Here is a 72089-nt window from a genome sequence, read left to right as displayed (position 1 = left end):
AGGGATTAAGACTGGGCTGGTTTAGCCCCCAGAAACAGCTGACCAGACAAAGGTTAACTCTTGAATCCCAGGCATCAGCCTGGGAATCCAGCATGGGACTGATCAAGACCCCCTGAATCTGGGTGTCAGTGAGGAGGCCTAGGTAATCTATTGAGCCTTGGGCAGCAGATAAGTACCCATCCCAAGTATACACACGGACTTTGGACTCCCATAGAACAATGTGAGGTGCACTCTCACCCTGAACTCTTGGGGAAGGGTCTAGGCCCTGCCCTATATGAAATGACAGACTATAGACACCCCCATGGAGGGCCTCACCCTCCCTGGGGGAATGAGGGGATAACGGGAGGGGGGGTTGGGGGGGAGGGCACGGGAGGAGGGGAGGGAAAGGGAGAGGGACCTGGAACTGACTTGTGAAGCAACCTTGTTTCTTATCTAAATTTAAACTGGAAAATAATAAAAAAAAAAAAGAGTAAGGGGTTACTTACAGGAGCATAGATTATTCAAAGGCATCTGTAATATCCAAATCCCACCCCACTTTCAGGTAGCTTTGTCAAAGTTTCCCCCTCACAAGCTGTCATCAGTTCATATAACATTGAAGATGAGGTTTGTAATCTTTTAAGTATCAGGAACTCTTTGAGACTTGTTAGTTGTTTATTTCCCCAAGCTTTGAAACTTTTGCTTACATCCTGAGTTTTGCTGAGATTCCCTCCAACATGACATTTTTTATTAGGAAGAAATTGATGCATATCAAAAGGTTATACTCATTAGCATAGAAAAAATAAAAACATGGTGATATAGGAGACATGAATTTTAATAAATATGTGACTTAACCTGGCACAAGGAGTAGAGTTAGAGGGGCAATGTTTCTGCAACTATTCATCTCAAGAGTTAGTAGTGATATAATAAAAGATATATATATATATGCATCCTATATATGGGACAGTATTGCTTTCTATAAAATTATGCTTGGTCTGTGAATAAAAAGTTTCTATCACTAGACCAAATTTCTAGAAATTTTCTATTAAAGTTGAGCTTTTAGGTTATGTACAATGTCTATGATCCAATTTCAAGAATCCATACTATCAAATTTTTATGATACTGATTTCTATGAACAATTGACCAGAGATTTAGGAGGAATTTGTGAGTGTTTGAGAAATTTAAGATTAGCAGAAAAAATAAGGGACAATTAACCTTAACTGGCATGGTGCTTCCAGGAAAAGAATTGTGCTGAACAACAAAGTCTAGGGCTGATAAGGTGAAAAAAGCTATCTCTCACAACTAGAAGCAGGGTTCCTTTTATCCCCAAGTAATAAATTTTGATATTTGGAAAACATTTCAGTATGCTGTGTATTAGTTTGCTGTTAATATTTCATTAAAAGAAAGTTTCCCTCTGCCAATTCCCAAATACATCAAAATTAGTTTAGGAGAATATATAAATAAACACATATTACTTGCTTCCTTCAAGTTCCTATTTTTTTCTCAATCAAAGAAAACTAAGACCCAAGGTCTTGTTTAAGGTTATATATGTTCAATATTCAAAGCAAAATTTGGAACAAGTCCCATTTTGCCTAGAGCTTTCCCTTTCCTCATTGACTTCACTCTACCATCTTTTGTTTTAAAAGAATTGTACTCAGAAAAGTTCTAAAGGCTAGTGTAAATTCAGCCCCATTTGAAGAATTCACCCTTTAATTGTCACACCTGATCTCTGTCTCAGAGGCCAAATGCAATCACTGGGGATAATTTGAATCGACTGAAATGCCTGAAGTTTGTGTGTGTGTCCATTAACCCTCCTCTCTGAAGCTATACCATTATGATAGCCAAGGTTGGCCACTGCCACTTTAAATTAGTGGTTTATCTTGAGTCCTGAAGAATGGAAGTGGTTTCCGGGGGATAGGATGATGAATCACATGGCAGGCAACACATGTAGCCGTGATTAATGGGACATTACACAACAACAAAAAAATAGAGCCAACTGTGTGTCGAGATAGCTGGAACCACAAAGACCAAGTTATTGTCTAAGGTGATGTAATTAACTTCAAGCCCCAACATAGCTTGGATGGCTGATTCCAGTGAGCCTTCTATTGTGCAAGTAATAATGACAAGGCTGTAGTTTTTTCTTTTAAAATTCTATCCTATTAAGGAACATTTTTTCTTCAGTGCCTGGCACTGATAAAATGTCAAAGACTAAGATATAGCAATTTGAAGAAGCACAATTTTAAGCAAGTGTTCATATTCATTCAACTTTCCCCTTTCTCCAAGGAAAACAATGGAAGAAAAGGGCAAACATTTGCTTTATGATATATGAGCTTCTACAAATATTTTAATGCCAGAAAAGCTGAGTGAATATCCTTTTTAATGGGAGGAGAAATACTACCATTTAAAGAGAAAAGTAACATTTAGAAAGCCTTCATTGTAGTAACTGTAATGTAGAAAGTTTTCTTCTGCCTTGCACTTGTCACAAACTGGTTGGAACCTGAACTGCTCGTATAAAGTGTGCAGGTACTCTTTTCTTTTAAGCATTATGTAATAGCTTTGCCTATGAGCAGCAATGCCTGATTTGAGTATTTGCAAATATGCAGTGGTTTCAGAAATTACTCTGCACATTTTAAATAAATAAAATTGCTACTTGAGTAGTTACTTACTTTTTATTCTTCTTCGTGTTTGTCAGTTTGAAAACTCAGAAAGTGAATCAACACTTAAAAATGTTTCTTCACCCCATGCAAAATTCAAAGGCTGTCCTAATATTAAATACCTGATTCATGTCATGGAAATGTTGCTCCTATTTCTTTTTTGTGACATCCCAAGGTTTTTTGGAATTACATGATTTCTTATACATGCTAACAGAATAGCAAATTCAGAAACATTCTAATCTATAATTGGAGCACCTTCTTAATTTCCATCTTCCATGTTTTTTAACTTACTCACTAAATCTTGAAATAATTAAAACTTCATATATTTTATAGTGTACTTACCCTCCACAATTGTATTGACTCCTGTGTTCCTATGCAACACTTTAGAGAGCACATATAGGGTGCATGAAACAAAAATTTTGGTGCCACATACTAGAGTGTGACTCTTAAGTCACCTAACTGTTCATTTTTACTCTATGAATTTTATGTTTTATTTATAACTCCAGAATAATATTGCTTCACCAAAGTTTACAAATACTGAAAGAGACATTTTGTAGAGAATTACCATAATTCTCTCATTACACAATCCCTTTCATCTGACTAGAATTTTATAATAAAATAAGCAAAAATGGAAGAATTACTGCAGTTTTTGAGCAACCTTTGTAACAATGTACTTCTTTTGGTTTGTTTTACAAATGTTAGAGTATTCTTTCTTTTTACCTCAAGTTTTGGCAAGAGAATCAGATGTCAGGGGCATTAGATTGAGTTAATAAAACACAGGAACTGTTGATCCCAACAAGGGAAAGTCTTCCATCTATGTCACTAATAGGTGCCAATAGATCAGCGGTAGCAAGGTGATGAGGAAGCTGGCTGCTCCAGTACCACAGTAGGTTCCAGTCTCAGTGTTTTTATCTGTTTCTGGCTTTACCATCTGTTGTTTACCACGACTGCTGTGAACAAACATCTTTTGAGACTTCATTTTATTAGATAACCGTTTTTTTTTTTGCCACTATCTACTTTGAGATAAGCCTTATACCTCCTTCAATTTGGTCATATGAAAAAGAAGACAATGGATAAAATGGAATGAAACCAGTCTGACATGTCTCAAGTCTCTCCCTTATTGCATCGCAACACAGAGAGATCTGCTGTGGGGGCTGCAGTCAACCTGTTACCATTTCCAGTGGATTTGTGAGTCATAGGGAAGAATGAATACCATTGATCCTCAGAAGACCTATGTCAATATCAGAAGACATTTTTAGGTGTGATGCTAATGACATCTCATAGGGAGAGATCAAATAGCTGATAAAAATCCTATAGAAAGCAGGGTTACTCCTCCCCCAACAAAGAATTTCTCTGGTGCCTTATGTGAGCACAAAAGTGACGACCCATGAGGAAGCAGCGGGAAAGTTCTGCTGTCACAGCTGAATGTGCTGCTTTTTACAAATGCAAGGCACCTTTATATAAGAGACGGTTGTAGATGTGAGTCACAGCTGCCGAACTTAACTTAGCTCATCTCATCTGCTTTATGACTCTGTGTTCAATACTGGTTCAAAATCCAATACTTGCTGAGAATCCAATATGTGCAAATATAAATGGTTAGGCAAAGAGGATTTTCCATATTGTCGCTTGACCACTAATACCTGCCTTACAATTATTCACTCTCTGCAAACATAAAGGAAAGTATAAATTCTACAACTGCCCACTAATGTAATAACTGTAGCAACCACAGAGAGTGCTTCAAATTGCTGTATGTGCTGTTCGCCAAGTGTTAAACAATGCAGTATAAATTGATAATGTATTGTAATTAGTTCTCTTTATTTATACTTCTTTATTGGACTTGGTTTCTTTATTTCAGGTTTCTTTATTTTTCTTTTATTGTTCTCCATCCATCTAGTTCCAATTGCCTTGCTAATTACTTTCTACATTTCAGCAACAATATATCATTTATTTTCATTTTTCTTCTCTTCTATCAATTTTAACTTCCTTCTTTTTTAATATTAGAATGATATATTTTGTTGTATCTTTCACACTTTTAAATTAATTTCTTTCTTCACTCTGTTAATGTTACTTCTCTTGAAACGGACTTTTTTTTCAAGAACAGTTAGATAAGAAAAAGAGGGAAATTGCAAAAGACAGGTAGTTGTCAATGTAACTGCTTCCTTGAATTCTTACCTCAAAAAGGCCTTTCAAACTTCAACTATGGCATGTACTCTCCAGAAAAGAACAAGGGCCTACACAAGCCAAGCACCCTCATGACACCTAATGGAAGCATGAGATGCTGGTTACTGGGTAATGTCTCTGAAATACAGGTTAGTATTCACCCAGGAGCTTGGTGACATGGACAGTGACTTTTCTGTGGGTGTCCAAAGGCTGGCCAGAGGTTAGCTCATTTATATTTTCAAGTCCACTTTTATATATTGTTAGTAACACAATACTACAGACTGGTTACATAGTAAAAGAAGGAGATTTTCTTGGCTCAAAATTCTGGAGAAAGATTTTGGAAGGCAACTAATGAAGACATTTGCTGGCAAAGTCATTAGTGGTTCTGTGACTTAGAGAGGGCATTTGTCTCCTGTTTCTGCTTCTTGTTACAAAACACTAAGACGTAATCCATGGGGCTCCAAGATGGTGAATTAACTTATCCAAAACAACTTCCCAAAGTCCAGCTCTAAACAGCAGTGTCTGCCTTCTTCATTTTAATAGTTTTACTAATTATTAAAAATGGTATTCAATATATTTGAAGCATATTTGTCCCCCACTCTATTAACTCTTCCTATTAAGACTCTCACTACCTTCTCATTCTTTCCACACAACACTGAGATTTCTTCTTTTTATGTTTCTTCCTGCTACCTTTTAAATAACCCAGAATAGATGCTAATCTCTGACCTAAAAACGAACCATATTTTGATCATAGCATGTTATCATCATGTGTATTTTGGAGCCAAATACTCTTTTCTTCACTTCTCTGGAGATTGCAAAACCATACAAATTTCTACCCTTTTGTTTCTAGACCTTTTTTTCTTGTAAAATCTCCCCCCTTTCTTCTGTTTTCTGCATATAACATTTCTGGTCATCTTTTAATGCTTGAGGAATCTCCCATTTCAGTCTATTTTGCAATAAGCAAGCAGCTAACATTGAATTTCCAAGTGTGTATATTTAACCTGACTTAATTATGAAAATTCATTTGTTGGTTGTGTTTTCATCCTTAGCATCTAAGTCTGTGGCTTGATTGGCTATTTCTTCCATCTTTTCTGAGCCTTACAAATTTTGCTAAAGCATCTCAGTGGATCATGGCCTTTCCTTACATTTTTCAATACAGGAAATGTAAAATTCTCACACTGTGGTAAGAGGAGTCCCCCAGAACTCAGAAAACAAGTGGGTCTATGCAAGTTACTATACCAGAATTCAAAGCTGGCACAACAACTCTGCCTCTACTGTTACAGTTGACCTGGGAGTTAAGATGATAGAAACTAATGTTTTTGTGATATATTTTGGATGTCCATGGAATAACCACACCGATTTTTATATACAGTCTATTATAGACCATTTCAGGCAATCTAAGATAGCTGTCTTTATCCTGTGAAAATATTATAACCACAATTCAATTTCTCAAAGACACAGAATCTAAGATGCGGGAATTTGAAAGAGTGAGTGATGGATTCAGACATGAGCTCTATCATTCATTCATAGTATATGGCAGTTCTGAGGATCAAATAAGGTAGTAAAAGTCCCATGTGGGAGATAAAAGGATAAAAGCTGCTTCTTAGGCTTATGGCTCTGCTACTTTTTACGTACAGTTCTAAAGCAATGAAATCTTACATGCTGTTTTACGTTTATTATGTAGCTAGTTATATTTGTTTCATAAATGATAAAATAATTTTTTTAGAATTCTCAAATTATGAGAGCATTTTCTACAAGGTATAACTAACAAATATCACATGTAAACACATCTGTGGATTTTGGCAATTGAAAGGCAATTTGTCTCTAATTTATTATTTTAGATTAGACTAGAAAATGCCTCTGAAATACGATGTGAAATTCATATCTTCTTCACTTTTATTTGTGAAGACTTCAATATGAATTTTACATGCCCCAGATTTTCTCACAATATCCATTACCAATAAACACTTACAGTGAATATTTCTATGCTTTGGTTATTGCATTATTAATTGGCAGAAGATTGTGAACATGAGTTATGAATTATTTACTATATGTGTCTACTGGGAAGATAAAATCTGAATACAGGTAATGCAAGAATATGCATGAGTTTTGGAGAACACAGTGCCTCATTCAGATAGCCACTGTCTAAAATATTCCACAAGCACCTCATTTCCGTATATCAGAATATGTGAGCCTTTTATTGTGTTAAATTTCATTTAAATTCAAATTGTGATAGACAACTGACAGGTAACACAGAATCAGTAAGTATACTAGGTATTGTTTCTCCTGTTCCATTCTGATTTTTAACGGTGATAACTAAAAATATAATAATAGTTTTCTCTAAGAGGTGAGTAAAATTCCATGACTTAAAAATAAATATTAAAGGGCCAACATGTTGTTGATACCTCTGTTAAAAGCATGAATGAAAAATACCAGTCTTCCCCACCTAGGTTATTAATCACACTGCAAAGGGCTTCCAAATGTTTGGAAGACCTTTGTTACTAACCGAATAAGTAGAGGCATTGCTCACGATATTAGACATTTAGGCCTCTTTTCCTTGATGATATTGAAGCTGAAAATAATATAATTTTATCAATCCAACCATTAATAATGGCCATAGGTTTTTCCCATGAGATCAGAGAAGACAAAAATTTATATCCAAGTAGGATGCCATGATAGCAAAGCTAACTCAGCCATGGAGCCTTGTCTAGGAATGTGAAGTAGAAGCACTGACAAGACAGCATCAGATAACACTGGAATGAAGCCACTGATGAGGTAGATGGCTTAGAAGGAGAAACTGGGAAAGGAAAGGGACAAGTAGATGTCACATCAGAATACTACAGCATAAATCAAATGCAAACTCAGATAAAGCTAGCAAGCATAGGTAGTTAAAGTAGTAGTCAGAGAATAGTAAAGCTTTCAATTCATGAGTCAGAATGTGGTATATATACATAAACACATAGTATGATTGTATATAGGTGTGTTACCATGTTCCCATTTCTTGTCACCTCATTTGAGACAGGGTCTTTTTGTTCATGTCTACTATGTCAAGGTTAACTGTCCTGTAAGCTTCCTGAGATTCTCCTGTCTCAGTTTCTCATCTCCCCATAGAAATGCTGGAATGAAGAAGTGCTTGTTCTAGGCATCCAGGCTTTAAATGAGTCCTGCGACTTTGAACTCCCATCTTTATGATTGGCTAGCAAACACTTTTACGCACAGAACCATCTTCCCTATCTTCAATCTTATCACCACCTCTTGACATCATGCATTGTATACAAATCCTTAATAAGAGACTTTTACAAGTCTTTCTGAACAGTGTTTTTAAAGCCCCTAAAAGGAGCCCAAGGAACTGCTCCAGTGTACTTCATCATTATATTTTTAACATTGGATGAGTTCTGATGCCTGTTGTTCTCTGAGTAATATTGCTGTGGACCTCTTCTAGCACACAGTAAGTACTGCTCTTTTGCCTGTATGTCTATACTGTGACAAACTTTCCATCACTGAATACCCCTGCTTTTCTGATATTGCAATATGAAGCCCAAATCCAGTCTAACTTGGCATCTTTAAGTAGACAAACTTGTATCATTTTGTCCTCATTGCAAACTTGTATTACTTTTGTCATTGAGTTGCACTCATCTTTGCCACTTCTAAACACATTTCCTTCACTTACTTTGTATTTAACTTTTTATTTATTAAAAAGTATAGTATTTCCACCACTTTAAGCCCATTTTAGGTGTTTGGGTGTTTTGCTTGCTTGTATGCATATGCACTGAGTTCATTCATTGTACCTATACAGATCATAAGAGGGCACTATTTAAGGATGATTATAAGCATCTGTCTAGGTACTGGGAACCAAGTTCCAGGCTTCTGAAAGAACAGAAAGTACCCTTAAGTGATAAAACTATCTCTCTAGTCCCTGCACTTAACTTTTAAAAGGATCCCTGTCTTCTTTGTAAATACAATTCATATATATAAGTTTTATATTAAGTTCATTAAATTTATTATTAACTTGTATTAAGATTCAAGTGTAGGGAGAATATTAATTCTTCTAGTTGTCCAGTGTACATGTGTGTGTGTACACGTGTGTTTTATTGTTTATTTTCCAGAGCTACTAGCATGTGTATGATAATTACCAGTGTGTCTATTGTACTCTGGCAGTTCAATTCCTTGGGATTCCAAGAAAAATATGCTGATTCTCCTCTTGAAAACAGCTTTCCATAGCCACAACCTTGCCCCAAGTTCACAGAGCACACAGAGGCATCAGTGGACCGGCTAAACATGAAAAGAAATACTGCCAGACTCAGGCTTGGTCTAACTCAGCATCTTCCCAGGCCTCAACCCAGTAGGTACACCACTGAAAGAATTTGAGTTTGGGGAAGAAAAGGACAGGATGAAGAGTAGTACTTTAAGGCGAAGTGGCTGGAACAAAGGTACTTGGTCTGGCGATGAATGAAAAGCTGTTTGCCAGTGTTATTGTTTAAGGTTTGAGAGACAATTATATCTTTCAAGGACAGTCTCGGGCTGCATAAATCAAGCCCTTTGGCCTTAAACAAGTGACTTATCAGCCTCATTTTTCTCATGAAGTGTAGTTTATATAATAGAAATATTTTGATATTTTATCATTCAAACTATAACATTCCTTGACTAAATGTGATTAATTGTAGACATTTCCCTAATATATAAATATGTCTGTGTCTTTTAATTATCTTAACTTACTTCCTGAATGATCAAAAATGCTTGAAAACAATTAATTTTCTCCCAGCCTCACTGGGCAAATTACCCAACATTTAGGATGACAACTGCTTTCATTTTCTTCCCAACAAAAGGACTTTCACTTTTCTTTCCATTATAGATAAAATGTGGGTTCCATTGTAAACTAAGTCTAACTGAGACAGGTAAATGACATGTGATTTATCTGAGGTTTCTTATGTCAAATATATGAAATTATTTTGTGATACTTTTGAAGGAAGTAATGGAATATAAAGTATGTTTTGTATACAAAGAAACTTATGTGCGCATATGAAGGTAACTACACTTGAGTGATGAAAATATGGCAAGGAGTTGCTTTTGTCCCCATCTTTTGAATTGCATGGTATAATTTTATAATGGTTTTGAAAAGTATAAAATAAACAGTTCTTATCTTATAAAGACATTCCAGAGGCATTACCTATTTTAAAAAATGAAAGAAGGTGCCCTCTCTTAAAATTTAAAGCTATGTCGAAACCACCCTGGCAATTCAGTCATTTCTTTTTTATCAATTTTCCATAGCACCATTCCCATTGCCCTCTCTACCCATTGCAGACCTTGTCTTCTTTATACAATAACAGAGCATTTTTTGGAGAACCTGATAAAAGAGACTTTTTCTCTCCATTTCATTAATTTAATAGCATCCTACCCCATCATTCATGGAGGTTTCTAAGTTAATTTCTGCTGCTGGATTTTAATAAGACTATAGTTTGCCAGATTTCAGAAACATAGTCATGTACAGAATTTGTAATTCTGAAAGGATAAGTCAAGAGGTCCCCTTTCAGAAGAAGTAAAAGCTGTGCACTTTAGTGAATGAAATAATGACATTGCCAAGAATAGGCAAGACTAATCCTAAAATAGATGCAAAATTCCTAGGCAACTCAGACCCTCTTTTCATCTGTGGAATGGCATATAACTCCATATCTAATCAAAATGTACATGGCTCCTGTGAAGATAAAAGAATATAATATATTCAAAACAGAGCTAAGATATCTAAGAGTTCAAGGGAAGGACATGGATGCTTCTTGTTCTAAGTATCCCCACAAAAGGAGGTGATCCCCTAAATATATACACAGCTGAGGGGTGTGGATCCCTGCCTCATATCTCTGTTTAGATGAGAAGAAAAACAAATAAGACCAGACACTTGCACAACTAGAGTTTGACTAAAGATTGGTGGAACCACATTTGTATGGACAGATGTGCCAATTGATGCTGCGACCAGATCTGATTAATGGTAATGTTGATTTCTTTACCAGCTAATACAAAATGACATTTTGAAGCCCAGGTATATGTCCCCAAGAAACATGTTTATTTTAGAATGAATCAACACCATTGGATACTTAACTCAGTCTGTGTCAAGCTGGGACAAAATTAGATTTTAAAAAAATGCTGCTAATATTGTTGATCCTAGAAAATTACAGCAATGCTAGTAAAACTGTCTATCATACAGACTTTGTAGATGGAAATTTGGAAAAACTAATCTTTTATTTACACTGAAAGAAATGTCTGGAAATCTCATTATTTGTTTTATATGCCAACAGAATTATTTGGTATCAAGGAAAAGAGCAAATACAACGTGCATCAGGTCAGTGTGTCTTCATTTACAGCTTAATTGGTAAATTAAATGACATCAGCTATTGTTTACCTCATAAAGGTGTCACATAACTATGACTACATCTAAATTATTTTGCTTATATGTGTATAGATACATCTGCATATATGTGCATGTTCTTGTGTAGGATAGAAGATAACCTAGGGAACTCTCTACAGTATTTGGAGACAGGATCACTCATTAGCCTTGAACTATTCAGTTAAGCCAGGCTGATTCACCCGTGAGACCTGGATAGTTCCTGACTTGTTTCCTCATTAGGGATATTACAAGTTATGTCTCCATGCCAGGCTTCTTCAAATATAGCTACTGCAACCAGTCCATCTCTCTATCCCTAAATTTTTATATGGAATTTTAGAAGGAGAATTAGTTATATAAATATTGAACCATGAACAAACACATAGATGACTATATATAGACCATTTGAATGTATGCATAATTTAAATGGAAAGCGGCCATATATGCCTGGTACATGCTGTGCTATCAAGCTGTGTGAGCATATTTGCGTGTATGTGGGAAACCATCTGATGGATTACACCTTTATTTTACATTTCCTAGGAACACTAGTTAAACAAGATATTGGCACAAATCCTGGGATGCTAAGTAGGGATTTGATGTTTAACTACGTTCCAAATTCAGCACAGCATTACAGCCTCATTTTAAATGCCATTTATTGTGTCTTTATTGATCGTTACTTATTTGTATACTTAACTGGAGCAGCAATTTTGTCCAAAGAAAGTATATGTCATCAAATCCTTGAAAATAAAACTACAGTCTGTTGCTTTCTTAGTTATTGAAGCAAACAAGCAAATTCTTTACACACAGTTTGCAGTGTTAGGAAGCATTTACTTTTAGGAAAAATGACAACTACCTTTAGTTTTTCATTCAGAAATTATACCTAGAGAGAAAAATACAGTTCTAACATTGTGTGAACAAGAATGAGCAGGTTGGGTGTGTGATGACAGTAGGGACGAAGGAACCACTGGAATTTGTAGAGTGTCTCTCATTGTATGGATCCATTTTTTTTAGAATTATCATTTGGACTTCCACTCCTGACTAGTGTACCATATAGCTGACCATTCCAACTGCTTCTCTGAACAATGATTCCTTTAACATTTAAGTACACTCTATTAGTACTACATTCTACCCAATGGCAGCTTAGGAATTGGTCCCTGATTTTGTCTGCAGATACAGTCCTTTGCACGTCCCAACTTAAGTAATCCGGTCTTTTGTAATTTCTCATCTTTTGTTCATGTCTGGATGTAGTGTAAGCAGTTTCTACTTCTTTGCAATAGTACCTTTTTTCTCATCTTTAGGATTTACTCAAAAGATAATTTTATATTAAAGAAGTCATCCCCTACTACTTTAAGTAATCACCCATTTTAATTTATCTTAGTGAATAAATAATTCAATGACTTCTACTGTTTTGTGCAAAAATGTTTGATGTGTCATTCTGTTTGTGTTGATTGGCATTCATGTGTTCTAGTCCTTAAAATGAAATCACTAGGATAGTAATGCACAAAAGATTTGATGGCAGTCTTTTTCCAGTAGAACTTAATCCATATTTGATCACGAGATGACTGAGGGGTGAATAGATACCAAATATTTAGAATACTGACACTGTCATTGAAGCCCACAGTCTATTTTAAATGGAGCTAGTGGAAAACAGATGAACTAAGCTCAGGTATGCAGGGGTGCAAGCAGGGGAGTCAGGAAAACTCCCTGCACAGTTTCAGAATGCAGAGGTGGGAGGGCAGAGGACAGAGAACCACGATGACCTCAAGAAGCTGAGCCTGACCCAAGTTTTCAAGCAGCAGATGACTATGAGACAATGACATACTTTTGTTAAATGCAATTATGATTAATATGAATTAAACTGTGTCCCCAAAAATTAAAGAATTGATAGCATACCTCCAATGTGACTGTATGTGGATATTGAGCTTTCCAGGATATGACTAAAGTGAAATGAGTTGGAAGGGGGTGACTCTAATTGAGAAGCATCAGTGGCCTTCCAAGAAGAAGAAATGACACCAGTGGTCTCTCTGCCTTATCTCAAAACACAGAAAGAAGTGGCTATGGGCCATACCTTGATGGAACCAGTGTGGTACTCCAACATCAAAATCATGACAAAATACGTTTGTTCCTTAAGGCGAAAAAGTCCATGTTAATTTGAAATGGCAACTAGAATAGAAAACTTCTACAAACCGAAGATATTTCCTAATTAAATTTTCTTCATTACGGTTTCTTAATATGCTAAGCCTGACCTTAGCTCTTTTTAATACACTGCCTTGAACTTGCTTTTTTTTATTTCTTGCTCCTGAGATTTTAATCTTTCTTTGCATATATCACCGCACCCTAATTTGCCTCAAGTGTTACTTCGAAAGATCGGTTGGTTATAAATTAGTACATTATAATAAAACTTGCCTGGCCCTAGACAGTACTAGTCTGGAATTTATGTTCCCCTATTTATTTATTATTTTATATTTTATTACTATTCATGTAGTCACAGGAGAGCTTTCACTGATTGCTACTCTTTGTCTTTTGCTCTCTTCCTGCCTCTGGCAATATTGAATGTATGTCTCTAGACGTTCAGTGATGTGAATTTATTTTAATTGTAAGAACACTGAGGTTGTGACTAATTTACTCCTTTGTAATTCACCTACTGTTTTATGGCTTCTTAACAATTACTGTTAGTGTTGCTTGGCTTCTAAATCTAAATCAATGCTCACTAATACCCGGAGGTTATTCAACAGTGCTAAAGCTTCCAACTGGGAGTGGGAAGCCTACTCTTCAGTAGCATAAGGTAAATGCACATTACTCTGTGTGTGCTTCAAATACGTCATTATATTGATAAATTCCTAAGCAAAAGGCTCTTCTGAAAAACAAAACAAAACAAAACAAAAACTCCCCTGAGAATTGCTGTATCAGGTCAGAGTTTCAGTTCAACCGGAAACAAAGTAATGCAATAACAGGGAAGAAGTTAATTCCTTTCTGTGAGTTCCTGGGTAATATACCTATATTTAAAGGAGTTTGGGAGAATTGGTACCATTTCTGATGAGTAAATCAAAGACTTAGAGGTCACTGAGACACGTTGTGTAGTTTACATAATCAGGGGAAGCTTTATTTTCTGCCTCTGATAAGAAAAGTGAGTGACACTACCTTATTCATAAGAAGATCTTATGTTGGAGGATGTCTGCTGCAAGTACATGACAAATGTTCAAAAACTGGCTTCTTATGAAATGGGATATGTACCAACTGACCACTCAATACACATTCTAAGTAACTGGAGGTTAGTGACTCTTAGTACAGCATGGGCTCCTAACTCCCGTGTGTTTGCACTCTGGTGAGATTAATCTAAGTTTTGAACTTGGGCTGTGATCTTCTGTCAGGAGCACAATACTGACAGGGCTAGAGTGTGCTTCTTCAAGTGAAGCACAAGGAGCATGTAGTTCCCACCTCTCTTTTGAAAAGTCATCCCAGAGAAGTGTTCTGGGCCAAGCATTTGTGGAAAAGTTAGGACTAAGTAGTACTTTGAAAAGATGCCATGAGAAGACTGAGACTCATTTCTTGTTAGGGACTTGCCCAGCTTTCATTGTGTTAATCATAAATGTTCACTCTGTCACTGTCTCTCAATAAATTCTCTAGAATTTGGTTAAAATGTTATGGATTTCTTGTAAATTTCTCTGGCCTACGTGCCATAGAACTTCCACATTGAATTGAAGGTTTTCTTCTTGCTTTTAAATATATAGGATGCCTTCCATTGAGCAGCTTTTCATACTCACAAACTAGACTGCAGGTGCTTGAGAGGAAACACTTTTGTTATTTTTTTCAGTTATATGCACATGTTAGTAAGTGCCTATGTGTATACTTACAAATATTTTATAGAAGCAGGGACAGAAAGGACTGGAAGCTCACATTTCTGTTTTAAAAAGGAGAATGTTATATTTGTATAACTGGAAAGGCAGATTTGCTTTTTCCTGTGAATGTGAAAAAAAGATGGGTTAGCATACTTACACACATTTAAATAAAAGAATAAAAGACATTCCCCGGGTAGATTTCAAATGAAAGAAAGTGTGCTGGACAGCTATCAAAATCTGGACACTGAATATGATATATTTTAATATAATCTTTAAAATAGATGTAACAGGAATTGTCATCCCAGACACTCCTCATAAACAGAAAAATACTGAATTTCAGGAAAAGCAAGCATGGCAAAGACAAAAGATAAATCTCTCCAAGGCAGAGGAATTCTCCTGATAGGATGGATTTGGACTCCAGTCTGCATAATAGCATTCCTCAATACCTTCAAATAATCAATTGATCTTCCTACCCCACTCTCTCTCTATATATATATGTATTTATATTTATATAACTTTGCATTATACACTATGTACACATATATACATTACACACACACACACACACATATATATGATTGAGTTCTGGATAATGATGATTGAACAAAACCAATATAGCTCTATTTGCTTAAATTGCAAAAAAAAAAAAACATGAACTCATATATACTATGTTCAATTCTAGGCAACGGAAATAGATTGATGCTTTGTTTTTTTCATTTTTTAAAAATGTGATTCCATAGGAGAAAGTGGATGAAAACTTGTACTTTCAAAGAGTAAGAATATGTGGAGAACTTCTTGACTATAAGAAACTTACATATTAGTCACAGCTAGGAAAAAGATAAGCTCATATAATGTCAGACATCAAGGAATACTCTGAAAAAAAAAGAACACAGGGAGGAATGACAAGGAATGTCTAGGAATGGGAACTGAACTTAGAGTACCACTATCTTTTATGTTCTGTCCCATACTTGCTTTCCAGTGATCGTACACCACTCATTTCTGGTAGGAAGCCAATAGAGGGAAAATACACTTAGTAACCCAGGCTCATTCAGACTGGAGGAGAGGAGCAAAGTACAGGCATTTATTTCCATTGCTGTCTAACTGAGCTGGCTGACAGTTCCGTAGACCCTACAGAATTCCTTCTTAAGCTTTGTGAACAATTTCCCTGCTTTGTGACTTTAGATCTAGTGATGATTCCAGATTTCTTTCTCAGTCCAGGGACCTGAACTTTGTCTTGTCATTCTCCCACAACAGTCTGCGCATTTCCATTCTTCTTGTCTAAAAATACAACCTCCGTAGTTTTTTTTTTATCTTTTTATACACTCTGTGCTGGTATTTGCTTGATACTTAGATCATCTGTTAAGTCTTATGAAGTGTAAGATAGAGCTTATGCCAAACAAGTAGTAAATTATATAAAATTGCTTATAATCCAGGCATGAAAAATGTCATAATACAAGCCATTTAAGGGTTGAGGCAGGAGGATGACAAATTCAAGTCCTGCTGATGAAACTTTGTGAGACTCAGTGTAAAATAGAATTAAAATAAGAGAAAGTTGTAGTTGTAGTTAAGTGATAGTATAGAATTACAAGGCAACTGTGTTCATTTTTCTCATTGCTGGACCAAATACTGCATAAGAGAATTGGATGGATAATTTGTTTTGGTTGTCCTTGAGGTAGCTCATCACAGTGAGTCTGTAATTAGGAAGCAGACAAATAAATGCTTTTTCATCTTGATTCAGTCCAGGACCCCATCCTCGATATCATGCCATTCACATTTAGGGGAGTTCTCCCACCACAGTTAAAATAATGTAGAAGCTCCCTCAAAGACACTCTCAGATTTTTATATCAGAGGTGATTCTAGATCCTGTGAAGTTGACAATTGAGGTTAACTGTCACAGTCAATAAGTTAATTTTTAGTAGCACATCAATCAACATGTAGAACATTCTAGGTGGAAAGACAAAATAATTCTTCTGTCATAAAGACTGTAATAATGTGATGCATGAAGAAAAGGAAGAAAGGTATGACTGGCATAGCTAATGATACAATAAAATTGGAAGGGAGTCTCCAGGGCAGGGAATGGTTCCTGCATTAGAGCAAACAGAATCAATGCCCATGAAAGGTTCTAAACTGTGAGAGGGGATTTGTTGTTACTTATGGGAAAAGACCTTTGTAATGGCTTGAAGAATGGGCCCCTGACACTTACATCCATATCATATCCCAGTTGACTGGGTATGTTGTTTTTGTTTTGTTTTTTTATTTTTTATTTTTGAGACAATTTCTCTGTAAAAGTAACTGCATTCAATTTCATGCAATATTTATGGGATTATCTGATAGTTAAACTTTTTGAAAATTTGTATGCATTTAGCTTCACTTCAGTTGCATTATTCTTAGTTTGTATAGGAGGGCATTTCCACAGAGGAAAGAAGACACACTCTGTGTGTGCTGAATATAAAGAAAAGAGGGAGAAAATGAGTTTACCATGAGTATTCATCTCTCTCAACTTCCTGAGTGCAGACAAAACATTAGCTACCTCCTGCTTCTGTCATAATGTCTTCCCCATCATATAGGCTGTAACCCGTCAAACTGTAGGTTAAAATAAACACTTCTTTTATGAACCTAGCTTTGCCAAATAATATGTCATAGAATCAAGAAAAGTAACAAGCACACAGAAATTCAATGGTAACCCTTTTACTAGGTAAACAGAGTGGATTAAAATTAACAGAGGACAGGGCAACAAAGAAGGGGATGTGAGATGGGAAACAGACATTCAATATTTTCACAGGTGTCAAGTTGCCAAAGATTAACAGTCTTTATAGAAAGAGAGAGGCAAGGAGGAAGTCTCTGTTCTCTAGAATTGTGGCCCCTATTCAAACCTTACATTTCAACTGCTGCTTGCCAGAACTATGGAGCAAGGATGTTTGTAGTTGAAGATAGCTAATTTCTGCTAATGTGTTAGTCAGACTCAACATAGTCAATATGGCCTTTAAGAAGCCTCCAGCCAGCTGAACATAGATGTGAACTTTCATTTGGTCCAACTTCAACTTTTATGTTACATGAAGGCATCTTTGGCTACTAATTTTTTAATCGTTCTTGGAGTGGAATTCTAGGCCTCCCACATACTAGGGATGTATTCTCCAAATGAATCATACTTCCAGTACTTATCCTATCATCTGATGTGTGTCCCTACCAATAGTTACTGGGTTTATGAATGACACATGTACAAGAGTTATATTTTCTCAATGACACAAATCAACATTGCATAAGAATGAAATTTGAATTTTCATACAAATATACAAAGTGTTTCAAATAGGATGGGAATGCATGTAAGACACTTCGGGAAAATTCCACTGGTATTTCTTATTAAGGGGATAAATGGAGGAATCCAAAATAGTCAGGAAAAAAGCTGAACAATATATGATGGCTTAGAAGTTTCAGGTAAAAGGACTGAGCTTTGAAATCCCAGAAGAGGAACAGAGATATTGACTGTACCTTGAGGAATAAATGATCCCTTCTCCTGAGAAAAATAATGTTCTCCCAGACTTGGTTTCATAAAAAGAGTCACAGATGTTTGGGTTGAGGTCTAGATGTGTATTTAAGAGCCTACCATCTTGGTCAAGGGCACCCTGTTTGTTGAGTCAGCTTCTCCGGAGCTGCCATGCATTCCCCTGGAACATTTTGGAGATAAGACCAAAATTCTAAGTAACTGCGTGTATTCAGCAGGATATTACAAAATTAAATAATCAACTAGCCCATCAGTTAATAAAAAATAAAATGCAAAATAAACAAACCACTAAAACAATTTAAAAATGAGTATCTTCTCATTCTTAGCAAGCTAAGTCAAGTATTTTAGGGTCATAGATAAAAGGGAATTCATTAAAAATATAACTGTCTAATTATATGTGATGAGATGATTGTAAAACACAGATGCTTAAAAACTTTAATGAAATTCAGTGCACATATTGTTTTAAAAGTCTTTACATCCTGACGCATTAAGAGCTACAGAGGAAGATTTAGACAAAAGTCACAATGATTCATGGCAACATGACTGAGAAAGGGAAGTAATCAAACTTCCAACATGAAAATAGACCCCAAGAAAAATTCTTGCAATTATAGTACAAAACTAGTGGACTCATAGACACTTATTAATTTAAAAATAAAAATGTAAGTATGTGAATTATCTGTCTGTGCATCATTTTCTAAAACTTTTCATGGTTCTGCTTAGCTTTTTGTTGCAACTTGCGGGAGGAAAGGTTTGTTTAATCTTACAGGCAGTCCTCAAAGGAAATCAGGGTAGGAACTCAAGGAAGAGAAAGAAATAGAAACCATGGAGTAATGCTAGTCCTTGGCTCTCTCTTCAGCTGGTAAATGTTCGGCAAACATTTTTATACAGCACAGGCCTACCTGCTGTATAAAACAATGTACTATGCCCTTCCATACAAATTAGTAGCCAAGACAATACCCAATAGACAAATCTGATGGAGACAATCCTTCAATTAAGGTTCCTTTTTCCCGAGTATGTCATGTTAAGAACTATATTGGTACGGTTTTGTCAACTTGATACAAACTATAGTCACTTTGGGACAAAAAACCTCAATTGAAGGGCTGTGCTTTTATCAGATTAGCCTGCATTCTTAATTATTAATTGATGTAGAAGAATCAATCCCAATGTGAGCAGACTTACTCTTGGGCAGCTTGTCCTGGGGTGTATAAGGAAGCACCCCGAGCAAGCCAGGGATGCAAGCTGGTAAACAGCACTCCTCCATAGCCTTCACATCAATTCCTACTCCAACTACTAGCCCTGAGTCCTGTCTTGGCTTTCCTGGATGGTGTACTGTAACCTCTAAACCAAACCATCCCTTTTTTCCTCCTCCTCTTTTGGCCAGAATTCTGTAGTCCAGCAACAGAGAAGCAAACTAGGACAATGACCAAGATTAACTATCACAGAGACATTACAAATTTTTCTTACTTAATTTATTGGTTCTGGCACTTATCAGAGAAGCAGACCTTAACAATACCAGTTTATCTGCATGTTAGAAGTGGACCACACATTTGTCCATACTTATTCTTTCCCCATACAACATTCTTGCCTGCTTTAAGAAGGTACCAGTTAATATTATCACTGCCCCATACATGCTATGTTCGCTTGTCTAAAGTACGTTGTAACAAAATGCTCTTCCTTCCTTCCTTCTTAACTTCTTTCCTTTCCTCCTTTGTTCCTTCCTTCATTCCTTCATTCCTTCCTTCCTTCCTTCTTTTTGTGAGTGGCTCTATTTTTCAAGCCTATTTAAAAATAGTTAAAGTCAGAATTCAGGCTAGTGAACTATAGAAATGATCAGGCTAGGAGCTACTGTTTTGAATCAGAGGAAAGGATAAGCTCTTTTAAACTAAGGCACAATTCTCCAACAAACTGTACATAAATGCTAAAACTTAAATGGAATCGGGTTTATTGTGAGTGTAAATGTGCATTTATGCTTCTTTCATCTACTTGATTCTAAGTGTCGTAGCTGTATGGACTTAAGTCAATGAGTAGATACAAGTTTTATGTACCTCTATCTGGCTTGTAATTATAAAATTAAATGCCACCAGTAATCTTAATGATTTTAATGTTTTCTTTTTAGTGTCCCTTGGGGGGTGGGTAACATGTTCCATAGAGTATGTGTGGAGATCAGTGTACAATTTGTGAGAACTGATTCTTTTTTTATTTTATTTATTTTATTTATTATTTTTATATTTTATTTTCCAGTTTAAATTTAGATAAGAAACGAGGTTGCTTCACAAGTCAGTTCCAGGTCCCTCTCCCATTCCCTCCCCTCCTCCCGTGCCCGCCCCCCAGCCCCCCCCATTATCCCCTCATTCCCCCAGGGAGGGTGAGGCCCTCCATGGGGGTGTCCATAGTCTGTCATTTCATATAGGGCAGGGCCTAGACCCTTCCCCAAGAGTTCAGGGTGAGAGTGCATCTCACATTGTTCTATGGGAGTCCAAAGTCCGTGTGTATATTTGGGATGGGTACTGATCTGCTGCCCAAGGCTCAATAGATTACCTAGGCCTCCTCACTGACACCCAGATTCAGGGGGTCTTGATCAGTCCCATGCTGGATTCCCAGGCTGATGCCTGGCATTCAAGAGTTAACCTTTGTCTGGTCAGCTGTTTCTGGGGGGTTAAACCAGCCCAGTCTTAATCCCTTTGATCATCAGTCCTCCCTCTCTGTTACTGGCTTTCTTGAGTTCAGCTCAGTACTTAGCCTTGGGAGTCTGCCTGTTCTTCGATCAGCCACTAAATGAAGTTTCTGTTTCCCAGACTCTCTGACCATAGGATTGTAGGCTGGCACTCCCCAGATCTATGTCTAAAATCCATATATGAGAGAGTACATACCATGTTTCTCTTTTTGTGACTGGGTTACCTCACTCAGGATGGTTTCTTCTAGTGTCATCCATTTGCCTGCGAATCTCATGATTCCGTTATTTTTTTCTGCTGAATAGTACTCCATTGTGTAAATGTACCACATTTTCTCTATCCACTCTTCGGGTGAGGGACATCTAGGTTGCTTCCAAGTTCTGGCTATTACAAATAAACCTTCTATGAACATAGTGGAACAGACATCTTTGTTGTATGAATGGGCATCTTTTGGATATATGCCTAAGAGTGGAGTTAGGGTCTTGTGGTAGGTTTATTCCCATTTTTCTGAGGAATCTCCATACTGATTTCCAAAGTGGCTGAACCAGTTGGCACTCCCACCAGCAATGGAGGAGTGTCCCCCTTTCACCACATCCTCTCCAGCATAAATTGTCATTGGTGTTTTTGATTTTAGCCATTCTGACAGGAGTGAGATGGTATCTCAGAGTTGTTTTGATTTGCATTTCCCGGATGGCTAAGGATGTTGAGCACTTTCTCAAGTGCCTCTCAGCCATTTTAGACTCCTCTATTGAAAACTCTCTATTTAGTTCTGCAGCCCACTTTTTAATAGGGTCCTTTGGTGTTTTGGAGACTTGCTTCTTGAGTTCTTTGTAAATTTTGGAGATCAACCCTCTGTCAGATGTGGGATTAGTGAATATTTTTTCCCATTCTGTGGGCTGCCTTTTTGTCTTGCTGACTGTGTCCTTTGCCTTACAGAAGCTTCTCAGTTTCAGTAGGTCCCATTTATTAATTGTTGATCTCACTGTCTGTGCTACTGGTGTTATGTTCAGGAAGCTGTCTCCTGTACCAATTCGTTCAAGGGTAACACCCACTTTCTCTTCTAAGAGGTTCTTTGTGGCTGGATTTATGTTAAGGTCTTTGATCCATTTGAACTTAAGTTTTGTGCATGGCGATAAACATGGATCTATCTGCATTCTTCTTCATGCCAGTCTCCAATTATACCAGCACCATTTGTTGAAGATGCTTTCTTTATTCCATTGTATATTTTTAGCTTCTTTGTCAAAGATCAGATGTTCGTACGTGTGTGGGTTAATACCCGGATTTTCAATTTGATTCCATTGGTCTACCTGTCTATTTTTGTGCCAATACCAAGCTGTTTTCAGGACTATAGCTCTGTAATAGAGCTTGAGGTCAGGGTTGGTGATGCCTCTGGACGTTGCCTTGTTGAACAGGGTTGTTTTGGCTATCCTGGGTCTTTTGTTTTTCCATACAAAATTGATTATTGTTCTTTCAAGGTCTGTGAAGAATTGTGCTGGGATTTTAATGGGGATTGCATTGAATCTGTAGATTGCTTTTGGCAGGATTGCCATTTTTACTACATTGATCCTACCTATCCAAGAGCATGGGAGATCTTTCCATTTTCTGAGGGCTTCTTTAATTTCTTTCTTTAAAGATTCAAAGTTCTTACGATACAGGTCTTTCACTTGTTTTGTTAGGGTTACCCCAAGGTATTTTATGTTGTTTGTGGCAATTGTAAAGGGTGATGTTTCTCTGATTTCTCTTTCAGCCCTTTTCTCATCTGTATATAGTAGGGCTACTGATTTTCTTGAGTTGATCTTGTAGCCTGCCACTTTGCTGAAGGTGTTAATCAGCTGTAAGAGTTCCCTGGTAGAGTTCTTTGGGTCATTTTCTTTGATCACATGGGACCTTTGAACTCATCTTAGATTGCTAGGTTTGGTGACAAGTGTCCTTACCTGCTGAGTCATTTTTCCAACACTTCAGGTATTTTTATTAATCACCCTATATACCTCAAAGCATTATCCAGAAAAATAATGGAGGGATCAGAAATATTTAGATTTCATTTCTCAGTCACAGTAAAATGTGCTGATCAGAAAGTGTTGGCCACCTAAGATTTTCACCTCTTACTTCTTTTTATTGCTCATTGCTCACAAATCCTCATGAAACAGTCTCAACAATCCATATGGATATAAAAACTGGTACACAGACCTGAAAATAATTATTCCACACACTTGAGTATCTGGGACTCAGCTGTTTCCACATCTGAATTCCCATAGTTAACATCATTTTTTTCATTATAGTTTTGTATATTTTCAGAGCCTCAGTTTGTTATTCTGAGTGACTGTAATAAAATAGCATAAATTGGGCTGCTTGTAAGGAGCATATGTTTACTCCTCACAGTAATTGAGCCTGGAAAATCTAATGGCAAGTTGCCAGCAGCTTTAGTGTGTGTGTGAAGCCCATATCATTGTTCACAAAGCCTAGAGTTTTGTCCACTCTTCTTTAAGTGTTCACTAGATTCAATGGGGTAGCTTCTTCCTGTGCTGACAGTAACACTATTCATGAGGGCTCCACCCGTAAGAAATGCTGTAGTTTATATTTTAAATCACCCTCGAGGACTGAGTTAAAGGATCAGTTGCTGGGAGACTATGGAACCTTTAGGAGGTGGGGTACACAGGAAGATAGTCAAGTCACTGGGGGCATCCTGAAAACAGATTTAGGGACATTGGTTTTTCTTTCTCTCTTTTGGATTTCTCCTGCTTTGAGCACCTTTACTCCATACACATTGTTGGTCATGGTACAAACACAAGTTCAAAACATGGTTCAAAAGAAGGCTCAAAGCCAGAATTAATCAAACACCGAATTGAAACTTTAGAACCAAGACCCAAAATGAACTTGTCTTCATTATAAATTGTTTAGCTTGCGGGAACTTGTTGTTTAACTGGGTAATCTGTTTAACTTGTTGAAATTTTTATTTATTTAATTTTATTTAAATTAGAAAGAAGCTTGTTTTACATGCCAATCCCAGCTCCCTCTCCCTCCCCTATTCCCTGCCCCTTTCTAGCCTTTCCAACCTCCCACCCAATGTCCACTTTACTCTCCAGGGAGAGTGAGGCCCTCCATGGGGGATCTCCAGAGTCTGTCATTTCATTAGGGACAGGGTCTAGGCCCATATGTCCAGGATGAGAGAGCATTCCTCCATGTGAAATGGGCTCTCAAAATCCATTCATATGCCAGGGATTAATACAGGTCTACAACACAAGGCCCCATAGATTGCCAGGGTCTCCTCACTGATACACAAATGTAGGGGGTCTGGATAAATCCTATACTGGCCTTTCAGTTTTCAGTCTGGTTCCTTGAGACCCCCTTGTTCAGCTCAGCTTTTTCTCTGGGTTTCACCAGCCTGGTCTTGACCCCTTTGCTCATCACTCCTCCCTCTCTGCAACTGTTTGCTGTTTGTACGTTCCAGAAACCTTTCCCCTAATACCAGTCAATACCAAGGGAGCATTTCAACACATGAAATTAGAAGTCTGGCAGTGTGGAGCACAAATATTCAATACATGAAGCTGGAGGGTGGGTGGTTGGGGGCACAAACATCCCCACCAGGGTTTCTTAATGAAAATTTGATCAAAGAAAGGGTTTGTACAGAATGAGTGATTGTATTCATCATTTTGATATCAACAAAGCAAGCAAACTCAGAACATCTCTTTGTAAAGGTGGAATTAGTCAAACTCAAAAAACTGTACCATATTCTGAAGGACCTTGAGCACTTCATTAGCCAGTACCATGAGTTTTTTTCCATCTGTACAAGGTCAGAGAATAGTACAACATGGTAGAATTAAAACATATACAATAAATACTAAATCCATATCTAATGATACCAAAATTCTTAAATACATGCTTGGAAATGCTCAAAACTGTCAGTGTTTCAAAATGTATCAATTCTCCTTATCTTTTTTTTTTCCTGTGTAGCATATTCATTTATATAGATGTTATATATTCTTCTGTTTGCTTAAAATCATTTTACAGTCTTACTGCATACATGAAAGTTTATTAAAATAATGACTGGAAGTCAATCTTCAGTCAAAGTTGACATTGTGACATCATAATATTTGTCGTACCAATTTAGGTTATAATAGACTTTTCATCATTCTGAATTTTAAAAATAGACCTAGTAGCTTAAGAACAACATATAAAGTCATTATACTATTTGTTCATTTTTATGTATGTTTTTTATTTAAATTAGAAACATGCATGATTCCAATGTCTACCTGGCTCCCCCCCTTCTCCCTCCACCAGCCCCACCCCCACCACCCACCCCCAACCCAATCCCCACATCATTCCCCAGGGAGGGTAAAGCCCTCCTTGGGAGGATCTCCAGAGTCTGTCATTTCATCCAGGGTAGGACCTAGGCCCTTCCTGATCAGGCTGAGAGAGCATCCCTCCATGTGGAATGGGTTCCCAAAGCTCATTTGTATGCCATGGTGAACACTAGTCTACTATCCAAAGTCCCAGAGATTTCTGAGGCCTCCTCACTGGCACTACATTCATGGTGTGGATCAATCCCCTGTTGGCATCTTAGTCATCAGTTTGGGATCTCCCTCTTGTCCAGTCAGCTGTCTTTGTGGCTTTCACCAGCACGGTCTTGAGCGCCTTGCTCATCACTCCTCCAACTCTGTTACTTGGTTCCAGCAGGTCAGTTGAGTGTTTAGTTGTGAGTATCTGTCTCTGCTTCTATCAGTCACAGGATGAAGGTTTGAGGAGGTTACATAAGGTCGTCACATAGGGGCTATTAATGTAGTCTCTCCACTATTCTTAGTTTTCCAGTTGATGTTATCCTTGTACATATCTGGGAATGTCAGCTCTCTCCTTAAAGCTATAATGACTCCAACTGTTATGGTATCTCTCATCCTGGTCTCCTCTATTCTTACCCTGACTCAGCTTTCCTGCTCCCCCATGTCTTCTTCTATCCTCCTTTTATCCCCCTCTCATTTTCCTGTTTCCCTCTCTTCTCTCCCCCATGTTCCCAATCTGCTCAGCAGATCTTGCTTTTTTCTACTTCTCTGGGGTATAATGCATATCTCTTGGGAACCTCCCTGTTTCCCAGACTCACTGGACCTGGTATTGTAGGCTGATGCTCCCCTGATCCATGTCTAAAATCCATATATGAGTGAGTGCATACTATGTTTGTCTTTTTGTGACCTCACTCAGGATGGTTTCTTCTATGCCATCTATTTGCCTGCAAATTTCAAGATTCCGTTGTGTTTTTCCGCTGAGTTGTACTCCATTGTGTAAATGTACCACATTTTCTCAAGCCACTCTTCAGTTGTGGGGCATCTAGGTTGCTTCCAGGATCTAGCTATTACAAATAATATTGCTATGAACATAGTGGAACAGACATCCTTGTATGAATGGGCATCTTTTGGGTATATGCCTAAGAGTGGAATTGCTTGGTCGTGTGGTAGACTGATTCCCATTCTTTTGTTCATTCTGTTAAGACAGGAATTTGTCATGTACTTCAGGACAGCCTATAACAAGTTATCTTCTTGCCTTAGCCTCCTGTGTGGGGATTATAGGTGTGTACCACCATGCATGGGACTAGATTTAATATTTGAAAGGCTTGTATATATTTGAGAACTATATAAAAATTTAGGGCCCTAAGCACTCAGGCCTTGGAAGCAGGTAGGCCAGTTGCAGGTCTTCAACTCTTCCTCTACTCTACCAAATTCAATTCTATAGTCTTTCCCCAGCTCTGTAGCAGACTTCCTACGGGAGCCTCCCTTCCTATCCTAATCCCATCTCCAGGGAATCACAATGATGTTTACCTTCAAACTTCAGCCTGTCAACTCAGTGCTTCATACCAAGCCCCAATGCAATCAGGCATTCCCTGGGAATCCACAGACCACTTCAGGCAGGGAAGCAGGTAGACTGACAGCAAATCTTCACCTCTGCCTCTATTTTTCCAAATTCAATCCCCCAGTCTCATCAGTCTCACCCACAGCTCTGTAGCAAACCACCTACTACAGTTTCTGTCACCTACCCCCATCTTTATCTCTGTTGGATCAAGTTGATTTCCTCTCTAAGTCAATAATTTATCCTAGTCCACAAACCCAGCAGGTATTCCCTGGGTAACCTCAAACTATCAGGCCAGGGAAACAAATAAGCTAATTACAGATCTGCACCTCTTCTTCCTCTCCTCCAAATCCCATCTCCTTTTGGCACCTGCAACTCTGTAGCGGGCCACTTGTTGCAGTCTTGCCTAAATCTGTGCACCCATATCCAATGGATCACACAGATCTCCCCTCCCTCTACGTACTTCCTTCCTCCAAATCATCCCCTTATTCTAGGCCCCAACCAGAGCAGGTATTTCCTTGGAAACATTAGGCCAATCCAGCCAGCGAAGCAGGTACCCTAACTACAACTCTTCATCTCTGATTTCTCTCTTCAAATCCAATTTCCCAGTCTCACTGCCAACTAGGTAAAAGACCACCAACTGTGCCCCTCTTATTTCTGCCCTTATTTCCAATGGATCACCCAGATCTTCTCCCCCAATCTCCCTTCACATTCATTCTGCTACTCCTGCCCACATTCAAATCCAGCAGGCTTTCTCTAGACACCAACCAGCTCAGCTTCAAAGTGAAACAAGTAGGCAGTTAAGCTAGTTTTAGATCTTAACTTTCCCTCCATTCTGCCATATGCAATTCCCCAGTCTCAATTCAAGCTCTATAGCAAACCATCTGTGTGGCCTTCTCTAACTCTCTGTGCTGACTACCAGGGGATTAAGGAGATCCTGGTGGAATACAATTCTTTCCTTTCTCCTGCAGATGCACTGAGTCCACCCTCCCATGCCATCATAATTCCTATGTATCAGTTCCCAATACCTAGGAACATATTTTACCTGGAACACTAAGTGACCACACCTATCAAGACCCCAGAAAAATTTCCCACCAGGCAAGACACTGCTGCCACACCCTCCTAAGAACCAGAGAATGCAACAGTAACCAAGGAACAAAACACCCACCCAACAAAAACAAGAACAGATGTCAGCACCTAGAATTACAATCTTCTCAAACTTTGATGTCGAGAAACCAGCATTAAAACTGTGATCTATAATAGCCAGGACAATTCTCTCCTAGAGCTTAAAAATCCTACCATAGCAGGCTTTAGTATTCCAACACAGCTGAAACATGAGACAGTGATCTTAAAACAGATTTTATGAGTATGATAGAGATTCTTAAAGAGGAAATTAATAAATCTCTTAATGAGAACACAAAGAGTAGAAAGAAATGAACAAAAGTTTGCCCTGGCCAGCAGGGCACAATGGGTTCAAGCCCACAGGAACCTGGAATGAATGAGACAAGAGACACAAGAGAGATGGACAGCAAGGCAGACCTTCTGATCATGCTGCTATTTAATGAAAGTTCTGTACAGGCTTAAATAGGGAAATGAGGCAGGGGGTGCAGGACAATAAGGGAGGGGTTGGTGCCTAGTAATCAGCTGAAGAGTATTCTTGGTCACATACCCAGGAGTGTGTTTTTGGTCATGGACAAGGGGTGCTGGCAGACCACTACTGTGGCTAAGCAGCAGGAATGAAGAGGTGTTAGTGCTAAGTCACCTAATTACAAGGAGGAGTGTTGAGTAACCTAGCTGTAGATTGCTGTCAGCTATTCCTGTGAGTCCAGGTTCTGTTCATTAGGAAGCTCTGGAGGGGACAGACTATTCTTTAAAAAGACTGATAATATTTACAAGAGGTTTTAAATAACAAGGATCACTCCCAACAAAAGTTCAAAAACTGAAAATGATAGTAAAATCAATTAAGAAACTGACAGAAATATTGTAATGAAAAATTTAGGAACTTCATAAGAAAATTCAGAGGCAAGACTCATCAATAAATTACAAGGGACAGAAGTGAACTTTTCAGGCATTGAAGATATAGTAGGAGAAATTTAAATCTTGGTCAAATAATATGTGGAATCTAAAATAGCCAGAATCTGGGACACCATGAAAAGAAAAAATCTGGAAAAACAGGAATAGTGGAAGGAGAATAGATCCAGGTCAAAATCAGGGAAAAGCGTTTAAACAAAATCTTAGAAGAACATTTCCCTAACTTAAAGAAGGAGTTGACTATCAAGTTACAAGAAGCATACAAAACACCAAATAGACTAAACCAGAAATCAAAGTCCTCTAGGCAAATAATAATCAAAACACCTAATTTTCAGAACAAAAAAATGTTAAAAGCTGAAAGGGAAAATTACCAAGTAACATATAGAGACAGACCTTTTAGAATAACACTTGACTTCTCAATGGAGACTCTAAAAGCCAGAAGGGCCTAGAGAGATGTTATTCATAAAAGAACACAGATACCAGACAAAACTTTTAAGACCAGCAAAATTTCAAATGCAATAAATAGAAAAAATAAGACATTCCATAATGAAACCAAATGTATGGGATATCTATCTGTAAGTTCAGGCCTACAGAAGATGCTGTAAAGAAAATTCCAACCTAAATTCCATCAAAGCACAAGGAATAATTAATCCCAGATCTACAAATCAACAGAGAAGACACACACACACACACACACACACACACACACACACACACACACACACTACAATAACAGCAAAATAATACCAAAAAGAAGAAAGAAAAAGGAAACTATAACAGGAATCAACAAACAGTACTCACTCATATCTCTCAACATTAACGGTTTCAGCTCACCAATAAAATGTCACAGACTAACAGAATAAATATAGAGACAGGATCTATCCTTCTGTTGCATCCAAAAAAGCACATCTTCAGGATAAACATCTCCTCGGGTTAAAAGGTTGGAAAAATATTCCAAGTAATTGGACCTGGCCATTTTAATATTAGACAAAATAGACTTCAAAGTAAAGTGAATCAGAAGATATATGCAAGAACACTGCATATTCATTAAAGTAATAAAACACCAAGAAGACATTGGACTTCTTAATATCTGTGCAAAAACAACAACAAAAACACTTCTGGCACAGCCATATTTGATGGTAAAAGCAAAACTCATAAAGCCAGTGTAGTTGCTTGACAAAATTCAGCAAAGCTAAGCCACATGATGGCTGCTATGCTACCTTTGGTTGTTATATCCACCAGTTACATACTTGGGAAACTTTTAATATTTGTACAATTTGCAGATATTGGATTGATGGAAAATTTCTCATGAATAATTTATGCCTTCTCCAGGAGCACTGCTTCTAAGCTTCCCCAGGAATGTCCTAAGTATACTACCACCTCGAGTTTTTGGTAGACATCCTTATCTACTTGAATGTCTACTTATGCTATAGAGGTTGTAACATAAATAAAGAAGTCAGAGGTCTCTTTATAAGGGTATGAGACATTCTTGAAACATCTGTCCTTGTACTTATACAGCAACAGATATTCAAAATGAGGTATACTCTAAAAAGGTCAACAAGATTCAGTGGGCTACACTTAGGCAGTTAGATAGCATATACAGCAACAAAGGTAGATTAGCTGAAGTTGCCTCAGTCCTACACAGAAATTTATATTAATGGTCAAAGAATGATGTACAAAGATGATAAAAGTGTGCCAGGACCTCACTTTCTCAGAAAAGCTAGCACATGCATAGCCACTGTGGTTTCATATGACCAAGGAATATATAAAATGTAAATATTGTATTATGCTTCCAAATTTAAATAATAACTGCAGCAGCTTTGGTCTGAGAATTTTTCTTGGGCACTCTGTCCATTAAGTGTTAATAATACACTGTTTTTTACATGGCAATGTGCCAGGGCTGGCTTGGACATTTTATGTTGGTCTTGTGTTCTTGTAGCCACAAAAGCTACTAGCCTGAGAACAGGTTGCATATGCATCTATATTCTTAAAAATTGGGTTATGGCAGACATAAAAAGACAAACATGGTATGTACTCACTCATATATGGATTTTAGATATAGATCAGGGGAATCTCAGCCTACAATCCCAGTGCCAGTTAGTCTGGGAAACAAGGAGGTTCCCAAGAAAGATGCATGATACCCCAGAGAAGTGAAATGAGACAAGATCACCTGAGCAGATTGGGAACATCGGGGGAGGGGAGAGGGATCCAGGAAAAAGAGAGGGGATAAGAGGAGGGGAGAAGAAGGTATGGGGGAGCAGGAAGGTTGAGTCGATGTAAGAATAGAGGAGAGCAGGATGAGAGATACCATAATAGATTGAGTCATTATAGGCTTGAGGAGACAGCTGACACTAATTAGATCTCCAGAGATCTACAAGGATAACACCAACTGGCAAACTAAGCAATAGTAGAAAGACTACATTAAATGCCCCTCCTTGATGGCAAGAATGATGACTACCTTATACCCCATCCTAGAACCTTCATCCAGTGGCTGATGGAAGCAGAGACAGATACCCACAGCTAAACACTGAACTGAACTCCTGGAACCTTGAGACAGAGAAGGAGGAGTGATGAGAAAAGGGGTCAAGACCATGATGGTAAAACCCACAAAGACTGCTGACTGGATAAGGGGGAGCTCTTGAACCCCACACTGATGCCTGAGAAGCCAACAGGGGACTCATACAGACTCCATTAATGTAGTCTCAGTGAGGAGGCCACAGAAATCACTGGGGCCTTGGGTAGTAGATCAGTGTTTATCATGGTTTATGAATGATCTTTGGGAGCCCATTCCAAATAGAGGGATGCTCTCTCAACCTGGATACCTGGGGAAGGGCCTAGTTGTAGAGTGAAGCCTTTTCCTTTCCAGCCACTTTGATTTTTCCCCACCAGTCGCCTGAACTCTGCCACATTTTAGTCCCCAAATAACACACAAGATGCTGTATTAATTATGAAGCTGTTGGCCTTTTGCTTGTTTCTTACTGGCTATCTCTAACTTAAGTATTTACTCCATAATTGTTAACCTAAGTATTTCTCTTACCATAGAAAGGGTCTGAAAGTGTCGGGACTTCTTACCATTATGGGGGTTACATCTTGACTCCCTGTTTTTCTCCTACCCAGAATCCTGCTGAACTCCTAGTCCCACCTATCTTGCTTCCCTATTGGCCATCAGTGCTTTATTGACATTTACACAGGACTTCCCCATCATCTCCTCTTTACTGTCTTAAAAAAAAGGAAGGTCTCAACTTTAACATAGTTAAATTATATAAAACAGATCAGCTATCAAGCAAGAACATAGTTACAATATTTTGTCACATATGTTACAATATTTTGTCTATCAACATTTAGCAAGTTGAAGAAAATATCTTCTATCCTATCCTTGTGAGTCCAAAGTGCTATATGTAGCTTATCTTTTATCATAACTAAGGAAACCTATAATTATAACTATCTGTCTTTAACTCCATCAAAGACCACAGAAGGATAATATGGAAACACTAGGATTGACAGAGGCATCTGGCTTCCTGGGCAGTCACCCAAAGTTCCTCTATAATGTTGGGGCAGCCATCTTCAGCCCACAGGCCACAGTGTGTATGGAACACTTCTAAGTAAAGCAGGAAATTTCAAACTGTCCATCTGTATCAGCAGTCTATCAGTCATTTTTCTGTGTCCTGCAGAAAGTCTCATAGACTCTTTCATGAATCAGAAACCCTGAAGGACTGTTTGAGTTCAGCAGTCACTTTCTTGTGGGTCCTACATGTCCAGCTTATACAGGAACAGTCAAGCAGTCTAGGCAAGAGCAGTTTCTTGCCCAAATGGCTAATCTTGCCATGTTGAAAGCAAACTCCATAACAAGTTTCTTTGATGCCCATCTTCCTCTCAGACATAATTGGTGCTGCCAGGAGCAGACATTTCTCATTGTCAAGAAAAACCCTAAACCATTTTAAATGCCATTTTCTGAAGGTCTTTGAAAGGTTTGAAGACTGTCTATCTATCTCAAATATATCTCTGTATATGTAGAAAATCTAACTTACCTAACTATAAGTTCTGACTATTATAAGTAACTATATATAGTCTGTATTTAAATTATGCATTATGTTTTAAAAGATCACTTTAAGTACAATGCTTAATCAAGAGGAGAAATATACACATCACAAAATTGACCTTGAATTTGTATCAACAAATGAAAAACCATATTAATGCAAAGTATTCATTTCCATACCATAATCCCCTTTTTCCTTTATAAAGAGATTGGTTGTGATCATTAACCAATTATAAGCAACTCAATCCAAATGAAAACAAATATTTCTAAACAATATGGGGATTTGGACGTCGCTCATTCCAAACTGCTTTGTGCTGGATGGGGGTGCTGTTCATACCTTGAGGATCATGACAAAACTCAGAAACTTGTTTAAGTTCTTATTTTCGGGGTCTGTAAGGCTGCATCATCTTAGCTGTCTCAATTGTTGGAACACATGGCCCACTGCTTCCAGGGGTCTTGGTTCATCAAACCACAGAAGCCTGGAAGATATCCTCAGCTTTTCATTTTCTGTGGATACAAAAACAAAAAATCTTTTCCAAAGTAACATATCCTTATACTTAAATTTTGAAGTCAAGGCATTTTCAAAAGATATAAGTTGAATTAACTCAGCAGCATTTAAAATCAAGTGTACTTAAATAGTTTTTCCTTCCTTAGCAATCAAAAAACTGAAAAACACAATAGCATACAGTATCCAGACTCCCTGTGTATTTTCCATCTTTACAGGGCTTATTTATTTGTCTATGATTATTCTATTTCTTTTACTTTTATTTATTTCTCTGAGACAGGGTTTCTCTGGAAATCCGCCTGCCTTTGCCTCTGCAGCAATTCCTACTGGCATGCGCCACCACAGCTGGCTTCTGTATTTATTTACCACTATACCATTTCTTTTTCTCTCTCAATCTTATGTACAGTTTTAAACACACTGCAACCCTTTAGAAGTTTTTCTTCATCCAAGTCTGACATTACTGTAAATCTTTATGTTTTTCTATCCACGTCTCTTATCTGTTAAAACTGCGGCTGTTTAAACTGCAGTTTTTCCAAGATGGCAGGCATAAGCATGATTCCAGCCCACTGTCTCAGTCTATGCTGACATACAGCAAAAGCTGCCGGCTTGGAGATGTGGTCACTGCCACTTCCAGCTGTACATACACAACTTTCAATTTTTAGTAGAGCATCTTAAAAGAACTTTACTGTTTTTTGTTTGTTTGGTTTGGTTTGGTTTGGTTTTTTTTCTTATGCTGAGTCAGGAAGACTCCCTTATGTGAACTGTGTGAGTCTCTGCTTGTTGCTAGCAAAACAGAGCCCACCTGAGAAAAATGCTGCTACAAAGAACCCATGCCTTTCTCAGTTCTTTTGTTTCTAGAATTCCTTTAAAGCTTTTGTCATTCTAATTGGAAATTCAATCCCACATGCTGACACCAGGGCGCTGATACTGACTCCATGAATGTAGTCTCAGTGAGGAGGCCACAGAAATCACTAGGGCCTTGGGTAGTAAATCAGTGTTTATCATGGTTTATGAATGATCTTTGGGAGCCCATTCCAAATAGAGGGATGCTCTCTCAGCCTGGACACATGGGGAAGGGCCTAGGTCCTGCCCTGGATGAAATGACAGACTTTGGAGATCCCCCCAAGGAGGGCCTCACCCTCCCTGGGGAATGATGTGAGGATTGGGTGGGGGGCTGGGGAGCTGGTGGAGGAACAAGGGAGGAGGGGTGGGAGAGGGAGCTGGGATTGACATGTGAAGCATTCATGTTTCTAATTTTAGAAAAACATTACAAAAATTGTGCTATGGGGTTAATGAGTAAAAATGATAATTCTGCTTATCAATGATGTCAAAATTTGAGGGAAAATGATTGGAAATGATAACTCTGTTGTGTCATAGTTAATTAATGATGCCTAAAAGTGAGCAAGAGGAAATGAAACACATGTTCAAAAGAAAAAATGATATTATTTATATTTTAGTTAAGAATTAACTAAAAGACAGAAAGAACATCCCCCATTAACAAAATTAGAGATGAAAGGGGGACACAAAACCAGACATCAAGGAAATTCATAAAATCTTACGGACACACTTTAAGAAACTGTACTCCACATAATTGCAAAATCTAAAAGAAATGAGTAATTTTATTGATAGGTAGCACTTTTCAATGTTAAATCAAGATTAGATAAGCAATTTAACAGATATGTAACCCCTGGTTAAATAGAGAAATGACTAAATGTCTCCAAGTCAAAAACAGCCCATGGTCAGATGGTTTTAGCAGTGAATTTTACCAGACTTTCAAAGAAGAGTTAATACCAATCCTCCTCAAATTATTTCTGCAAATAGAGAAGTAATACTCCACAATCCACTTAAAGTTTTCTTTCCTGACACCTAAACCACATAAAGCCAAACCAAGAAAGGTAATTACAGACCACAAATTTCCCTTATGAACATAGTTGCAAAAACACTCAATAAAATACTTGAAAACTGAACCCAAAAACTTATTAAAATATCACCCACAATGATAAAGAAAATTTCATCTCAGAGATTCAGTTATGGTTCAACATATGAAAATCATTCAATGTAATCTACCATGAAATGAAAAGGAAACATAAACACACACACACATACACATGCACACACACACACACACACACACACACACACACACTATTATCTGATTAGATATTGAAAAGCCTTTCTTAAAATCTAATAGTCCTTCATGATAAAATCTTGGAGAGGTCAGAAAATGAGGGACATACCTAAACATAATAAAGACAATTTTCAGCTAGCCAATTTCAAATTTAATGGAGAGAAATTCAGAGCAATTCCAGTAAAATCAGGAATAAGACAAAGACGCCCAGTATCTCTATCTATTCAATATAGTATTGAAATGCTAGCTAGAGCAATAAGACAACTGACGGAGATCAAGAGGATGCACATTGGGAAGGAAGAAGTCAAATATTATTAGATGATGATATATAGGCAGCCCCAGAAAATTCTACCAGGACATTGCTACAGCTGCCAAACACCTTGAGTGAAGTGGCTGGATAAAAGATTAACTCAACAGGATCATATATGAAAACGACAAACAGGTTGAGAAAGAAATCACGGAAACAACACCCTTTATAACAGCCTCAAATATAAAATATCTTGGAGTAATTCTAACCATGCAAGTGAAAGACTTATATTTGTAAAAAAACATTTGAAGAACATATCAGAACATGGAAAGATATGGTGATGGGGAGGGGTGTGAGTAGGTTGGACAGGCACTGGTTAGGGACAGTGCTGGGGCAGGCAGGCTACCTGTGTTTCTGGTGGCTTATGTGTGTCCTCTGGCCTAGCAGATTGCATCAGATTGAGTTTTAGGGTCTAGATATGGTGCTGAGCAGTGGAGGGACTGTTGCTTGTGGGCTGGGCAAGCACTGAAAATGTGGAGGTGGTTCGTGAACAACCAGACTACATAGGATTCTGGAAGCTGGCATGACCTCTGGTGGGGCAAGGGCGTTCCACCAGTGCTGTGGGCCTCAATATGGAAACAAGGGGAGGGGGATTTTTGTTAGGCTGGGTGGTCACTGAGGAAATGTGGGGTACCTGAAGGAGGGGAACATCCTGGGTATGAAGGTACAAGGAGTGCAAGGGTTCTGGATACAAGGGGCTTGTGTGGGAATTTGGGGCTGGGGCTTGGTGACAAGGAGACGGGTGTATTTATGGATAGGCTGGGTAATCTCTGAGGTAGTGTGAGCAGTCTATGGTCAAGAGCTTACCTGGGTGGGGTTCTGGGATACTGGTAAAGCAGGGACAATATTAACTTCTTAATGGTATTTTCAATTAGGATTAGCATATCCTATGTTTCCCCTATTATGGAAATATGGTTCTTTTTTTTTCATTATTCATTTTGGTCTATACTGGTGTACCAAGCTGTGTTTTTCCATTTAATTTTAACTGTTGTCATTTGACACATGGCTTAGATCTTAGAGCATATAGGAGTTTGAGTTTAATGAATTGCTGCAATTTAGGGCAAATTTCTGCAAAATCAAGCAATTTATATGTTATTAAGGCATATAGGATCAGATCTTGCTTTTGGTTTTTTATTTTTTATTATTTATTTTAAAGTTTAAATTTAGATTAGAAACAAGGTTGCTTCAAAAGTCAGTTCCAGGTCCCTCTCTGTTTCCCTCCCCTCCTCCTGTGCCCCCTCCAACCCCCCCAATATCCCCTCATTTCCCCAGGGAGGGTGAGGCCCTCTATGGGGGTGTCCACAGTCTGTCATTTCATCCAGGGCAGGGCCCAGAAACTCCCCCAAGAGTTCACGGTGAGAGTGCATCTCAGATTGTTGGATGGGAGTCGAAAGTTCATGTGTATACTTGGGACGAATACTGATCTATTGCCCAAGGTTCAATAGATTATCTAGGCCTCCTCACTGACACCCCCATTCAGGGGGTCTTGATCATTCCCATGCTGAATTCCCAGGCATCAGCCTGGGACTCAAGAGTTAGCTCTTGTCAGGTCAGCTGTTTCTGGGGGTTAAACCAGCCCAGTCTTAATTCCTTTGGTCATCAGTCCTCCCTGTCTGTTACTGGCTTTCTTGAGTTCAGCTCAGTGCTTAGCCTTGGGAGTCTGCTTCTTCTTCCATCAGCCACTGAATGAAGGTTCTGTTTCCCAGACTCTCTGGCCATGGGGTTGTAGGCTGGCACTCCGCAGATCTGTGTCTAAAATCCATATATGAGAGAGTACATACCATGTTTCTCTTTTTGTGACTGCACTACCTCACTCAGGATGGTTTCTTCTAGTGTCATCCATTTGCCTACAAATCTCAGGATTCCATTGCTTTTTCTTTCTGCTGAATAGTAACTCCATTGTGTAAATGTACCACATTTTCTCTATCCACTCTTCGGTTGAGGGGCATCTAGGTTGCTTCCAAGTTCTGGCAATTACAAATAATGCTGCTATGAACATAGTGGAACAGACATCCTTGTTGTATGCATGGGCATCTTTTGGATATATGCCTAAGTGTCGAGTTGCTGGGTCTCATGGTAGGTTTATTCCCATTTTTCTGAGGAATCTCCATATTGATTTCCAAAGTGGCTGAACCAGTTGGCACTCCCACCAGCAATGGAAGAGTGTTCCTCTTTCACCATATCCTGTCCAGCATAAATTGTTGTTGGTGTTTTTTATTTTAGCCATTCTGACAAGAGTGAGATGGTATCTCAGAGTTGTTTTGATTTGAATTTCCATGCATGGCTAAAGATATTGAGCACTTTCTCAAGTGCCTCTCAGCCATTTTAGACTCCTCTATTGAAAATTCTCTATTTAGTTCTGCAGCCCACTTTTTAATTGGATCCTTTGTTGTTTTGGAGACTTGCTTCTTGAGTTCTTTTTAATTTTGGAGATCAACCCTCTGTCAGATGTGGGATTAGTGAATATTTTTTCCCATTCTGTGGGCTGCCTTTTTGTCTTGCTGACTGTGATGTTTGCTTACAGAAGCTTCTCAGTTTCAGGAGATCCATTTATTAATTGTTGATTTCATTGTCTGTGCTACTGGTGTTTTGTTCAGGAAGCTGTTTCCTGTACAAATTCGTTCAAGCGTACCGCCCACTTTCTCTTCTAAGAGGTTCAGTGTGGCTGAATTTATGTTGAGGTCTTTGATCCATTTGGACTTAAGTTTTGTGCATGGTGATAAACATGGATCGATCTGCATTCTTCTACATGCCGACCTCCAGTTATGCCAGCACCATTTGTTGAAGATGCTTTCTTTATTCCATTGAATATTTTTAGCTTCTTTGTCAAAGATCAGATGTTCATACATGTGTGGTTTAATATCTGGGTTTTCAATTCGATTCCATTGGTATACCTGTCTATTTTTGTGCCAATACCAAGCTGTTTTCAGGACTATAGCTCTATAATAGAGCTTGAAGTCAGGGATGGTGATGCCTCCGAACGTTGCCTTATTGAACAGGGTTGTTTTGGCTATCCTGGGTCTTTTGTTTTTCCATACAAAATTGATTATTGTTCTTTCAAGGTCTGTGAAGAATTGTTCTGGGATTTTAATGGGGATTTCATTGAATCTGTAGATTGCTTTTGGCAGGATTTCCATTTTTACTATATTGATCCTACTTATCCAAGAGCATGGGAGATCTTTCCATTTTCTGAGGGCTTCTTTAATTTCTTTCTGCGATACAGGTCTTTCACTTGTTTGGTTAGCATTACCCCAAAGTATTTTATGTTGTTTTTGGCAATTGTAAAGGGTGATGTTTCTCTGGTTTCTTTCTCAGCCCTTTTGTCATCTGTATATAGTAGGGCTACTGATTTTCTTGAGTTGATCTTGTAGCCTGCCACTTTACTGAAGGTGTTAATCAGCTGTAAGAGTTCCCTGGTAGAATTCTTTGAGTCATTGATGTAAACTATCATATCATCTGCAAACAGTGATAGTTTGACCTCTTCCTTCCCAATTTTTATTCCCTTGATCCCCTTTTGTTGTAGTATGGCAATGTCTAGAACTTCAAGTACCATGTTGAAAAGGTATGGAGAGAGTGGACAGCCCTGTCTTGTTCCTGATTTTAGAGGAATTGCATTGAGTTTCTGCCCATTTAGTTTGATGGCTTTTGGTTTTTTTAAAGCAAAATTTAGAACAAAGAAGCATGATCCAAGGAAGTTAGAAAAATGTTAGACTCTAGAGCTTTTTAAAGAGCATAAATTCTGGATTGCAATAGTGCCATGGTAAATACAAGTAAGACAGAATATATTAGAAACAATATCTACTGGAAAAACAAAGTTGTCAGCGAAGTGGTAGACTTTATATTCCATTCATGGGAGCCTTGAGGTAGTTGCTAGATCCTGAGCATGAACTAGAGAATTTTGGCCTTAGCACACACCAAGTTGCTATGGAAGATGTAACTCTCTTCAACAATTCGCACAATGGATTTCTTCTTAATGGAGCCTGGTCACAAATGCAAGCTAGATAACAATTACCCCAGATGGGGAGTGAGTCAAATTTTCTTTAATGTGCTCTTGAGGTACATAGATGAAACCCCAGCAGTGCTGTCAAAAACAAGCTCTCAATGGTATAAAAGGTCTTCTAGTCATCAGTGGCATTAGTGTTAGAGTTTTTATGTCTTTCCTTTCTTTGGGGTTTGCTGCTGAGAGATTATCTCTTGCCTGTGTTTTCATGGATTTAGCTAGCTTTCTTGGGTTGGAGTTTTCCTTGTAGTATTTTCTGTAGGGCTGGATTTGTAGACAAGTATATTTTAAAACTGGGTTTGTTATGTAATATTTTGTTTTCTCCAGCTACAGTGATTGATTAAAAGTTTTGCCTAGTATAGTAGTTTGGGATGGCATCTGTGGTCTTTTAGTGTCTGTAGAACATTTGTCCATGACCTTCTGGCTTTCGGAGTTTCCTTTGAGAAGTTGGTGTAATTCTGATATATGTTAATTACCTTTTTGAGGATTTGTCATTGATCTATATAACAATACAAATGGCAGGAGAGTATTTTTACATGCAGTGGTATGTGTAGGCGGGTGCAGTTGAACTTTTGTCAACTTGATACAAGCTACAATTACTAGAAAGAGGAACTTCAACTGAAAAAAATTGCCTCAATATGGTTGCTTCTAGGTAAGACTGTAGGCATTTTTCTTGATTAATTATTCATTGTGGGAAGGCTCTGACCAGTATGATTACTGCCACCCCTAGATATGCTCCTGAGTAGTATAAGAAAGCAGGCTAAGCAAGTCGCAACAAGCAAATCACTCTCCCTTCAGCTTAGTCTTTAGATTCCTGTCCTGTCTTCTGTTCATGGGGCACTGTACACTCACAGTGAAATAACTCCTTTGCTTCCTGTGCTGCTTTTGGTTATGGTGCTTATCACAGCAATATAAATGTAACTAAAACAGTGTACTTACTTTTATGTTTGTACACATTCAGATATCTGCTTTTATTGCTTTTCACTTTATTTTTGTTCAGACAAAGTCTCTTACTAAACCTACAGCATACTATTTTGGCCAGACTAGCTGGCCAATAAGTGCATGAAATCCTCATGTCTCTAGACCCCAAACATGGAGTGTCCAGACTCATGAAACCCCACTTACAGTGAATAGTATTTTACATAGTTACTGGGCCTCTTGCTGTAGAATACTGATAGAAGATATAGGTAGGTAATATGAGGTCGGCAGCTGTGAAATATTTTCTTTCTTTAGGAACAATTGCTATTACTAGACTTACAGGCACTTATTCACAATGCATTTACAGAAAAGACATGAAAGCATGGGCTTCCTTTTAGGACTCTATGGGGAATCCCAATGATAAATTTATAAAATCTGATATGTGTAAGACTAGCAAAGTTCTAATGACCAAAGTTTATTTGAATTCTCCTTTATTCGTATACCATTTTTCAATGCTTGAGTAAAAAGAATGTTGGCATTAATCTTTGAGGATCTAATTAAAGGGTGGTTAGGCTGTGGAAAAATTTAAGTCAAACAAGATACACATAGGTGGATTATATTCTTTTATGAGCAGTCACAGTGTCGCTATTTGTGATAAGCCAGGATCTCTGGCATAACAAGCCTTCTCACTACTTTCAATGCCAGTTCATGAGCTACTTAGAAACAGAGACAGACAGAGTTTCTAGCTGATTTTCTGATATTTCACAATTTTTTGTCAGAAGTGTTATAAAGGGCATAAACTTCACACTCCAACTTTAACACTACACTCAAGCTCATTATTGCCTAATTATTTCTTTTTAAATTATTTTTTATGTTAGAAAAAATCTTGTTTCACATGTCAATCTCAGCTCCCTCTCCCTCCCCTCCTTCCTAGCCCTCCCCACCAGGTCCACCAGTCCCCCAACCAATCTCCACTCTGATCCCCAAGGAGGGTGAGGCACTCCATGGTGGATCACCAGTAATGGTCATTTCATACAGGGCAAGGCTTAGGCCCTCCCCCAAGAGTCCAAGCTGAGAGAGCCTCTCATATTGTGGCATGGGCACTCAAAGTCTACTTGTACGCCAGGGATAAATACTACCCAAGGCCCCATAGTTTACCCATTCAGAGGGTCTGGGTAAGTCCCATGCTTTACACACAGACATTAATCTGGAGCCCAAGAGCTCCCCATTGTTCAAGTCAACTGTTTCTGTGTTTTAAACCAGCCCACTCTTAACTCCTTTTCCTATCAGTTCTCTCTTTCTGACACTGGATTCTAGGAGTTCATTTCAGTGTTTGTCTGTGGGTATCTGCCTCTGCTTTCATCAGTTGCTGGATGAAGGTTCTGTTTTCTAGACTCTCTGGCAGTGGGAGTTTATGCTGGCACTCCCCTGATTCATGTCTAAATCCATAAATGAGTGAGTATATACCATGTTTCTCTTTTTGTGACTGGGTTACCTCACTCGGGATGGTTTCTTCTAGTGCCATCCATTTGCCTACACATTTCAAGATTCCATTGTTTTTTTCTGCTGAATAGTAAGTACTCCATTGTGTAAATGTACTACATTTTCTCTATTCACTCTTCAGTTGAGGGGCATCTAGGTTGCTTCCAGGTTCTGGCTGTTACAAATAATGCTGCTATGAACATAGTGCAACAGACATCCTTGTTGCATGAATGTGCATATTTTGGGTGTATGCCTAAGAGTGGAATTTCTGGGTCTTATGGTAGATTGATTCCCATTTTACTGAGGACTTCCATACTAATTTCCAAAATGGCTTATAAGTCAGCATTCCCACCAGCAGTGTAGGACTGTGCCCCTTTCTCCACATCCTTTCCAGCATAAACTGTCATTGACGCTTTTGATTTTAGCCATTCTGACAGAAGTGAGATGGTATCTTAGAGTTGTTTTGATTTGCATTTCCCAGATGGATAGGGATGTTGAGCTATTTCTCAAGTGTCTCTCAGCTATTTTAGTCTCCTCTATTGAGAATTCTCTATTTAGTTCTGTATTCCCATTTTTTGATTGGATCCTTTGGTGTTTTGGAGACTTGCTTCTTGAATTCTCTGTAAATTATGGAGATAAGACCTCTATCAAATGTAGGGTTAATGAATATCTTTTCCCAATCTGTGGGTTACCCTTTTTCTTGCTGACTGTGTCCTTTGCCTTAAAGAAACTTCTCAGTTTCAGGAGGTCCCATTTATTAATTGTTGATTTTAGGGTCTGTGCTACTGGAGTTATGTTCAAGAAGCAATCTCCTGTACCAATTTGTTCAAGGGTGCCTCCCACTTACTCTTTTTAACAGGTTCATTGTGGCTTGATTTATGTTGAGGTCTTTGATTATTTGGACTTAAGTTTTGTACATGGCAATAGACATGGATCTATCTGTATTATTCTATGCGCCAGCATCCAGTTATGCCAGCATCATTTGTAAAAGATGCTATCTTTTTTCCATTGTATATTTTTTGCTTCTTTGTTGAAAATCAGGTGTTCATACATGTATTGGTAAATATCAGGGTGTTCAATTTGATTCCATTCGTCTACCTGTCTATTTTTATGCCAATACCAAACCGTTTGCAGGACTACAACTCTATAATAGTGCTTGAAATCAGGGATGGTGATGCCTCCAGATGTTGCTTTGTTGAATAATGTTGTTTTGGCTATCCTGGGTCTTTTGTTTTTCCATACAAAATTGATTATTGTTCTTTCATGGTCGGTGAAGAATTGTGCTGGTATTATAATGGTTAAATCTGTATACTGCTTTCAGTATAATTTCCATTTTTACGATGTTGATCCTACCTATCCAAGAGCACGGGAGATCTTTCCACCTTCTGGTGTCTTCTTTAATTTCTTTCTTTAAGGACTCAAATTTCTTGTGGTATAGGTCTTTCATTTGTTTGGTTAGCATTACACCAAGGTATTTTATGTTATTTGTGGCTATCATAAAGGACGATGTTTCTCTGATTTCTTTCTCAGCCCTTTTATTGTCTGAATATAGTAGGGCTATTGATTTTCTTTAGTTGATTTTGTGTCCTGCCACTTTGCTGAAAGGAGTTAATAGCTGCAAGAGTTCTATGGTGGAGTTTTTGGGGGGGTACTTATTTAAACTATCATATCATCTGCAAATAGTGAAAGTTTGACCTCTTCCTTTCCAACTTGTACCCTGTTGATGTCCCTTTGTTGTCATATTGCTCTAGCTAGAACTTTGAGTACAATATTGAAGAGGTATGGAAAGAGTGGACAGACTTGTCTTGTTCCTGATCTTAGAGGAATCGCCTTGAGTTTGTGTCCATTTAGTTTGATGTTTGCTGTTAAGTTGCTGTATATAGCTTTTATTATGTTGCGGTAAGTCCCTGTTATCCCAGATCTCTCCAAGACCTTTATCATGAAGGGGTATTGGATTTTGCCAAATGCTTTTTCAGCATCCGGTGAGACGATCGTGTGATTTTTGTTTCTCAGTTTATTTATATGGTGGATTACATTGATGGCTTTTTGTATGTGGAACCAACCCTGCATGCCTGGGATGAAGCCTATTGATCATGGTGGATGAGTTTTCTGATGTGTTCTTGGATCCGATTTGCCAGTATTTTACTGAGTGTTTTTGCATCAGTGTTCATGAGGGATATTGGTCTGAAGTTCTCTTTCTTAGTTGTGTCTTTCTGTGGCTTGGGTATCAAGGTTATTGAAGCCTTGTAGAAAGAATTTGGCAAAGACCCCTCTGCTTCTATTGCATGGAATACTTTGAGAAGAATTGGTATAAGCTGTTCTTTGAATTTCTGGTAGAATTCTACACTGAAGCCATCTGGCCCTGGGCTTTTTTTTAGTTGGGAGTTTTGATGACTGCTTCTATTTCTTTAGAGGTTATAGGCCTATTTAAATTGCTTATCTGTTTTTTATTTAATTTTGGCAAGTGATATCTATCCAGAAAATTGTCCATCTCCTTTAGATTTTCAAAATGTATAGAGTACAGGTTTTCACAGTATGTCCTGATGATTCTCTGGATTTCCTCAGTGTCTGTTATTTTGTCCCCCTTTTAGTTTCTGATTTTGTCAATTTGCATGTTCACAGTCTGTCGTTTGGTAAGTTTGGATAAAGGTTTGTCTATCTTGTTGATTTTCTCAAAGTACCAACTCTTCATTACAATGATATTTTTATATTGTTTTCCTAGTCTCTGCCTTATTGATTTCAGCCCTCAAGTTGATTATTTCCTGGCATCTACTCCTCCTGGGTGAATTTGCTCCTTTGTGTTCTAGAGCTTTCAGTTGTGCTGTTACTTCTCTAATGTAACTATCCTCCAGTTTCTTCATGTGGGCACGTAGCGCTATGAACTTCCCCCATAGCACTGCTTTCACAGTGTCCTATAAGTTTGGGCATGTTGTATCTTCATTCTCATTTATTCTAGGAAGTCTTTTAATTTCTTGATTGACCCAGGAATGGTGCAATTGTGCATTATTCAACTTCCATGAATTTGTAGGGTTTCTGCAATCTGTTGTTGAATTCTAATTTTAACTTATAGTGGTCTGATAAGGTGCATGGCTATTCAAATTTTTTTGTATCCAGTGAGGTTTGATATGTTGCCAAGTATGTGGTTGATTTTTGAGAGGGTTTCATGTGGCGCTGAGAAGAAGGTATTTTCTATTTTATTCAGGTGGAATGTTCTATAGATGTCTGTTAATTCCAATTGGGTCGTAACTTCTATTAGTTCCTTTGCTTCTTTATTAAGTTTCTGTCTGGTAGTCTAGAGGTGAGAGTGGGGTGGTAAAGTCTCCCACTATAAGTGTGTGGGGGTTTATATGTGATTTGAGTTTTAGTAATATTTCTTTTATGAACATGGTTGCCTTTGTATTTGGGGCATAGATGTTCAAAATTGACATTTCATCTTGGTGGAATTCTCCTGTGATGAGTATAAAGTGCTCTCCTTAATCTTTTTTGATTGATTTTATTTTGAAATCTAATTAGGTAGATATTAGGATTGCTACCCCACTTGTTTCTTGGGTCCATTTGATTGAAAATTTTTCCCCAACCCTTAACTCTGAGGTAATGTCTGTCTTTGAGACTGAGGTGTGTTTCTTATATGCAGCAGAAGGATGGGTTCTGTCTTTGAATCCATTCTGTTAGCCTGTGTCTCTTTATGGGTGAGTTAAGACAATTAATATTAAGGGATATTAATGACTATTGATTGCTCATTTTGTTTGTTTTGGCATAGTTGATGGTGGTGGAATTATATGTGGATTTCCACCTCTTTTCTTTTGGCTGTTGGTAAGGTGGGATTATCTATTGCCTATGTTTTTCTGGTTATAGTTAACTCCCTTGAGTTGGGGTTTTCCTTTCAGAACTTTCTGTAGGACTGGGTTAGTGGATATGTATTGTTAAATCTGGTTTTGTCATGGAATACCTTGTCTTCTCCATCTATAGTGATTGAAATCTTTGCTAGGTATAGCAGTCTGGGCTGGTATCTGTGGTCTCTTAGTGTAGGTAGAATATCTATCCAGGACCTGCTTGCTTTCAGAGTTTCCATGGAGAAGTTAGGTGTGATTCTGATAGGTTTGCCTTTGTATGTTACTTGGCCTTTTTCCTTTGCTGCTCTTTATAATATTTACTATTATGTGTCAAGGGGATTTCTTTTTGTGGTCCACTCTATTTATTGTTCTGTAGTCTTCTTGTACTTTCATTGGCATGCCTTTCTTTAAGTTGGGAAAGTTTTCTTCTGTGATTTTGCTAAATATGTGGGTGGAGACTGGGACTTGGAAGCTGGCAATCTCTGTGCAGGCTGAATCCTGTTGGATTGGCATCCAGATATGCTTTGCACAGTCCTCAGGTCTCCAGTGGTTCTGCTCTGGCCACCAGAAAGCAAGTTGGAGACAGACCCACACTTACTTCAACTGTCCTGTGGTTGGAGAATGGGCTTGGAATATGGCAGTCTCTGGGAAGGCTGAATCCCATTGGTGTGGGATCTGGATGCACTATGCACAGTCCTCGGGTCTCTGGTGTTTTTTATTTCTTGTAACAGAAAAATAAAATTGTGTAGCTGACAATTCCTCAGGAGAAATGAGAAAGTTCTATGTCAAAGGACTTAAATGGAAAAGTGTGCACTGTGTCTGAAGAAAATAATGCAACTAATTTTATGGATGAAGGGAACAGCAGAAAAAAGATATGGATATAGATAGACAAATATGAATGCAAAAATAATATACAGCTACATACACATATGCAATGTATAGAAAAATATTTTAAATACCTGATTACTGAGGATGCATATTTGATATTGGTAAACTTTCCAATCTGGTGTTACGATGGCTCAGTAGACAGTAGAGTGTAGAATAATACTGAGAATTCTTGCTGGGTTCTATAAGAAGTAAGGGAAAAGGGAAAACTCCTTGAATCTAAAACAGAAGTAGGAAAAGGAGAAGAGAAAAAGGGAAAAGGAGAGGAAAAAAAGGGAAGGGGCAGAGGAGGGATTAGTGCAGGAGAAATGAGGAGTGTCAGAAAATTCCATAATGCCCAAAGAGTGCAGACCAAGTTGGAGACAGAAATGAAGTATAGAAGTATGACTTTTAGGCTTGAACTTACTAGAGTTTTAATTCACAGAGAATAAAACATTATTTTAAGCATGACTTACTTTCCTTTGCTTCATCCTCAAAGTTAAATTCCTAAACCTGCAATTATTTAAGATTTTCATATAACATTTTTAGACTTTAATTTCTTCCTGAAATTATGGGACATATTTGAAATTAAATTTGAGAGTACCTTCATATCTTTGGCATTTGTGGGTCTTAATAACGGTTAATCTCATTGGAGAATCACTAATAAGATACATTGCACAACATGGCTAAATCTACATAGCTGTGGAAAAGTTGAATGCAAATTGAGTTTTTAATTTCAATGTCTGATCATTATGTACTGAAATAATTCAAAATTAGTCTCCTGTGGTAATGTAAACAAATGAATGTTTGAAGTATTTGAAACAATTCATTTAATTCATGAGACAACATGCAGTAAAATAAAACTAAAAATAGAGAAAGTGAAGTGAGGCTCAGGACTGCTTCTATTTTACTGTATTTTAAGTACATCTAAATAAATAAATATTTACCTTTAAATTATGCATTGATTGACTGGTGTGTGTGTGTGTGTGTGTGTGTGTGTGTGCGTGTGTGTGTGTGTGTGTAAGTGTTTTGTGCCTTAATACAGCCTGTGGAGTTCAGAAGGCAACTTGCAGTTGGTCATTTTCTCCAAACACAGAGCTCCTGTGAATCAAAACTGTGTCAGACTTGGTAGCAAACACCTTTATTCACTGAGCCATCACTCTAGTCCCATTTAGGCTTTCAGACAGGATTGCCCACTGAAGCTCAAGCTGTTCCATAACTCACTATATAACTTTTGACTCTTGGCAGTTGTCCTACCTTAACAATTTGAGTGCTGAGAATATGGATGTTACCCACCACACACTGTTTCCACTTTTAACTGGAGTCATTGTTGTCAACCTGTGCTTCTTGACCTTCATAAGTGTTGCTTAAGAGATATTTCCATTAATATTCATAACAGTTGCAAAATTACAGTTATGAAATAACAATGGAATAATTTTAGTGTTGGAGGTCTCCACAACAGCAACGTAATAAAGGATTGCAACATTAGGAAGGTTGAGAACCACTGAACTTGAAGAAATTCCTTCAGAGTTGAAATCAGGAAAAATCACTACAGGAGAGTAAGAGAAAAACAAATTATGTTGGGGGAATCTCTTTTTGTATGCTGTGAATATATGTTTCTCTTATTGGTTGATGAATAAAGCTGTTTCAGCCAATGGACATGCAGGATATAGCCAGGCAGAAAGTATAGGCAGGGCTTCAAGACTAGTAGAATTCTGGGAAGAGCAATGTGGAGAGTGAGTTGTGTGCAAGATGCCATGTTGCTACTGAGAAAGCAAGAGACTCAGGTATCACTGGTAAGCCAATACCATGTGGAGATAAACAGATTAATAGAAATGGGTTAATAATTAAGTGGGAGCTAGCCAATAAGAATACTGAGCCATCAGTCAAACATTTTATAATTAATAAAAGCCTCTGTGTGTTTCTTTGGGACTAAATGGCTGCAGGAATGGGTGGGACAGAAACTTCCATCTACATAATTATCCAACTTGAATCGAGTGTGTGTGTGTGTGTGTGTGTGTGTGTGTGTGTGTGTGTGTATGTCTGTGTGTGTGTTCATGCATGCTTGCACTCACAAGCACATATGTATGTGTGTGTTTATTGAATCATCACACTGTAGCTAACAAACACCTATGGTGAGTGTATGTTAAATAATTTTTAAAAATAAAGATCCTTAAGAAGACAGAATATCTAGCTACTTGATTTGAACATTCCATATTTTATACATGTGTTGCATTATAGCAATCTATGCCCTAATCATGTATAAAATTAATATTAATTAATAAGGAAGTTGAAAGGGGATGTATACGGCTGAGTGCCCAAGGAGAAGAGAAGCCTTGGGAAAGTGCTCCAGGTGCTTTCATTTGGCTGCTTTAAATCTGGAGCAGCAGTGCATGCTCCTGCTTTTAAAGGTAATTGTACTGATTTTCAGTTCTTGCTGTAGTGCTCTGCTTGTGTGCAGAGAGAACAGGCACTAGCTAAGCCCAAGTTGCTTCCAAATAAGGAAATACCATGACAGAGAGCTCTCCTGGAAGGACCCATTGAACACGCAGGATATTAGTCAATAGGATCCATTATCCTGACACCAGGGTGGATAAAGTTTTTCTAGAATACATATTAATCCTTCCTTTTTCCTAGAGAAACCCTAAAATCCAATTCTTAAAATGTCTGAAGAAACACAAATTGACTTACTAAAGCCAATTGTTTTAAAAAGGAGAAACAGAATCTATCACTCAGAGAGTACTATGACTAAATCACTTCACCAAAGCCCCAATTCAGAACACTACTGCAATGGCTAACACCCTTAATCACAGGAACTTTCTGGGGACACCTTGTATCCAAGCAGTAATATCCATTAGTACTTTGGAAATGTTGGAAGAATAATTGCCAGAAGAAACAGAACTTGGAATGATAAAATTGGACATCAGTAGTAAACTATCAACAGTAGTGTTAGTATAAAGGGAAGAATAATACATAATATGACATGATAATAAAACTTTCAAATGAAACAGGAAATTAATAGCATATAATGATGTATAGGTAAATGTAATTTCATAATGAAGTGTGTTGACTAATAAGGCCTATTTTATTTTTGTAATGGCCATTAAAATTAATACATTTTTAGAGAAGCTCATTGCAAGGTGTGAGTTACCCTTTTTGGAGTTGCTGGCCAGTGAGATCCATCACACAAACTCTTCCCAACTTTTACAGAACTTGAAAATAAGACCCAATTATTGAATATCTACTTAAGTCATAAAACATGGAAAACTCAAACTAGTATTCACTGAAAGTGATATTCCTACTGGATATCTCTCATAATGCTATGAAATGCTGTGCGTGATACTGGAAGAGAAAGTTAATCATCAATCATAAGTAACGATCAATCATACCCAACTGTAAATTTATATATACATCAGTAATGACAGCCTCAAAATACACCAGCTGGTGCAATAGTGACCCAAATGAAATGGGAGTAGCCAGTGGCTTTCTGCTTAGGATTAAGGCATGGTCCACAAAAGGGAATCCATAACTGGCATGCTTACTAGAGGTAAGAAAATGTGGATAGATTAGTCATAGGTCCTAGGAAGAATCTGCTACAACTACTCTGCTGAAATAGCACAGTATTCACAACTTGTCAGTATACCCAAAGATTGGTGCAAGTCTCAACCTGCATCAGGAAGCTCCTTTTTGCAGTAGATGGCAGTTAACACAGTGACTCAACTGGTCATGGTATAGAGAATATTTCTAGTTTTAAATGAATCATAATTCATTAATGTAAAATTAAAATAAAACAGTTATAATTAAAACATAAAATTTAATTATATATATTGTAATCATGCATGAAGTTAAATCTGTGTATTTAGAAATAATGAAATATTTAAATGAAGTAAATTTTAATTAAATTTGTATAACTCATGTGTGCTATCTATATGTATTATATATCACATTTAATGTTCAAAATATATTCTTTCTAGTCCATTCCTAATGATATCAGTGAATATTAGAAATATTAGGGATCCATTTATGAGGCTGAATATTTATTGTCAAATTGGCTGAATCTAGGATCAAGTAGAGGACAAATGTCTTGGCATGTCTATGTGGAGTTTTCTAGATTTGGTTAACTTACGTGGGGAAGCCATATCCTAAGTGTGAGCAACATCAATTGATGGGCTGGGGTTCAAGGCTATGTAAAAATAGAAATCTAAATGAGCATCAGTATTTATCATTCTCTGCATCCTGACTAGGGGAACAATGTGGGTACATTATCCCTAATATTGCTACCATGCTTTCTTACCATGATGGAATGTATGCCCTTGAACTATGAACTGAAAGCAACCCTCACTTCCTTAACTTGTTTACTGTCAAGCATTTGGTCACAACAATGAGAAAAATACAATACCCAAATTTAATATTATATTTGCTGATAAATGTATTCATTTATCTAATGTTAAATAGCATTTAATATCTTCAGTAGTATATTAGAATAGCATGTTTTCTTTTTCATTTCTTTTATTAATAGCTAATAAGGTAAATGAAAGTTTGTAGGATGATTGTAAATCACGTCTGTCTTGTCTGCTGGCTCTAGAATCCACTAAGCAATAAGCCTCTGAACACATCCCTGAGTGTCTTTTTTGATTAGATAATTGAAGTGGGAAGACATATCCTTAATATGGATAACATTCTCTAGTGGTATCCCAGATAACAAGGAGGAAAATATTTCATTGCTGAGTTTATCCACTGAGCTTGCCTTGGTGGTAATTTCACCTCATTAGTATGCTGCCATTATAGCTGTTGGCTCTAGAAAACCCATATAGTATTGCTTATTTTCCTCATGTGAGGTTGAGTAGGAATATTCATTTCTAGGAATTTTTAAAGGTGTCAAATATAAAATAGAATTCACTAGGCACTGGGAAAATACTGAAAATGTCAATTTCCTTATTAATACATGCATTGTGTAATTGGAAAGAGCAAGCTGTTACCCTGCATAGCTCCCTATTTTATATAAGCCGAAGCTGAGGCTAGAATGTCTCCATGCTTCCTTCCTCCCCAACCACTTTCTTCTTTCCCACCCTGAAGTACCCAGTGATAAACATAACACATATTTTAAAATTGAGCTACTTTTTAAAACTCTTTAAATTATTTCAGAGACAAATTCTCTAACAGGGAAGGGAAAAGTCCTTCTTCTAGGGCTGATGGCTTCATACTTGTAATGCATCTTACATTGCAGGGTCTTAGAAAAGAACACCATAAAACATGATACTTTGGGGGTGTCAATTACCCTAGAAGAACTCAGAAAGCACTTAGTTCATGGAGGGTTTTTCTTTGAAGTTTTTTCTTTTTGCTGTATGCTATATACTTATGAATGTGCAAATGGGTCTCAGTAAACATCTTCATAATTAATAAAAACTAACAAGTTGCAATGAAAAAGTGACTGTGACACCTGAAGTCTTAATTAGGGTTTCTATTGCTGTGAAGAGATACCATGACCACGGCAACTCTTATAAAGGAAAACAATTAGTTGAGGTGGCAGCTTACAAGTTCAGAGGTTCAGTCCATTATCATCATGGCAGGGAGCATGGCTGCTGCATCTTGATCAGGAGGCAACGGGAAGTGGCCTGTGACACTGGGAGTAGCTTGAGAATAAGAGCAATAAAAGCCCACTCCCACAGTGACACACTTCTTCCAACAAGGCCACACCTACTCCAACAAAGACACACCTCCTAATAATGCCAATTCCTCTGGGGCCATTTTCTTTCAAACCACCGCACCAAAGATCGTCTAATTGCTACACATTTTCCAAAAACTCAAAGATAGTAATGTGCTATACAGCAATCAATGTACAATTGTCCCAATGACCATATCCATCTAAAGTATGTCACATACTTCCATTCTTTAGTTTCTCTGAGGGTTCCTAAAATTTTCTTACTCTCTTTTTAACTTCTGGAATCCCCGTTTCCTTCTCCCTGTGAAGAGGATAGATGATACAAATATTATTAGATTCTCACTCTTTTAGGTGTATCCATGCAAACAATACATTTCTATTCTCTGTCTACTATTAAGCTCTGTTCAATTTATCTCCTAGTCTAAGTTGCCAGACCTTCAACAGGTAGAAAGCTAATTTTGGCATCTATGTGTACCAGTTCTAAAAGAATCAGGTTCTTTGCATTCAAGCACTTAACCTGAACCAGGAAGCCTATGATGTTGTAAATGTAACATAACACAAGGAGCACCAAGCCTACACAGTTGTGATAACAGAAAAACAAGACCATTAGCAGTTACAGGAAACACAGTCCAGCCACGGGGGCAGTGAGAGGAACAACTTATCTCCAAGATATAAAAAAAGAAAAACAGACATATACTTGGGAGAAAAGGGAGGCAAAAAGACTACCTCCTTTTATGCAATTCCATTAAAAATTATGTTTTACTTACAAAGGACTATTTTCTTTTCAATATGGAGGATGAGGCATTATTCCAAATGCCCTTACTCCTATAATCAAGTCCTTTAACTCCATGGAGATGTAGATTTGCTTGTTTTGTATTAGCACCAAGCTTGGGAAATTTTCTTATTGTTTAGTATTAAGGAACAGGATGATAAAGTTGGTGGAGCTGAGGAGGCTGGCCTGTCTATACATTTCTTTGGAGTTAATGTTCAAAACTTACTGTGATGGGAGAGGTTCTTGTAGTTCTGTAGAAGACTGGGTCACCCTAAGAACAGATGAAGAGATGACCACTGCTCCCCCTGATTTCTGTTGAAGGAGTCTATTAGCATTGCAAGTCACATCAGCAACCTTTACCAGACACAACACTCACATCGCATCAACACAGTACACACAACTCACATCACATCAGCACACACAACACTCATCACATCAACACAGCATACACAACTCACATCTCATTAATACAACACACACAACTCACATCACATCAACAGAGCACAGACAAATCTCATCCCATCAACAAGCTTTTAGGAGGATGGTTTCATTAGGAGTCAGGGAGAAAACTTCAGAATTGGAGAGTATTCCTTCTCGTTCTGGAACACAGAAATAAAAGTCTCTAGGCAACGGTAACACAGTCTTGACACGGAAGAGGGGAAGATGAACAGAAGGACAACAAAAACTGTGCTTTCAGATGACGGTAATTACATTGAAAAACTGAAAGATTTGCAAATCTTTCCCTCACAGGTATCCAGTCAAATGTAAAAAATGAGAAAGAAACTCTGGGAACTTCAGGGAGTTGTGCTTTTATTTTATTTCATATTTTGTTTTGTTTGCTTTTAGCTTTTTGAGACAGCACTTCACTGTCTAGCTCTTCCTGTCTTCACAAATTCTGTGTATAACGGGCTGGCCTTGATCCTCCTGCCTCTGCTGCCAGCATAACAGGGTTACAGGTATGCGCCACTGTACCCTGCCTGTTGTGCTTTTAAGTTAGGCATCATATGTGGTATGGCATTGACACCAAAGTGACATTTTGAAGCTCTTTTAGCCTTAGAAGAAAGACCTAGTGTGAGCCCGTGAGTGTTTTGTGGCCCAGCACGATTCCTTCCACATCACCTTGCCTTTTCTTTCTGTTTTCCTTTTGCTCCCCTCAAACAGTTCAATTTTCCAGCAGTTATTTTTTTTCCTTCCTACAAAAAGGACTTTCATTATGGTCGCTTAGTATTCAATGAGTAATCCTTTGGTTGCGCCCTATTTCATTGATTTGCAGAAGTGCACAAGGAAAGCTGCTAGCAGGAACAAATTGAATTTGACACTAAAATAAGACTCATATGTTAGGCTTTCAATGCAAGCAGAACAAGAGAGGCAGAGCAAAGAGGCAGAGTTAGCAAATAGCCCTGGGCATAAAGCAGGTGAATACCTTTGAGAAGAAGCAGGCAAACAGGCCTGCCTCTGAGGGGTCCCTGAAGTTGAAGACTGACAAGGACCTGAGTCTAGTGGTTCCTCTTTTGGAAGGGGACAGAGAAATCAGGAAACAAACACCTTTATTTGTCACGATTGGGGGAAAAGTTCAAAACACAAAGGAAAGTAGTAACGCAGGAAACAAATTGATGTATATTGGAACAGTGCCATCCTCAATCTCAGCTAATTCTTAGCTCCAGCCCTGTTTCCTCGTCAATAAATTGGAATTAGGATAACAGTTTAGAGCTATTATGGCTGTAAGTGAATGTCAGTGTCTCTCATTGTCTCCAATCATACGTAGGGATGCTTATTCTTATACAGAGAGTTGAGTAGAAGCTAAACATCACTACTTTTTAATGTTCTATATACTCCTTTTATGTTTTATAATAGTATAGTTGAATACTACAAAGATGGCACTTAAAAATTCCAAAATATTCATTATTTGGATTTTTATGAATCGTAGCCAAACTAAAAGGTGTAAAATATGCATTAAATTTGTGGATTTTGGGGAGGAGGACGTTTCAAGGCCAGAGGGTAGAAACTAGGGCATAAGAAGATTAGTGGGACCCAGATTCATGATGTGAAATCTACAAAGAATCAAAAACGAACACACAAGCAAACAAATGAGCAAGCCCCTTAAGGCTCAGTGATTTGTGGGAAGAGTAGGAAAAAAGGTTGTAAAAGTCAGAGGAGGTAGATGACACCCAGAAACCAGTGTCTTTCAGATAAAACTGGGCAGATGCATGTATATACTTAGAGGGACTGTGGCAGCAAAACAAAGTTCAAACCAGATAAAATCTCAGAATTGAAAAGGGGAAGTTGGCACAAAGTTGTTCCCCTAACCAAGCAGCTATTAGTAATGAATATCTGCTTGGAAAGGGAAAATCGGTTTTCCTCAATGGAGAGTTAGTAAATATATCAACCACAATCCAGGGCACTGTCCATGCCACAAAATAGACTCCATGGGTTTGTATGTAGGGGGGTATTTTTGCTCTGTTTTGATACTTTTTGTTTTATTAGTATTTTGATTGTTTAGCTTTATATTTTTTGTTTTGGATTTTATTTGTAAATGGAGAGAACATAAAAGTGGATAGACAGGAAAATGGGGATGATCTGGAAATAATTGGGGTGAGGAAAACATGATCAAAATACAATGTATGGAAAACATTTTAAAAACTGACTTAGTATGTTACCCCTTTTAAACAACTATTGTTGACATAGGTATTGTTGATATTACCTTTGAACACATACCAATTCTGGATTTCTCAGTAATAGACTTTCTGTAGTCTCTTAATAGGTTTCTCCATTGAGGCAGTAATCTTGATGAAGCTGAATTGAAAAAGTAAAAGAACAGGTTTATTTCAGCAAAGCAACAAACCAGTAAGTTCTTCAGTCCCAGAGATTGAAGTAGGAGAAGTCATGCACTGAACTGAAGCAGGAAGTGTGATGACCTGTCTGCCACAAGCTGTGTCTGTGCCCAAGTACGACCAAAAACTGAAAACTTAGGCATGGACTTGGGCTGGCATCAACAGGTAAGGAAAATGCAATAGCATCCAGAAACATGGAACTGGGCTTTTGGCACGTTGTTTGTCTTGGAGATTCTCTGAGAGGGTGAGGTTTAGAGAGAGAGACAGGGATGGGCCTATCTGCATCATGCATGGGTGAGCTGAAGACTCTGACCTAACACCTAGGTGATGAAAAAAATGTGATTTTTGTTAGTTGTAGTTAACTATAACTGCTAAATCAAAGACGATGTGATGTCATTTCTCTTTGTTTAATGCACATGTTATTTAAGTATGTAGAGTAACCATGTTCTTTATTAGCATGAAACACACAGCATCCAGTTCATTATGGTTTCCAACTCTGAGGAGCCACTCTAGGACATAATTTATTGCATCAGTATGAAAGCTAAATATTACATCAATTTGAAAGGACAGTCTGCTTTGTTTCCTACATTATTCCTGGAAATTATTTTTCCAGCTGTGAACAAATTTCCACTGGAATTAGTTAAAGGAAGAACCACACTGTGAACTGACCATGGTGGTGTAGGTCTGTAATCTTTGCACTTAAGAAATGGAGGCAAGAAGATCAGAATTTCAAGACCAGGCTGAGCTAGATGATACCTTTTCTTAAAACAATCATTAAAACAAAGAAATCATGTGTATATCTCATTTATGTAGAGACTCACTATAGCCCTGTCCAAGACACAAACTCCAATTCAGCTCTCCATCAGGAAGTACTTTCAGGCAGTATGTTCCTTTTATAATTTTGCATTTTAAAAATGAGTTTCCAAAAAGATAAATCCCAGGGGGAGATGGGAGTCTATTTAGCATCTCTCTCTCTCTCTCTCTCTCTCTCTCTCTCTCTCTCTCTCTCTCTCTCTCTCTCTCTCTCTCTCTCTCTCTCTCTCTCTCTCTCTCCCTCCCTCCCTCCCTCTCTCTCTTATCTATCTACATGTTAATTAATCTTATTATATGTAGAAAGAGATTAAAAGAGATACATTAGATGAGTAAAGTCATCACTCAATTATGAAAACTAAATAGTGTCATGATAGTTAAAGTGTGATCTGGTTAACTGTAGAAGTTGATCTTTGGATCTGTCCAAATTTGAAGTCCTAAAAGCCAGGGAAACAGGCTATAAAGATTCAGGATACTAAGGGATGTTTGGTTCCATTGCTGGCATCTAAGAATGTGCAGTTAGGAAATTCTGAATACAATAAAAAAACTTCTTGTCTCTGAATGACAGTACAGAAATTTTCTTTCATCTATTTCTCTTATAAGTGTGCTCTGTTCACCCAAGTTGATTGAATGGTCCTGTTTACATTAAGGATGGGTTTCTACCCCTGAGTCCACATAAATCCTCTGAAGAAATGACAGTGTGGCCACATTCAGGGAAGCATAATTATTCTAATTAAGTGTCAATACTCTTTGCTTTTATTTCATTAGAACAGGTATGGTGCCTATGACTACTGAAGCGCTAAGAATACCTAATATGATTAAGTGATATTTTGCTGAGTTTCTATATGTCCCTCAACCAGGTGAAGCTTACATTGAAAACCAACCATAGAACTATGTGGCAAAACCAGATGTATGACTTCTTTCTATGTTCTTGAGATGATGGTACTTAAGTGAGGCCTTTCTTGTCTCAAAGTTTATGGGACACTCCCCACTGTGTGCTAATTTATTCTTTCCAAATATGTTAGCAGCTTGACAGTGACAATAAAATAAAATTAATTAAAGAGAAGAAGGAATGTTGGAGAATTCTTGTATTGGTATTGTCTTCTTTTCCCACTGATTTTATCTTTCCCTTTTGTTTACGGACAGAATGAGCTCATACTGAAGATGTGCAGAGCAGTTAACAGCTATCAGAAGCTCTAAGATCTGGAAGTATATTCTACCATGTCAACAATGAAGGAACGGGAGTCTAGAAGATGATGACTTTACCTTGAATCATACAGCAGAGGATACAGCCTTATAAGGCTTAGGATTTTCATCATTCTATTTTTTACCTTTTTAAAATTTTATTATTTTTTACTTTTTTGGAGTTTCATATATGAGTACTGCATATATATATACATATATATAATGAATGCACTTAGTATTATTTGTATGTACATGTGTTTATGTCTGACCACTTGGAATTAGATTCTTTTCTCAACAGTTACTGATTACATATAGTTCCTCATACAGTGATGGGGCGTTATGAAATTTCCCCTGTCTATGTTGTCACATATAACTTTTATTGAATCTGTTTTTTGACAAATATGCATGCATATAATGCATTCTGATTACACTCTCTCTGCCCACTTTTATCTCATAGCAACATGAATTAGTACTCCTTCCTCCTTGCATGTTCTTTCCCAATGTTAATGGCCTATTGTTTTGTTTTGCTTTGGACTAAAATTTTTTGACTGGGGATTTGAGTCTGACCATGGGTTTGGAGCTGTCGATCTATGCCTGGTACATTTACCAGACAGTACAAAACTGAAGATGGTGACTGCCCCACCCCTGAAATTCATTAGTAGCCAACAGTTTAAAAAGTTTTGGTCAGTTTTATTTAACTATTTTAAATTTATCAAGAAATATCTAGATAACTTCCCTCAAACACAAATAAAAAGAACAATCTTTTGCCTGGCAGGCAGTGGTGGCACACACTTTTAATCCCAGCACTTGGGAGACAGAACTCTGTGAGTTTGAGGTCAGGCTGGTCTTCAGAGCTGCAGATTGAGTTCCATGACAGCCACACCTACAAAACAGAAATCCTGTCTTTAAAAAAAAAGTATTTGAAAGCCAGGAACACAAATGTGAACAATAGAAATGATCATAAGAACCTGTCCTTACAAGTTTCACAATTTAAGTAGTGATTCATTCTTAAAGATGATTAAGGCACTAGGGTAATATTAGTGTTGTTACTGTGATGAAATATTTGGCTAATGCAAATTAAAGGGGAGAAAAAAGCTTAATTTGTTCTAAGATTGTCCTCTGTCATGGTAGGTAGGGCACAGGGGAAGGAGTATAAGGCAGCAGAACACATACAAAATAAAGACTAAAAACAAAAGCTATCCATGTTGTAGGGATACAAAATACACTGGTTGTGTATTGGCTTCATTCATTATTTTCATCGATTATTTCTTAATTTATCACACTAACCATCCCATATAAATACTATTACTGTGCTCAGAATCTAATTGAAAAACCAAAACTGTGAGTGAGAATGAGTATGAGCAATTCACTGACCCACATCTCTGAATTAAGGGATGCAAAATATACTATAGGAGACTGTAAAGGAGCAGTGGTCACGACATAGCTGAGGTAGGGCAAGACTCAAGGATCATTGAGTCAACTTTCTTTTTGTTTGTTTTTGACAGGAATCATACTTATTATTTTGTGATAATTTTAAAGTAAACTAATATTCAGCTCCAGCATGACATTTCAAACATGTGTGTCACAGTATTTTGCTTATATTCAGCACTCATTAGATGACTCTAATGTTATGTAGATGATGTTTCTTCTGAGGAGGTGGAGGAACAAATCCAGGAGAAAACAGCTGAGTTCCAGGGATTATTTAGAGAAGTCTGAAAGTGAAGTTGCTATCACAAATACCATATGGAAGTAACTTAAAGATAAATAAGGAAAGATGTGTGAAACACAGAATGCATAGCTTCCTTTGAGCCACTGAGGAGTTTCCCATTTCTTCTTTTCCCAGTGAAATACTCCACATTTGACCCTTTTCATTTATTTGACAACTGTAGTCAATTCAAGTCAGATGAGTCAATACATCTGAAAAACTTTAATGGTTTCCATTTCACCAAAGATGAAATTCAGATAACAATGGCAAAGCACTCCATATTTTTCTACCTTAACCTCTTCGTTTCCTGACAAACTATCCTTCTAATTACTGCACCAATGCTGAAGCCTGTCAGCTGGTCTTCAAGTTTAAGTGAACTCTTGACTCTGAGAGGTTTACTGGGGCTCTATGGATACTCTCTCCCAAACTATGTAGCCCATTTAATGTTTTCCTGTAGATCTTTGATAAAACATCTCACAACTTTCTCTGATTACCTGTGCCAGGTCACTGAAGCTACTGAAATTAGATACCTTATGAAGAATGATGTCTTACTGACTACAGTATTGCAGGTTGGGAAGCCCAAGATCAATAATATATTCATTGGCTGGTGAAGATCTGCCTCCCAGAATATAGATGATGTCTTTTCATTCTATCTTCTTATGATGAAAGAGGCAAGGCAGCCCTCACAATTGCATTTGTGAAAGCACCAGTCCCCTCAAGGTATTCACCTTAATAACTCTTGTGATAGCTAATCTTCATTGCTTATTTGATCGGGTTTTAAATTGCCCAGAAAAGGAATCTGCTGTCATGTCTGTGAGAGCCATTTCTGAGAAGCTATACTGAGATGGAAACACATACCACATACTCCCAAATATGGGTAGTACCATAACATGGGCTAAAGGTCCCAGACTGAATAAAATCAGTATTCATTTCTCAGGTGTGCCAGAGTGCGTGAGTGGCATTTACCAGAAAATTTGTGGGAGTCAGCTCTCTCTCTTTCCATGTAGGTTCCATGAATCAGACTAAGGATGTCGGGCTTAGTAACTAAGCACCCTTACCCACTGAGTCATCCTTGTCACCCATTACTATTAAAATCCAACATGGCATTTATCTGTGGATGTCTCCTCTCAATATCCCTCTCAACCAACTCCCAAACTTGGGAGGCTCAGTTCGTGTAGTAGAGTGTTGATAGGCTTAGGAATATCAAGACATAGACCTCATGAGATATGCATGTTTACACACCAGTGGATAACCTGTTTCTTCTTCAAGTAACTTGAACTTATTTGATGAGCTCTGTCAGTTTTTTTAAGTTGCCCCAAATTCTTCTGTTACTTTTGGCATTAGATTTTGAGATACACTTTTTTTTAACCTTATCAAGAGTACCTAGAAACCTCCAGCCAAAGCAGAGAAAGATCAAGTTGTAGTAAGATGAACTAGCTAATAGCTCACAGAGATCTGTAACTCAGTCATTAATTATAATCTACTTAAATGTTCTTTTTCCGTTAAGTTGCCTTAGTCTTTAGCTACCTAGCACAGAATTTTTGTAAAATCTTTAAAAATACTATAAGACCATATCACTAGAAAAGAATGACTAAAATTACATAAGGAATAGAGGGGGCAGAAATAAAAGGTTATTTTGTTTGTTAAAGGTCAGTCAAGCTGGGCCTCACACATTGATTTTTCTCAGCTGTTAGTTAAACAAGTCTCAAAAATAAATGTATTATAGGCAATGGTATGTTTGCAACCATCGAGCTGAGCTTTAATTCCAGAATGCAATCAATATGGCTTTGTGTTTCCATAACAGAACACAAGCAGAAAATCTGTGATTGAGGCATATGTGTTTGTGGGGTTGCTGATATTTCAGGCCAATGACTGCTTTGACAAATGATACCTTGCTTCCAATCAATAACTCATAAGCCACAATTTACTTTTCTTTACCTTGAACTATAACCAGAGAGGCAAACGTCACTACAATTTCCACTAAAACAAGGGTAAGAGTTGACTTATGTATGTGCACATATGTGTGAGTATGACCCAAAGGGCAAATAGGACCACCAAAGGCAACAGTGTGTACCGCTGGGGACTGAAGGATCATGTAGTTGTGACCTGAGGAAGTGCAGAAACCTGGTATGTATAATTGTGCTTTCAAGTACCTTTATGCTCCTTGACACAGAACATTGCTTTATTTGTGTCTAATGGAAACAATATACTGCTTGGGAAATGGACATATTATCAGATTGCATACAAAGTTGTTTATTATACTATGACTCACAATGATGTACAACAGAAGCAAGCTGGCTTTCTAAGGGTGACCATGGAGAATGATGTGATGTGGGCAGTGCTGAGCCACACTAACACAGAAGCAAAGTAGCAAGAGAAGTACACAAGAAGGAAAACAGTATTCTTTTTATAAGGCATACTTTTATAAAGTACTCTTTTTATAAAAGGGACATATATACCTTTTCCTACGCAAGTTTAGTTAATATGATGCAGTAGCAAAGTATCTTGACTTTCAGAATGTCAGGCTCTCCACGGTCCATCAGACAGTATTCTATTCAGCAATAATTTTTTTAAATTTTATTTTCCAGTTTAAATTTAGATGAGAATCAAGGTTGCTTCACAAGTCAGTTCCAGGTCCCTCTCCCATTCCCTCCCTTCCTCCCGTGCCCTCCCCTCCCCCCGTTATCCTCTCATTTCTCCAGGGAGGGTGAGGCCCTCCATGGGGGTGTCCATAGTGTGTCATTTCATATAGGGCAGGGCCTAGACCCTTTCCCAAGAGTTCTGGGTGCACCTCACATTGTTCTATTGGAGTCCAAAGTCCGTGTGTATACTTGGGATGGGTACTGATCTATTCAGTAATAATTTTAAGCATAAGAAAAATATAGTTCCCCAAATTGATATATGTATCATTAGTTTTAAAATAAAATTTCCTATCTTATGACTTGATCTATTGAAATAATGTACTGTCATCAAACAAGAAAATGGAGAGGGAAAACATGGTCTATTCCCTCTTTAGACACAGAATGAAGATAATCCCCATGCTTAAAAATTAAATGTGTAAGTCGAAAGAAAAATAGAGGTTAGAGATTCTTTATGTTTTAGCTTTATTAATTTTTATTATAGATTTTGAGAAAGTTCTTAATATATGGAACTCAGAAAAAATAGGCATATTAGCAGAGAAATCCATTGTTAAGTTTCCAGAAGAGGAAATAAAAATGGAAAATGATACACGTCAATTTTGAAGATTATAATAAATCAAGTAGTGAATGCTTCTGGATTATGTGATTTGTCAGTAAAATTTACAACTATATTTTAGAGAACAGTTCTTAGGATTAAAAGAGTAGTTTATGACATTACATGCCTGATGACAATGACTGAGTCATTCTGTTGTATGATTCCTCATAAGCCCCATAAGGAAAGAGTGACTGCTTTTCTAAATGGTGGGTACCTCTTTGATGGAGATGCTCCGATCTTAGCTCAGCACCTTGGTGTCTTTAAGTCCAAAGACTTAAAGTCTGTACTAAGTCTTCAGCTTATATCTCTACCAAGTTTCATTCAGTACCACTTCCAACCATAGACCGCAGTTCTGCACTCTGCGGGATCATGCCACCCAAGCCCAGGCATGCTTGTGCTGTGATCTGGGCCTGCTTCAAAGACTTTTCCCTTCCGTGGCACCAACTAATATCTGTGAACTGTCCATGTCACTAGGCGCATGATGTTTTAGCACTATTTCCTGAATGTGGCCACGATGCTTGAGAAATGAGGAAGTCTTAACAAGCACAAAACCAGCATTCAAATGGAGAGATGATGAGGACAATGACCATGCATTTTAATTTAGAACTATATTCCAGTATATCCCATAATCCTACAACCTTAGAATCTGTATTAATTCAGAAGAACCTTAGTAACATGAATAAAGGACTCAGATATTTCTTCTACTATCTTGAGAGTACGAATCCAAGTAAGCCCTCTGTGATCACTAATATTCATTGTTAACATTTTTGGGGAGTTAAGAGATGTCTAGGACATTAGATCACCTCTTAGCATGTCTGAGGACATTTTCACAAAAAAGTGACTAAGTGAGGAAGACCTGCTCTAAAAGTAATCCTGGGAAGAATGAAGAGGTATGTGGTGGTGGGTGGTTCCCAAGTAGTGCTAGTATTTCTTAATTTGTGCTTCCTCATCTATCCCCATGTGACCTGCTGTTAATTCTGTGATGCCTACCTCACCATGGTATGACTGTATACTCTGTCAAACCACAATTTAACTTGCCTCTATGACTTATTTTGTCGCAATAATGAGAAAAGTAACTGACCTTCAATGCACTTGACTTTTGTTATTCAGTTAACATTATGTCAGTAAAACACTGAAACAGAAGCTTAGTGTGACAACTGATCGTGACTGCCAACTTAGCACACCAGGTAGGGTGACTTCATCAGACTGTGAGCATATTTTTGTAGCATTTTCTTGATTGTTAATCAAGGTAGGTTGGACCTTCTACTCTGGGCAAAGGTATCCTTAACAAATAGGCCTCTGCTGTATCATAAAGGAAGCTGAATGTGAACTTAGGGGAAAGTGACCCTCCTTTTTTTTTTTGTTGGTTTGTTTTTTTGTTTGTTTATTTTATCATTTTTCATTTTAATTTTAAATAGCTTGTTTTACATGTCAATACCAGTTCCCTCTCCCTCCCCTCCTTCCGCACTCCCCTTTCCTCCCAGCCTCCCACCCTATTGCCAAATCCTTCCACATAGGGGATGTCTAGAGTCTGTCATTTCACTCTGGGTAGGGTCCAGGCACTCCTCTAAGAGTCCAGCCTGAGAGAGCATCCCTCTTTGTGCTATGGGGACATGATGATTGTATTCCAGGGAAGGACACTGATCCACAGCTCAGGGCCCCACAGGTTGCCCAGGCTTTCTCGCTGACACTCACATTTGGGGGGTCCAGATCAGTCCCATGCTGGCCTCCCTGCTGTCAGTCTGGGGTCCAAGAGCTCTCCCCTGTTCAGATCACCTGTCTCTGCTGGTTTTGCCAGCCCATTCTTTGCCAATTTGGTCATCACTCCTCTCTCTGTCACTGGGTTCCTTGGGTTCAGTTCAGTGCTTAATTGTGTGTTTGCCTCTGCTTCCATTAGTCACTGGATGAAGGCTCCCGGATGGTTATAGACATCAAGTTCATTATCAGGAATGGGCATTCGAGGTGGTCTCTCCACTATTGCTTAGCTTGCCAATTGGTGTTATCCCTTTAGATCACTAGAGGTCACTCCGGTGCCTGATCTGTCTTCTAACCTATGATTCCCTCTTCCCCCTATTCTACCCCCACCCACTCAACTTCCTGTTCCCCCATGACCTACTCTCTCTTCCTCTTCCCCCCTTCTTCCCAGCTCCCACTCCCTCCCACCCCTCGCCATGTTCCCCATCCATTCAGAGGATCTTGTCTCAATCATCTTCTCTTGGGTACTATGCTTATATGCATATTTTTAGGTTCTGTCCTGTTTCCCATACTTTCTATCAGTGGAAGTGCAGACTGGCACTATCCTGATCCATGTCTAAAATCCATATATGAGTGAGTACATACCATGTTTGTTTTTTGCGACCGGGTTACCTCAATCAGGATGATTTCTTCCAGTGCTATCCATTTACCTGCGAATTTCAAGATTCCATTGTTTTTTTCTGCTGAGTAATACTCCATTGTGTAAATGTACCACATTTTCTCTATCCACTCTTCAGTTGAGGGGCATCTAGGTTGCTTCCAGGTTCTGGATATTACAAATAATGCTGCTATGAACATAGTGGAGCAGATGCCCTTGTTGTATGAATTTGCCTCATTTGGATATATGCCTAAGAGTGGAATTGCTGGGTCTTGTGGTAGATTAATTCCCATTTTACTGAGGAATCTCCATATTGATTTCCAAAGAGGCTGTATGAGTCGGCACTCCCACCAGCAGTAGAGTAGTGTTCCCCTCTCTACACATCCTCTCCAGAATAAATTATTTTCGGTGTTTTTGATTTTAGCCATTCTGACAGGAGTAAGATGGTATCTCAGAGTTGTTTTGATTTGCATTTCCCTAATGGCTAAGGATGTTGAGCACTTTCTTAAGTGTCTCTTGGCCATTTTAGCCTCCTCTATTGAAAATTCTCTATTTAGTTCTGTACCCCACCTTTTAATTGGATCCTTTGGTGTTTTGGAGACTTGTTTTTTAAGTTCTTTGTAAATTTTGGAGATTAGCCCTCTGTCAGATGTAGGGTTAGTGAATATCTTTTCCCATTCTGTGGGCTGCCTTTTTGTCTTGTTGACTGTGTCCTTTGCCTTACAGAAGCTTTTTAGTTTCAGGAGGTCCCATTTGTTAATTGTCGATCTCAGTGTCTGTACCACTGGTGTTATATTTAGGAAGTAGTCTCCTGTACCAACTCGTTGAAGAGTATCTCTCACTTTCTCTTCTAAAAGTTTCAGTGTGGCTGGATTTATATTGAGATCTTTGATCCATTTGGACTTATGTTTTGTACAAGGCAATAAACATGGATCTATCTGCAGTCTTCTGCATACCAGTACCCAGTTATGCCAGCACCATTTGTTGAAGATGCTTTCTTTTTTCCATTGTACAGTTTTAGTTTCTTTGTCAAAAATCAAGTGTTCGTAGGTGTGTGGGTTAAAATTAGGGCTTTCAATTCAGTTCCATTGGTCTACGTGCCTATTTTTGTGCCAATACCAAGCTGTTTTCAGGACTAATAGAGCTTTGAAGTCAGGTATGGTGATGCCTCCTGAAGTTCCTTTATTGTATAGGGTTGTTTTGGCTATCCTGGGCCTTTTGTTTCTCCATATAAAGTTGATTAATGTTCTTTCCAGGTCCTTGAAGAATTGTGATGGAATTTTGATAGGGATTGCATTGAATCTGTAGACTGCTTTTGGCAAGATTGCCATTTTTATTATGTTGATCCTACCAATCAAAGAGCATGGGAGATCTTTCCATTTTCTGGTATCTTCTTTGATTTCTTTCTTCAAAGACACAAAGTTCTTGATATACAGGTCTTTCACTTCCTTGGTTAACATTATCCCCAGATATTTGATGCTGTTTTTGGCTATTGTAAAAGGTGATGTTTCTCTGATTTCTTTCTCAGTCACTTCATCATCTGTATATAATAGGGCCACTGATTTTTTTGAGTTTACCTTGTATCCTGCCACATTGCTGAAGGTGTTTATCAGCTCTAGGAGTAACCTTGTGGAGGTTTTTGGGTCACTTATGTAAACTATCATATCATCTGCAAATAGTGAAAGTTTGACTTCTTCTTTTCCTATTTGTATCCCCTTTATCTGCATTTGTTGTCTTATTGCTATAGCTAGAACTTCAAGTACAATTTTGAAGAGATATGGAGAGAGTGGACAGCCTTGTCTTGTTCCTGATTTTAGAGGAATTGCTTTGAGTTTCTCTCCATTTAGTTTGATGTTAGCTGTTGGTTTACTGTATATTGCTTTTATTATATTCAGGTACGTTCCTGTTATTCCTGATCTTTCTAGGACCTTTATCATGAAGGGGTGCTGGATTTTGTCAAAGGCTTTTTCAGCATCTAGTGAGATGATCATGTGGTTTTTCTTTCGCAGTTTGTTAATATGGTGGATTACATTGATAGATTTTCTAATGTTGAACCATCCCTGCATTCCTGGGATGAAGCCTACTTGATCATGGTGGCTGATTTTTCTGATGTGTTCTTGAATCTGGTTCGCGAGTATTTTATTGAGTATTTTTGCATCGATGTTCATGAGGGAAATTGGTCTACAGTTCTCTTTCTTAGTTGTGCCTTTGTGTTGCTTGGGTATCAAGGTAATTGTAGCCTCGTAAAAAGAATTTGGCAGTAAACCTCCTGCTTCTAGTGTGTGGAATACTTTGAGGAGTATTGGAATTAGCTCTTCTTTGAATTTCTGGTAGAATTCTGCACTGAAGCAATCTGGGCCTGGGATTTTTTTGTTTGGGAGACTTTTGATGACTGCTTCTATTTCATTAGGGGTTATAGGTCTGTTTACATTGTTTATCTGTTCTTGATTTAGTTTTGGCAAGTGATATCTATCCAGGAAATTGTCCATTTCCTTTACATTTTCAAATTTTGTGGAGTACAGATTTTCAAAGTATGCTCTGATGATTCTCTGGATTTCCTCAGAGTCCGTTTGTATGTCCCCTTTTTCATTTCTTATTTTGTTAATTAGCATGCTCTCTCTCTGTCTTTTGGTTAGTTTGGACAGAGGTTTGTCTATTTTGTTGATTTTCTCAAAGAGCCAACTCTTTGTTTCATTGATTCTTCTCGGTGTTTTCCTGGTTTCTACTTGATTGATTTCAGCCCTCAAGTTGATTATTTCCTGGCGTCTGCTCCTCCTGGGTGAGTTTGCCTCTTTTTGTTCTAGAACATTCAGCTGTGCTATTAATTCTCTAGTATGACTGTTCTCCAGTTTTGTCATGTGGGCACTTAGTGCTATAAACTTTCCTCTTAGCACTGCTTTCAAAGTGTCCCATAAGTTTGTGTATGTTGTGTCTTCATTTTCATTAAAATCGAGGAAGTCTTTAATTTCTTTTTTTATTTCTTCCTTTACCCAGGGATGGTGCAATTGTGCATTGTTCAATCTCCATGAGTTTGTAGGGTTTCTGCGATTTGTGTTATTGTTGAATTCTAATGTTAATGCATGGTGGTCTGATAAGATACAGGGGGTTATTCCAATTTTTTTTGTATCTGTGGAGATTTGCTATGTTTCCTATTATGTGGTCAATTTTAGAAAAGGTTCCATGTGGTGCCGAGAAGAAGGTATATCCCTTTGTATTTGGGTGGAATGTTCTATAGATGTCTGTTAAACCCAGTTGGGTCATAACTTCTATTAGTTCTTTTGTTTTTTTGTTAAGTTTCTGTCTGGAGGTCCTGTCTAGCAGTAAGAATAGAGAGTTGAAGTCTGCTACTATTAGTGTGTGAGATTTTATGTGCATTTTGAGCTTTAGTAGTGTTTCTTTCACGAATGTAGGTGCCTTTGTATTTTGGGTGTAGATGTCTAAAATTGAGACTTCGTCTTGATGTACTTTTCCTTTGATGAATATGAAGTGTCCTTCTTCATCTCTTTTGATTGATTTTAATTAGAAGTCTAGTTTGTTAGATATTAAGGTTGCTACACCTGCTTGTTTCTTGGGACCATTTGATTGGAAGATCTTTTCCCAACCCTTTACTCTGAGGTAACGTCTGTCTTTGATGTTAAGATGTGTTTCGTGTATGCAGCAGAAGGAAGGGTTCTCTCTTCGTATCCATTCTGCTAGTCTGTGTCTTTTTATAGGCAAGTTGAGGCCGTGGACATTGAGGGGTATTAATGACCATTGATTGATGATTCTTGTTTGTGCTTGATTTATTGTTAGTGAAGTTATTTTATGTACTTTCTCCTCCCTTTTTCTTTTGGTGCTTTGTAAAATGGGATTATATATTGCCTGTGTCTTTGTGAATGTAGTTACCTTCCTTGGATCTAGGTTTTCCTTCTAGCACTTTCTGTAGAGCTGGATTCATGGATACGTATTGTTTAAATCTGGCTTTGTCATGGAATATTTTGTTTTCTCCATCTATGGTAATTAAGAGCTTTGCTGGGTATAGTAGTCTTGGCTGGCATCCTTGTTCCCTTAGCGATTGTAGGACATCTGTCCAGGCTTTCATCATTTCCCTTGAGAAGTTAGGTGTAATTCGGATAGGTCTGCCTTTGTATGTTACTTGGCCTTTTTCTTTAGCTGCTCTTAATATTTTTTCTTTACTCTGTAGGTTTGATGTTTTGATTAATATATGGCAAGGTGACTTCTTTTTCTGGTCCTGCCTATTTGGTGTTGTATAAGATTCTTGTGTTTTCATAGGCATATCTTTCTTTAGGTCAGGGATAGTTTTCTTCTATGATTTTGTCAAATATGTTTTCTGTACCTTTGAGTTGTATTTCTTCGCCTTCTTCTATACCTATTATTCTCAGGTTTGGCTTCTTCACGGTGTCCCATATTTCCTGGATATTTTGTGTTAAGGATTTGTTGGTTTTGAGATTTTCTTTGATTGATGACTCTATATCCTCTAATGAGTCTTCAACACCTGAGATTCTCTCTTCTATCTCTTGTATTCTATTGGTGATACTTGCATCTGTAGTTCCAGATCGTTTACCGAGCTTTTCTATTTCCAGCATCCCTTCATTCTGTGTTTTCTTTATCATTTCTATTTCAGCTTTCAATCTTTCAACTGTTTGAGTTGTTTCCTTCATTTTTTGGTCGTTTTTTCTTGGTGCTCTTTAGATTCTTTGAGAGATTTGTTTATTTCTTGAATTTTCCCCCATTTCATGGATTTTTTGTTTGTTTTTTCTTCTATTTCTTTAAGAGATTTCCTCGTTTCTTCTTTGAGGGTCTCCATCATCTTCATGAAATAATTTTTAAGGTCTGTCTCCTCTTCTTCGTCTATATAGTGCTTTTCGGGTCTTGCTGATGTTGGATCCCTAGATTCTGATGGGGTCATGTTGGTCTTTCTATTGCTAAGTGAGCTCTTATTCTGTCTTCTTCCCATCTCTTCTTCCAGTGGGTGATGGTGGGGTCTTTCTGTCTCCACTGGTCTCCTTCCTTCCTGAAGCTGAAGCTGGGGATGCTGATAGGGGTCCTGGAAGTTCTGATGCCTTTCCTGAAGCTGGACTCACTGGGGTTTGGGGCTTGGAAGGGCTGATGTCTTTCCTGTGTGGTCGGGTCTTCTGGATGCCAGGAGCAGCTCTGGAAGATCAAGGGGATGGGTGTTGGGCGGGCGTCACCGCTGGAGACCCAATCTCACCTGAAGCTGGACTCACTGGGGTTTGGGGCTTGAAAGGGCTGATGTCTTTCCTGTATGTGCGGGTTTTCTGGATGCCAGGAGCAGCCCTGGAAGATCAGGGGGATGGGTATTGAGCGGGGGGGGGGGGGTCCCGCTGGAGACCCAATCTCACCTGAAGCTGGACTCGCTGGGGTTTGGGGCTTGAAAGGGCTGATGTCTTTCCTGTGTGGGTGGGTCTTCTGGATGCCAAGAGCAGCCCCGGAAGATCAAGGGGATGGGTGTTGGGTGGGGGTCCCCGCCCGAGACCCAATCTCACCTGAAGCTGGACTCGCTAGGGTTGGAGTCCTGAAAGGCATGACCCTCCTTTTGCCTTGAATTTCTTCCTTGGCTTTTTTAATTATACACAATGACCTGTAAGTTGATGTAAAATGACCTCAAATAGATTTTAGTCAAGACTTCATCACAGCCACACCCAAACTAGAACACTTAGCTTTCAGAATGATAGTCTCTCTAGATATCTTCAAATGATATGATGAATTTGGGTGCATTAACACAGGAGGCAACTGCCTGCACTACCATACCTTGTACCTGATGTATGTGATGCACTTTCATTTTATTTTCCTGGAAGTAAACTAGAGAAGCTATTGATTAAACTGCCTAGGCATTAGTTACAAAAGTAGCAATTCTTGAGGAGGATATCAAATTCTCAATTCCAAATTATCTGACAGATCAAGACTAGGGACCCAGTGAGCAAATCTGAGAAGCAGTCAAGAGCATGGACACTTGATACTCTCTTGACACCTTGGGACTTGCAGAAGCAGTTTGCTTTCCTGTTAACAGCTGACACTCTTCTTATTTTAAAGCAGTGGTTCTCAACATGTGTGTTGTGACCCCCTCTAGTGATCAAGCCACCCTTTCACAGGGGTCAGCTAAGACCATCACAAAATGCAGATATTTATATTATGATTCATAACAGTAGCAAAATTACAGTTATGAAGTAGCAACAAAATAATTTTATGGATGAGGGTCACTACAACATGAGGAACTGTGCTAAAAGATTGTAGCCTTAGGAAGGTTGAGAATCACTACTTTAAGGCAAAGCAGAGAAAACTCTATTATAGGAAATCATGCATATCTCTATGGGTTTCTATTTTTTTCCACTTGGAGGTTAGATCCACAAAGTGGATCAAGTTACAATGTTATCTGGCCTGAGAAAACTTAAGTTGATAAGAAG

The 72089-nt window shown here is 38.1% G+C and overlaps 2 long non-coding RNA genes across 3 annotated transcripts; one reads left to right on the top strand and one right to left on the bottom strand.

The window, feature by feature from the left end:
* Positions 1-15822: 15822 nt before the first annotated feature.
* Positions 15823-54131, bottom strand: LOC121140674. 2 transcript variants are annotated; one of them, XR_005877602.1, is made up of 6 exons: positions 54034-54131; positions 53773-53858; positions 52996-53075; positions 47208-47315; positions 18492-18667; positions 15823-15875 (listed from the first exon to the last, which is right to left on the bottom strand). It is a non-coding gene; the product is annotated as an uncharacterized LOC121140674 (long non-coding RNA). The 2 variants fall into 2 exon arrangements; XR_005877601.1 differs by having other exon boundaries at positions 53773-53817.
* Positions 54132-54178: 47 nt separating this feature from the next.
* Positions 54179-58566, top strand: LOC121140673. Its single transcript, XR_005877600.1, has 3 exons — positions 54179-54249; positions 56297-56542; positions 58334-58566. It is a non-coding gene; the product is annotated as an uncharacterized LOC121140673 (long non-coding RNA).
* Positions 58567-72089: the final 13523 nt, after the last annotated feature.

Source organism: Mesocricetus auratus, unplaced genomic scaffold (assembly GCF_017639785.1).
Source record: "Mesocricetus auratus isolate SY011 unplaced genomic scaffold, BCM_Maur_2.0 Super-Scaffold_100006, whole genome shotgun sequence".
Classification (NCBI taxonomy): Eukaryota; Metazoa; Chordata; class Mammalia; order Rodentia; family Cricetidae; genus Mesocricetus; species Mesocricetus auratus.
This window is presented reverse-complemented; position numbering and strand designations above follow the sequence as displayed.